This window comes from Delphinus delphis, chromosome 9 (assembly GCF_949987515.2).
Source record: "Delphinus delphis chromosome 9, mDelDel1.2, whole genome shotgun sequence".
Classification (NCBI taxonomy): domain Eukaryota; kingdom Metazoa; phylum Chordata; class Mammalia; order Artiodactyla; family Delphinidae; genus Delphinus; species Delphinus delphis.
Window position 1 is genome coordinate 32828185 of NC_082691.1, and position 72089 is coordinate 32900273.

The window sequence follows — 72089 nt, forward strand, 5'->3', positions numbered from 1 at the left end:
GATGAAAAAATCTGAAAGAGAAATTAAGGAAACACTCCCATTTACCATTGCAACACAAAGAATAAAATACCTAGGACTAAACCTACCTAAGGAGACAAAGTACCTGTATGCAGAAAACTATTAGACAGTGATGAAAGAAATTAAAGATGATACACACAAATGGAGAGATATATCATGTTCTTGGATTGGAAGAATCAACATTGTGAAAATGACTATACTACCCAAAGCAATCTACAGATTCAATGCAATCCCTATCAAAACCAATGGCACTTTTCATAGAACTAGAACAAAAAATTTCACAATTTGTGTGGAAACACAAAAGACCCCAAATAGCCAAAGCAATCTTAAGAAAGAAAAGTGGAGCTGGAGGAATCGAGCTCCCTGACTTCAGACTATACTACAAAGGTGCAGTAATCAAGACAGTATGGTAGTGGTACAAAAACAGAACTATAGATCAATGGAACAGGATAGAAATCCCAGAAATAAACCCATGCACATATGGTCACCTTATCTTTGATAAAGGAGGTAAGAATATACAATGGAGAAAAGACAGCCTCTTCAAAAGTGGTGTGGGAAAACTGGACAACTACATGTAAAAGAGTGAAATTAGAACACTCTCTAACACCATACACAAAAAGTAAACTCAAAATAGTTTAAAGACCTAAATGTAAGGCCAGACTTACATTTACTAACTGTAAAACTGTTAGAGGAAAACATAGGCAGAAGACGCTATGACATAAATCACAGCAGGATCCTTTTTGACCCACGTCCTAGAGAATGAAATAAAAATAAAAGTAAACAAATGGGACCTAATGAACCTTAAAAGCTTTTGCACAGTAAAGGAAACCATAAACAAGATGAAAAGACAACCTTCAGAATGGGAGAAAATATTTGCAAGTGAAGCAACTGACAAAGGATTAATTTCCAAAATATAGAAGCAGCTCATGCAGGTCAATATCAAAAAAAACAAACGACCCAATCCAAAAATGGGCAGAAGACCTAAATAGACATTTCTCCAAAGAAGATATACAGATTGCCACATGAAAGGATGCTGAACATCATTAATCCTTAGAGAAACTACACCTCACACCGGTCAGAATGGCCATAATCAAAAAACCTACAAACAATAAATGCTGGAGAGGGTGTGGAGAAAAGGGAACCCTCTTGCACTGTTGGTGGGAATGTAAATTGGTACAGCTACTATGGAAAACAGTATGGAGCTTCCTTAAAAAACTAAAAATAGAACTACCATTCGACCCAGCAATCCCACTACTGGGCATTTACCCTGAGAAAACCATAATTCAAAAAGAGTCATGTACCGCAATGTTCACTGCAGCTCTATATACAATGGCCAGGACATGGAAGCAACCTAAGTGTCAATCGACAGATGAATGGATAAAGAATATGTGGGACATATATACAATGGAATATTACTCAGCCATAAAGAGAAACGAAATTGAGCTATTTGTAGTGAGGTGGATGGACCTAGAGTTTGTCATACAGAGTGAAATAAGTCATAAAGAGAAAAACAAATACCATATGCTAACACGTATATATGGAATCTAAAAAAATAAAACATGGTTCTGAAGAACCCAGGGGCAAGGCAGGAATAAAGACGCAGACGTAGAGAATGGACTTGAGGACGTGGGGAGGGAGAAGGGTAAGCTGGGACGAAGTGAGAGACTGTCATGGACATATATACACTACCAAATGTAAAATAGATGGCTAGTGGGAAGCAGCCACATAGCACAGGGAGATCAGCTCAGTGCTTTGTGACCACCTAGAGGGGTGGGATAGGGAGGGTTGGAGGGAGATGCAAGAGGGAGGGGATATGGGGATATCTGTATACATATAGCTGATTCACTGTGCTATACAGCATAAACTAACAGCATTGTAAAGCAATTATACTCCAATAAAGATGTTAAAAAAATAAATACAATAGGGCTTCCCTGGTGGTGCAGTGGTTGAGAGTCCACCTGCCGATGCAGGGGACACGGGTTCGTGTCCCAGTCTGGGAAGATCCCACATGCTGCGGAGCGGCTGGGCCCGTGAGCCATGGCCGCTGAGCCTGCGCGTTCGGAGCCTGTGCTCCACAACGGGAGAGGCCACAACAGTGAGAGGCCCGCGTACCGCAAAAAAAGTAAAAAAAAAATAAATAAATACAATAAAATAGAAAACCTATCACTTAAGTTTAGGAGTTTAGCTGGCTTCATTGCTTCATTAGCTATACGCTTCTACAGATAACACAACTGTGGTTTTAGCACTTGGCCATCACTTATGGCTGCAAAACCAAGGGATCATACTCTGAATAAAACAGGTACAAACTCCTTTAACCTTTCTTTCTTTGGAATCACTCCTATTGTCATCATTTGGTTAACTACTATTTCTACATTCAGAAAAAGTATGTTTGGGTTTTTGTTTGTTTGTTTTTTGTTTCTGGCAAAAATGTCCAGTGAAGCTTATTTAGCCATCATATTTTTTAAAAGGCTTAATTAACATTCAAATTAACAGTAAAAATAAGTTATTAAAAATACTTACATTTTTGAGGTTTTTATATACCTTGGGGTTTCAGTTGACAAACTAACCTTAAAATAAATGTTCCTTCTGCTCCTGACCTGTATGCAGCTCATGCCACATGCACCTCATCTTCTGAGTTCACTGATACTGACTGGTCTGTACCTTGATCAGAGGAGTCACTGATCACAGGCTTGGATAATGTAGCAGTATCAAATTGCTATTTCCAAAGGTTTACTCAATCAACTTTGGTATTTGTCTTATTGCAGACCTGTAACAAAGAGTTCATGGGCCAGTGTCAGTTCATCGACCACACTTTGAGTAGAACTGAGCTGATGGGAGCTAAGAAATACAGCACACTGTAGACAAGTAATAGCTCCCATTTGAATACTGCATTATAGCCTACAAGCATTGTCACATGTACTATCTCCTTATCAGTGTAACTTAAAATGAATAATATTATTCTCATTCTTCTGTCAAATCTCCCACAGCTAGGAAGTGGCAGGAGGGACTTGATGCCCGCAGTCCAATATGCTCTCTCATTTACAATTCCCAAAAAGCTACACAATACCTACGTACCTAAATTACATGTACTTGTTATTTCTTCTTCCCAGCTATTTGCTGTGGCAATTCAGTTCTGAGTGGATATATAGTCTCTTTTGATGACTCATTTTCTAAGTAGATTTGAATTGATTTTGTGATCCTATAAAAAGTGTTAGAGTCAGTTTTGTTCTCTAAATTTATTATTATCCTAACATACAATTAGGAAATTAAATTCACTATCACATGTATAAAATGTCACTTTATAAAAAATAAAATTTTTACTCATCTTTCTCAGTATACCTTAAATGTAATATATCCCACCACCATCATTTAAATGAATGAAAAATAGGGAGTTAAATCAGGTATCCTGGGATTACTATATTACTAGTAGCTTTATAGATTAACTTCTTTATTTCTATTTTTTGAGCCCCTCTTATTAAAGAGCATGAAAACTAAAATGCCCATAGGGCCCGGCAAGTAATATAAGGAGGAAAGTAGGTGGGGTGGGACTGTGGTGAATTGCCTAGGGCACAGTGTTTTAATAGGGCAGCTGCTAGCTCTTACCTTCAGTTCATTGTGACCATGCATGACTGTGAGCCCAGGGCCACTAGCTTTTCTAATTTTTTTTTTTTTTTTTTTTTTTTTTGCGGTACGCGGTCCTCTCACTGTTGTGGCCTCTCCCGCTGCGGAACACAGGCTCCGGACGCGCAGGCTCAGCGGCCATGGCTCACGGGCCCAGCCGCTCCGCGGCATGTGGGATCTTCCCAGACTGGGGCACGAACCCACGTCCCCTGCATCGGCAGGCGGACTCTCAACCACTGCGCCACCAGGGAAGCCCTCTTCTGATTTTTAAGAAGAGTTGGGTGTCTAGATTTTTATTAGTTTCTTTTTTTAATTTTAAAAGTTGGCAGCAAATTAAAGTATTTTGAAACACTGTGCAGCCCAATGAAGCCCAGCTGCAGGCGGACTGCCAGCTAATTACTGCTGGCTTGTGCAGAGATCGCTGGTGTTCAGCTGAAGGTTCTTAGCCACTCAGTGTCATTAGGAGGAAAGTGAGGTCATTGGTTTAAGAAAGATATTCAGTAAGAGGTGAGCAAAAGGTTTCCTGCTCAATTGTAACTTTGCCACAAAATATAGTCAACAGAGCACCCTAATGCTGATCACTCTGGTATGTATCCAATTAAATTTTTTTTTATTGAGGTGAAATATATCAATATGTAACATAAAATTTACCACTTTAACCATTTTTAAGTGTACAATCCGGTGACATTAAGTATTTTCAAAATGTGCAGCCCTCCATTTTCTAGAACTTTGCAACATCCCTAACAGAAACTCTGTGCTCATTAAACACTAACTCTCCATTCTCTTACCCTAATCTCTGGTAACATCTATTCTACTTTCTGTCTATACCAATTTTCCCATTCTATGTACGTCATGTAAGCGGAATCTACAATAATTATCCTTTGTGTCTGGCTTATTTTACTTGGCATGTTTTTAAGTTTCATCCATGTTGTAGCATGTATCAGAATTTGATTCCTTTTTAAGGCAGAATAATATTTCATTGTATGTATGTGTATATATATATGTATTTTATGCTTACATTCATATACACCATATTTTGTTTATCTATTGAACTGTTGACGGACATGAGTTGTTTCCACTTTTTGGCTATTGTGAATAATGCTGCAATGAATGACAAGTATCTGTTTAAGTCCCTGCTTTCAATCATTTTAAGTATGTAACTAGGAGTAGAATTACTGGATCATATGGTAATTCTATGTTTAAGTTTTTGAGGAGCTGACAAACTGTTTTACACTGTGGCTGCCCCATTTTACATTTCCACAAGCAGTGTACAAGGGTTCCACTTTCTCCACATCCTCACCAGTACTTGTTGTCTTCCATTTCTTGATAATAGCTATCTTAATGAATATGAAGTGGTATCTCAATGTGGGTTTGATTTGCATTTCCCTAACAACTAGTGATGTTGAGCATATTTTCATCTACTTCTTGGTCATTTATATATATTCTTTGGAGAAATGTCTATTCTGGTCCTTTGTTTTTGAATTGGATTATTTGTGGGTGTTGTGTTTTTTTTTGTAGGAGTTCTTTGCATGGTATCATTTAAAAATCGCTTTATTTATTTATTTTTCGGTACGCGGGCCTCTCACTGCTGCGGCCCCTCCCGTTGCGGAGCACAGGCTCCGGATGCGCAGGCTCAGCGGCCATGGCTCACGGGCCCAGCCGCTCCGCGGCATGTGGAATCCCCCTGGACTGGGGCACGAACCCGCGTCCCCTGCATCGGCAGGCGGACCCCCAACTACTGCGCCACCAGGGAAGCCCTAAAAATCGCTTTATTTTATGTAAAAAAAAAAAAAAGGAATGAGAATTTCAGGGTTAAGATGACAGCTTTAATACATCTATTTCATTTTTCTCCCACCTAAAACCTCTCCAGACCTACTGTAAATGGATGAAATATAGTCATAGACCCACAAGTGCAGGAAGGACAGGGAAAGAGAAAACAGTGAACTTAGTTTAGAAGCTGGAATGTGAGTAGATGAGTGGTAACTGAATGGGAAACTCAAGGCAGTGGAATTCTGAGCTGGTAGTGAGGAAAGCTGCTAAGATCCGTGAGGTACTAGGTGGTAACTGGCAGCACCAAGATGCCTCTGGATCTTGGCGTGAGTTGTGGAGGAGTGGGGGAGAGCTGTCTGAAAAGCTGGATTCTCTCACTCCATGCTGCTGGGTAACCGCCCTGCCCCACCCCAGTGGGAGGTTAGGGGTTAAAGGGTGGGTCTGCAGTAGGATCACTTTTGTTGATGAGTTCACAGTGTTGATGGTGTGTGGCTGAGACTAATGAGACAATGAAGAGGTACGTTCCTATAACTGATTCCACTGCAACCTGGTGCTTTTTGTTCAGCACCTGAGCAAGATCCTCACATACCAACATAGAGAAAAAGGACAAATCTGCCCCAGCTAAGGGGAATGCTTTTGTCAATCCATGCGTGCTCCTGTATATGTGAAATATCTCTGGGGGCATGTGTAAGAAGCTGGCAGCAGTGGATGCCTCTAGGTGGGGTGAATTTATGACTTGGGGCCTTGATGAGAGGGAGGTTTTTCAGTCTTTACCCTCTTGTGCATTGAATTTTGTACCATGTGCATCTGTTAATTATCCAGAAAGGGAATAAAATAAAATACCTTCCTCTAGCCCTAAAGTAATACATACCAAAAAGATGAGATAATTTAGAACTATCATTTGCTGTGTGGCTCAAGGTAAGTTTTCAATAAATATTTTTTAGTAAATGAATAAATTAGAGAAAAATATATCCCCATCCACATTCCTCAGAGGTTGGCATATACCTATATACTTGGTATATAGCTTTAAAATTTTTTTTCTCTCTCTCTCTATAGAAATGCATATGCTCCCATATATATATATATATATATATATATATATATATATATATGGGAGCATATGCATTTTAAACAAAAATGGCATCATGCAATGCATATTATTCTGCAATTTAAACTTTTCACTTACTCTTATATCTGGCCAAGTGAGAATATGTAGTAGCCCAGGATTTCATTGAGTAGGTGTGCTGCAATTTATTTAATATTCCCCTAATTAGTAGACCTCTTTTTGCTATTGTAAAGAATTTTTCAGTCGATGTTTTCCTCTTGCTCTGTGTCTTTGCAAATGCATGTAAATATTACTGGAGAATCATTTCATGGCAATAGATTCATCAGGCAAATGATATGCCAGTTTAAAATGCTCATAGCTTCTGCCAAATTGCCTTTTTAAAAGGTTACATCACTTTTTGTTGGTGTTTTTGAAAAATGCCATTAAAGATAAGTCAAATATTTTTCTATTTTATAATTTCTTAAGGGTTTCTTTCTTTCTGTCTTTTTTTTTTTTTTTTTTTTTAAGAATGAATGTTGAATTTTATCAAAAGCCTTTTTGGGAATCTATCAAGATGATCATATGATGTTTCTTTACTCTATTAATGAAAGGAGTTTTATCAATAGGTTTCTTAACATTTCATCATCTCTGCATTCTTGGAATAAACACTAGTTGTTTACAAGGTATTATTTTTAATAATCTGCTAAATTCATTTTGCTAAGGTTTAATTTTTATTCTTATGTGAAAATGTATTTTTCTTTTTTATGCTATCTTTGTCAAGCATTGCTATTGAGGTTATTATATCCTCCACATTTTTGTTTCTTGAAATAAGTTAACTAACTTAGGAACTATGCGTTTTTTCAGTTTTAGTAAACAGTCTTTGCCTTTAAGAGAATCTTGTCTTGGTATTTTTAGAGACACACGTCTTTAATAACCATTCAATGACTGTTGAGCTCTTCCTTTTTTCCCCTTTCCTTGAGCTAATTTTAGTAACACATAATTTCCTAAACTATAATCCATTTTATTGATAAAAATATTACTGGCCTGACGTTGCACATGACATGTTTTCTTACAATTTTTAATCCTTGGAACTGAAGTGATGTTCACATTCTCAGCACTAATTGTGTGTGTTTTCTGTTTCTTTTTCTGTCTTGCCAGAAATTTATGTCCTCGTTTATTGGTCTTTTTACAGAACCAAATCTTGGAATTATCTATTCTAGGGTTGTAGGATTTTTTTTCCTTTTTCCTGATTTTCCTTTTTTTTCCTTTTTCCTTTAATTTATGATTTTGGAAAAACAATTTTTCCCATTAAAAAATTTATATTTCTAGGGCTTCCCGGGTGGTGCAGTGGTTGAGAGTCCGCCTGCTAATGCAGGGGACGCGGGTTCGTACCCCGGTCTGGGAAGATCCCACATGCCGCGAAGCGGCTGGGCCCGTGAGCCATGGCCGCTGAGCCTGCGTGTCCAGAGCCTGTGCTCCGCAACGGGAGAGGCCACAGCAGTGAGAGGCCCGCGTACCAAAAAAAAAAAAAATTTATATTTCTAGCTTCTTAAGCTGGATGTTTGTTTTTAATTTTTCTTTGAAATAAAGGTTTTTAGGCTCTGAATATTTCTCTTAGAATGCTCCCAAACCTCTCTATTGCTAACTCAGTGCAGTATCATTTCTCAGACTGTACTGCTGGATCTTCCAGTAGCTTCTGGCACAGCTGATCACTCCTTCCTCCTTGAAATGTTTTCTTCTCTTGGCTTCTGGGCACCACCATGATTTCATCCTGTCACGCTGGCTGCTCCATCACAGTCTCCTTTGCTGGTTTCTTCTTTTCTCTTCTATGTCTTAGTGTTAGGGAGCCCCAGAGCCAGTCCTTGATTCTCTTTCCTTCTTTGTCTCTGTTGGTGACCGCTCTCAGCCTCATGGCTTTGCATACCATGTATGGCGCTTACAATGCTTGCATTTATTTCTTCATTCTAGTCTTCTGTGCTGCACTACAGATATACATATCAGTTAGCTCATCAGTATTGCCACATGGATATCCAATGGGAGTCTCAAAGTTATCATGTTCAAGACTGAGCTCCTCATCTTTTCCTGAAAACTGTTTCTCCTCTCAGCTCCCCATCTCCTTCAGTGGCAGCCTCATCCTTCCAAGTGTACACACCCAAAATTTTGGAGTCATCTTTGACTTCTCTCCTTATGCTACATCTGCTTGTCAGAAAATACTGATGACTTTCCTTTAAGAACATATCAAGAATCCAGCCACTTCTCACCTCCTCCACTGCTACCACCATGGTCCAAGCTACCATCATCTTTCTCTTTGTTTATTAGATTAACCTCTACCCTGGTCTTCCTGCTTTCACTGTTGCCGCCCCTACCAACTCTCACAATTTATTCTTAACCCAGAAGCTAGAGTGGTCCTCTTAAAACATAAGTAAGATGTCTTTCATTTGCTCAAAAACCTTCGTGCTCTTTGACCCACTTCTTCCCAGGGCCAGTCCTTGCCATACCTGCCTTCTTGTGAATTAGAAAAAAGGGTCTCCTTTCGCCAGAAGGATACAACTTGGACCAGGTGTATGGCTTGGCAAGCAGACATGGGCTTGATTTTAGCACCTGCTTACCTTCTTGGCTTGGTACATTTGTACAATGAACAACTTGTACAGCCATATCTAGTGGTCATGCTAGAATGATACAGGCAGAGCTATAGCTTGAATGGAGTTATAAGTGGTTAGAGAAGACAGATTCATTGGATAAACTTAGAGACCTGGGCAAAGATACCAAGACCGACATTCCTGGATCTAAACAAGGGTGGATCCTGGAGCTATTGTATGCACTTGTTTTCTCTTATGTATATTTCATTTCTGGGTTTGTAAGTTTCTGAGCCACACTTAATGTAGCTTTGGATCATGAATGGTAGTGAGAGTGTAGGTTATCCCAGCCATTCTGATTTATGCTCCATGTCCTAGATAGGGCAACAGGAAGTCTCCCAGATCCCAGGTGCCATTGAACATCATGTGGCAAGTGTCCTTGCTGAGGTGGTTTCAGTGTGGAAGGATGCACTAAATCAATCTCTTTCTTTTTCTGTTTATTTATATGTATTATATATATACAAATAATTATAAATTATATGAATATATAATTATAAATATATGTGTATATACAATATAAATGGTAAGATTTATATTTTTATAAGATCACATGAAAAGCTGTAGGATGGGACTGTGCAGTGAGAGTTGTGCCTCCACCTGAAATAAACAGCATGTTAGGTCTTCACACCTGTTCACTGTCTCTACAGATGTTCTGGGTGGCAGAGCCATGAACCAGCCCCAGAGGGTAGTTCTGAGCATGTAGATCCTGGTAAGCTGGCTGCACAGGACATGGGGAGTTGGAAAAACTGGCAAAAGCCTTCGTATGTGTAAATTTTTTTATCTTTTATCAGAGAATGTAGGTTTTTCTAATTCTTTCTGAACACTAACATTATTATAAATTTCTAACATCAAGAATGAGGATTTTTAACTTGAAAGACAAGAAAGGGATCTGGGGTGGTGTTAAAGTGATGGGGGTGGTGTTTTCTCTGAGGGCAGCTGTGGGGCTCTCTCTCAGTCACCTGGGGAGTTGTTAGTCCTATGGGAGGGAAAGAGGGGACTTTAGAACAAGGATAAAGTCAGCAGACTTGTAGCTCTGAGACTTACTAGCTTTGGGGCCTGGGCTTTGAGGTCCAGCTTCACCACTGACAAACTGGGCGACCTTGTGCAAGTTACTGACCTTCTTTAAGTTTCAGTTTTTCTTGCCCATGGAATGTTAGTATTAATATTTACCTCCTAGAGTGCTGGAAGGATTAAATAAAGTAACACGTGAGAAGTGCGTAGCATGGTGCTGGACTAGAATGAACACTCAGGAAGCATCGTCATTATCATGTTGGAGCCTGTATTGTCTTCAGCTTCCTCTTATGGGCTCCCATTCTGAGAGGTGTAACACTAAGAAGAATGAGTTGCTAAAGTGGCTTATGTGTGTAAAAATTATTTTCCAGTTATGTTTCTACACCTATAATGAAGATAAAATATTAACAGTAAAGGTAAAATTGATAAAAACAAGCAAGTTGGGTTGGATTGATCACCAAGTTTCTGGGAATATTTTCCCTTCTGAGTGATTCAGGTGGTCAGACACTAGCGAGGCTGCCTAAACTGGGTTATCAGGCCATTCTCGTGAGGCCTGCTGTGCAGCTGACTTGCTGTTTCTTCAGGAGAAAATGAGTTCATTATAAAGAGAACAGTTTGTATATTTCCTTCCAGGAATCTCAAGCGTTTGGCTTAGAATTTTTTTAAAAAATAAATTAACGCAAGTATTCGGAAGTCAGGCTCTGGGAGGCTTCTCTTGAAAATAATTACAAGGCTACATGAATTAAGATTCTTTGGTTCGTAAGTAACAGAAATAGACTCTGGCTAGCTTAAGTAAAAAAGAAGTGTATTGGATGGGCACAGGATTATCTTATTCATTCAAGAAATCACTGACCAGCCAAATCTTGGAAAGCACAGGAACTGAGGGTTCAGAGCAGGAAGTTTGTAGAACTCTGCTATCAGTGTCTCCACTCCAGCAAACCCTAGTCTTAGTTTAATTTCCAGAGAATTGGATAGGCCTGGCTTGAGCCCTTGTTTGAATTTATCCTTGGACCAATCAGCTATGGCCAGTGGTAGGGTCTTCTAGTTCAGACAATGCAGCTGAACACCCAACACACACGACCCTGGCAGCTCCTGGAGAGGTGAGGCAGGGGGTATCTGCCATAGAGTATTTTACCTTTCAGCTACTTTCTTTTTTCTCCTGCCCTTAAAGACCTTGGTGAGTTTTTTTTTTTTGAGGTATGCGGGCCTCTCACTGTTGTGACCTCTCCCGTTGCGGAGCACAGGCTCTGGACGCGCAGGCTCAGAGGCCATGGCTCACGGGCCCAGCCGCTCCGCAGCATGTGGGATCTTCCCGGACCAGGGCACGAACCTGTGTCCCCTGCATTGGCAGGCGGACTCTTAACCACTGCGCCACCAGGGAAGCCCCCTTGGTGAGTTTTTTATTCTACTTTTTGTTCGGGGAAGTTAAATGAATTCCTGCGCCTGTCCCTGGACACTTGATCAATGATTTTTGAGAAGTTCTGTGAGCGTCAGGAATTCTATTTAGTCAATCCAAAAAGAGCAGTCTTTGGGTACTTCCTCTGGTGATAACTGTTCTTCACCATTTCTTTGCTTACATTTCATTTTTTCTTTCTTGGTGTTTTTTTGAAAAAACAACGTATTTATGTATACGTTCTACATTGATTGCCATCTGATTACTACACATCTTTGAATGGGCTGGCCATCAGGGGAAGGGAGTGGGTGGGGTGCTGAACTGGGGCAATCTGAACCCTGACTTGGGTTTATTGTCTCAAACATCTCATCATATCTGTTATTGCCTTTGTCATGGAAGAACATTTCCTTTCAGTTGTCTTCTCTCCCCCTGATCTTTTTTTTTTTTTTGAGAAGGACTGTTCAATAAGAAGGCGTTATTTCCTCTTAAAAATTATGAACTGTATAATTCATACCGAAGAATAAATATGTCTTATTAGACTTTAAAGGCTAAGCATAAAAAGAACGTTCATATGTAAATAGAACATTCCAGTGTCTTAGAAATCCTCTGTGTGCCCTGCCCTGATTACACCATTCCTCCCCTGGTGGTAACCATTTGCTGACTTTTGTGTTCATACTTTCCTTACTTAAAATCAATTTTTAAAATCACCTATGTATATATGTATGCCTAAGCATACATAAAAACATGATTAGTCAGTACAAACCTGGCTAAGCAGGGAAGGAGCTATACTGACTGTGTTAGAAGGAATCTCCCAGGAGAAAATAAGCCGAACAGTCTCTTGGAAGTGATTTACAAGAGACTCCTCTGCAGAAGTCTCTGGGCAAAGGCTTGAATGAGTCCTGGGAAAGTCAAAACATGTGGCAGGCCAGGAGTGTGGGCTAGCGATATCCAGAGGAAAGATGGGTGAAGGGAGTAGGATTCTCTGTTTGTTACTTCCCAGCTCACCGCGACCAACCCCAGAGCTAAAAAGTAAAAAGCAGTGGTTCTCAAGGTTTGGTTCCTAGGCCAGCAGCATCAGTATCATCTGGGAGCTTGTTAGAAATTCCTAGTTCCCAGTCCAGACCTACTAAATAGGCTTCTCTGGGGTTGGAGCACAATAATCTGTGTTTTAAGAGGTTTACCAGTGATTTTGATGCATGCTAAAGACTGAGATACACTGGATAAGGCATATATTCTATATATCCTCTTGATCCCAGTTGTAGCATGGAGGGGAAAGCATGAGTTCAATTAACTAGCATTTGGTCAAGATGGGCTGAATATAGATGGTAATATGAATCAGGCTCACTAGGTGTTCATTCCTCCGCTAAAAAGGCAGTACAAGGGAGCAAGTATCTGAGGGATGACAGCTCTTAACATGGCTGTCTTTTGGTGACACTGCACCAACCTGGTTTGTTGTCCCCTGAACCTGGTGCACAGCCATTAACCCAGGATCTTCCTTTATCATCCCACCTTGAGATTACCTTCAGTTCTCTCCTCTTTCCTCTACTCCATTTCTTGCCTTTTCTTGGTTTACTCTCTTGCTTTGGTAAAGAAATATTCAATAGTTTCTTCCAAAAGGGTGAATGGGATGTAAATTTTTGGAGTCCTGGAGTTTCTAAAAATATCTTCATTTTTTTTCATGCTTGATTAATTGTTTGGCTGAATTTAGAGGAATGCTGAAGACATTACTCCATTGCTTATTCTTTAGTCATCTTCTAGTATTGCTGCTGAGGAGTCTAAAGCCATCTGACTCTTGTTTCTTTACTCTTTTTTGTTTGTATGTGACTTGGTTTTTCCTCTGTAAAGCATGCAGAATCTTCTGTTTGCCCCCAGAGCTCTAAAATTTCCCAAACATATGCCTTAGTGTGTGTTTTTTTTTTTGTTGATGTGGGGCATTTTAAAAATTAATTGTACTGTAACCCTTTCACAGTTTGAAAATGTATATCTTTTCATCCTGGGATATGTTCTTAAATTATTTTGTTGATTTCCATCTCTTCATTTTCTCTGTCCTCTCTTTCTGTAATTCCTGTTTATTGTTTGTTTTGGATGCTGTAACTCTTAGGCTGGTTGCCATTTTAAATTTTTCATGTTTTAGCTCCTTATTTTTCTTGGACTGTTCCCTTTTTGATAGCTTCCAATTCTTTTTTTTTTAAATTTTATTTATTTTTGGCTGCGTTGGGTCTTCATTGCTGTGTGCAGGCTTTCTCTTGCTGCGGCGAGCGGGGGCTACTCTTCGTTGTGTTGCACGGGCTTCTCCTTGTGGTGGCTTCTCTTGTGGCGAAGCACAGGCTCTAGACGCGCAGGCATCAGTAGTTGTGGCGCGTGGGCTTCAGTAGTTGTGGCTCGTGGGCTCTAGAGCGCAGTCTCAGTAGTTGTGGTGCACGCGCTTAGTTACTCCATGGCATGTGGTATCTTCCCAAGCCAGGGATCGAACCGTTGTCCCCTGCATTGGCAGGCGGGTTCTTAACCAGTATGCCACCAGGGAAGTCCGATAGCCTCCAATTCTTGTTTCATGAATACAATGTCCTCTCTTTTCTCTCTGAGGATATCGATGATATTTTCAAAGTTTTCTTCACTGTAAAGTATGTTTCCTGGAAATTGCTTTTTTCGTGAGGACGGGGTTCTCTATCTTCTATATTAGAGATTAAAAAAATTAACAGAAACCTCAATCAAATAGAGTCAGGAGACCAGAAGAGGGAGCTCTTATGCCCTGCAATGATAGTGGAGCCCAACAGGAAGAAGAAAGTCTCCTCTTCTTTCCTGAAAAGGGCTCAGCCAATGAAAAGCCATAGGCTCTTTGTTTACTATAGTCCTCTCAACTACCTTTCCCCCTCTATGAAAGTGTTCTCTTTCCCTTTCCTTGCGGGGACTTGCATGTGGCTCACGATAGTTGCAGACCCCAAGTTGCAATTCTCGGCTGATTCCGAAGAACCCCATCTTTGTTGGAGGAATATCTGGCTGTCTATCTAAGGTCAACAGAAGTTTCCTTAGATATCTGACTTAGCTGTTTGCTCATATTAAAGAGTTAAGAACGAAAAAGCTAACTGGAAGCTCTAAGCATGTGCCTGTAGGGCTTTTCATTCTTGAGTTTCACAAAATAATGGCGGGGGTGGGGTGGGGGACTTCCCTGGTGGCGCAGTGGTTAAGAATCCACCTGCCAACGCAGGGGACACAGGTTTGAGACCTGGTCCAGGAAGATCCCACATGCCACGGAGCAACTAAGCCCATGCACCACAACTACTGAGCCTGAGCTCTAGAGCCTGAGAGCCACAGCTACTGAAGCCCGCGCGCCTCGAGCCTGTGCTCCGCAAAAAGAGAAGCCACTGCAAGGAGAAGCCCGCGCAACGAAGAGTAGCCCCGCTCATCGCAACTAGAGAAAGCCCGCGCGCAGCAACGAAGACCCAACACAGCCAAAAAACAAACAAAGCAAAATAATGGGGGGGACCATTTGTTGGAGAGCTCCTGATATTAGTATTTTCACATTTTACTCTTTTATCAAATTCCGCAGAGAGGAGTCTTCCAATATCCTACCTGGCTCCCAGTCTTCTGGAACATGAGTGGGGGATGAGGGACTTAACACTTCAGCTTCTCAGACCTTGTTCATCCACTCTGCCTTATTTGGAGATTCCCCACCCCCACTTCCCTTGTCTGGGACGCATAAGGTTAACAATGCACATGACTTCTCCTTTAGCCCTTTCTTATCTGCCGTTCAGTGGAGCTGAATTAGGACTCTCCATAGGCCCAAAGGAGGTATTTCTTAGGTATTTCTACTATAACACTGTTTATACATTACTGAAAAACCTTGTGTTCTGTAAAAGTCATGCTCTGAAAATAAGGCCTCTGGGAAAATAGGGTTAGGCGAACACTACTCAAAATTTTGTACTTTTTGTAGTCAGTACAATGCCAAACCAATAATAATTCTAATAAGAAAGACAGTAGCACAATTAAATCTCCATGTGCATTTGTTCCAGAATAATTCGGTAGCTCCTTTGCAGCCTTAAACTGAGGTATAAGTCCTGGAGAGCATTTGCTTCTAACAGAGATTAGTACCAAAATAAAAAATGCCTTTGCAGTTCCAACACCTGAACTCTCAGTTCCTTCAAATGGTTAACATAGTAGAAAATGTAGAGGTTCTCGAAGTCACTTCTGGCCTTTTTTTTTTTTTTTTTTAAAGGATTTCATGTACTGTTAAGGCTTTATCGTTAATTGTGAGAAATCTTGCCCCTGATAGCTTCAAAATGACTGAGAAAGATCATTTATGAACCTGTACAATTTCTGAATTGTACCGTATCATCCCCCTAATTACCACTTGTGTTTGAATCAGTTCTCATTAAAATAGTGTGTTTTGCCTGAAAGACTGTATACCTCACTTCTGTGGGCATTTCTGCCTCCAGGACTTGTTTCTCTAACCTAAAGGTCCTTGCGTAGGGCTCCCCACACACTGACAATTCCTCTAGGGGAAGTATGTATGTACTTGCGCATTCCTCCCACATTTCCATCCAGAATCCCCAGAGTTGGGGCGGTGTACCTGTGGACTGGAGTTACGTCTGTTTCCTTGTTTCACTGATGATATTACTGCTTTTCTTTTTCCCCTCAGATTTTCATGTTCAGGAAAATATTTTCAGGAAACTTTGAGAGAGGGTAGTAGAGTTGAATATATCACTCCATCTTCTTTACCCAGAAGTCTCCCAGGCACAGAGGTCTTTGAGGAAGGTGAACTCAAAGTTAGCTGGAATTTTACAGGTTGAGACGTCTGCTTTGGCCCCAGAGGCTTCTGTGGAAAGAAAGGCTTTGAGGCTGGGGTGAGTTAGAGAGAGGGAGAGGTGAAGGAAGCATTCTGGAAACAGGGTCTGTGCCTATTGATCTAATTCAACTGAGCCTGATTCAGGGTCTGTTTAGAGTACTCTCTTGTTTTCTATGTTTTGAATCTCAGAATTGCCTAGGAACTTAAGAAAAAGCAGATTCCTGGGCACCTTTCCTGAGGACCCACTCTGGGATATGCTGGCTGGTGAAAGAAGGGGAAGGAAAGCCAGTGTGTGGCTGTGATGTGGTATTTCACGTATAAAGGTGCATATAGTTCCATTTCTAGTTCTGCTGCATTTCAAAGAGATGTAACCCTGTGACCTGTAACCCTGTGATCACTTTATCTGCAGTGGCCCAGTCTAATTAAATTGAATCAGTGACTTTAAGCACAAAAATTAATTGTGTCTTGGGCCCTTAACAATTATTACTGCTTTCTGAACAGAATATTTGACTCTTACAGGAAACTCTCAATTTTCATTTTCCGTCGTGGCTCTTTTTCAAAGGGTGGAGATTTCTAAAACCTGAATTGTCCGCCACATACAGAACTACCTATTATAGCTCTTAGTCTTTATGGCATTCCATAGTTAATTATTACTGTACTAGAATAGAACTTCATTTAAACATTTAAAAGTTTGTGGCTATGTTAAGCAAAAGTTTAATTAACTTATTTGTCAAAGTATACTTAGTCTACCAACTCTACTGGAAAACCAAACTCTCTTATTTGAATATCTCTGGTCATTTGCCAACATTTCTTTATTATTTCATTATTTCTGTAGTGGCATGAAACTTAGGCTCTCAACAGAGGTATGTAAAACATGTCTACTTATTTTTAAAAATTGAACATAAGTTCTTTGTCAAGCCCTCATTTTATAGATGTTTAACCTCAGCCAAATCAGGGTTTCTTCAGTCATTTCAGGCTCTTGTCTTCCCCTACCGTCCACACACCTTCAGGATTGAGAGTCAGTCCCAGGAGACTTCCTAAGTGTGGACTTGGGGGGGGGGATCAGCTGACTGCCCTCAAGTGGTTGTCATCTGTTTCCAAGGTATGGACTGTAAATCAGGTCTCCATTCATCAGATACAATGTTGCTCTTGTGTCTGCCCTGTCCTGTCCTAAGGCCTCTCCAGGCTATTCTTACTTGTAACTTTCAGACACGCATACAACATTTGTATGCTTTTCTCAGAGCTATTTGATAACAAGTAATTCTTACCAGTTTTTCCAGTTTATGACTGCCTATCTTCCACTGCTAAGGGAATCTGTATTTCTTCTAGGATAAGAAAAACTAGATTTTATATAATCATGCATTCTCTCCAGTCTATTTGGTAATATATACTTTTTGCTATTTACAGTTAAATCCCCAACATACGAACGAGTTCCGTTCCAAGAGCATGTTAGTAAGTCAAATTTGTTTGTAAGTCCAACAAAGTTAGCCTGGGTACCCAACTAACACAATTGGCTATACAGTACTGTACTGTAACGGGTTTACAATACTTTTCACACAAATAATACATAAAAAACAAACAAAAAATAAAACATTTTTAATCTTACAGCACAGTACCTTGAAAAGTCCAGTAGTACCAGCTATATCACTGCTGCTTTTACGCTTGTTTCTGGACATCCTGGGCTTGAAATAAAGATACAGTACTGCTGTACTCTATACAGTATTTTACAGTAAATTACACAAAAGCACAACCACTTGTAGAGGATGCACACACGTGACAATGTATGCCAGACATGTGAATAACTTAGTTGACTGGACATGCGAATGCACATTCGCATCTTTGAAAGTTTGCAACTTGAATGTTCGTATGTAGGGGACTTACTGTACTCAAAAGATCAGGCTATTACAACTGAAAAAATGGTCTGCTTTTCGACATAAGCATCCCTGTTTGGAGGTAGCAGATGCCTTAATGTTCCATTTGAGTGGGGGAAGGGTTATGGGGCAAAAAGTAATTACTAGAAATGAAAAGAACACCAGTTTAATATATGAAAATATTACCCACAAAATTACATTGGAACTCAGGATATATGATTAATATCCATTGTGCATTCTAGAGTCTTAATTTTAGTTTGGTATTCTATTTTTCCTTTATGAATATTATTTCTTCGTGTCCCTGTGGGGAAATGGAAAGCTGGTGGCAGTGAGAGATGGCTCACTGGCATGGACTCTGCATGATGAAGATGTGGCCTTGCAAATTGAATTTGGGATCAAGAACTGGGAGTACCTGATATTAGTACATATTCTGCTTCCAGGAAGATGGAATAGACATACTTTCTCCATCCCTTCTACTAAATACAGTTAAGACCCTGCATGTTATGTATAAAGCAAACATAAGAAGACTCTGTAAAGTAGAGAGAAGAGGCAGACCAACCAGGGACCTGAGGATGTGAGGAATGACACAGTAGTGAGTTCCCTGGGTTTTCTTTTTGCCTCATATATTTCAGACTCAATACTGGGGAAGACAGCAGCCCAGAAAATGCCAATGGGTGTAGATAAAAAAAGTCCCAAGAAAAGCTTGAGCTCTCTAACCAAAGGACTAGGGAAGAGACTGTCTTGTAAGGCAGAAAACTTTTAGATAATAACCACTAGACTCTAGTCAAATGTCACAGAGAAAAAAAACATCCTACTACCCCTCCTCCATCTGCGACTAAGTGACGAAACTAGACTTCCACCCTCATGAGGCTTTAACGAGCCCTCCAACAACCCTAGTGGAGTGGTGTCAAACAAGCTAAGTGGGGATCTGGGACTTCCATCTCTGCCAGGCAGTAATGAACTGCCTTCCCCCTCCCATCACCCCAGCCCTTGTGGTGTCAGTGGACCACATGGGGAGCCTGGACTTCAACTCCCACCTGATGTAAGGAAATGGCTCTTCCTCTCCCCGCTATGATGTCAGAGGGGGCCTAATGGAGAGTCAGAACTTTCACCAACACTCAGTGATAACAAGCCCACCTCCATTCCTCACCATGTCAGTGTTGTCCAGATGGGGAGCAGTAAGGAGGCACCCCTCTCTAGCCAGCATGGTACCGGTGGAGGCCTACTGGGGAGCCTGAAGTCCCACTCCTGCCTAGTAGTAATGAGGCGTCTCCCACCCTGGGTGTCAACCAAGGACAAATGGAAGACCTAGACTTCTTTCCCCACTTGAAAACTAAAAGACAAAGAAAAATTCTTAAAAACAGCTAGAGAGAAATACATATTGCCTATGGAAAAAAACCCAATTTGAATGACAAGCAGATTTCTCTTCAGAAAGCATAGACAATAGAAGGGAGCGACACAACATTTTTCCAGTGCTTAAAGAAAAGAACTGTCAACCCAGAATGTACATCCAGTGAAAATATCCTTCAGGAATGAAGAGGGAATCAAGACATTCCCAGATGATGAAAAACTAAGAAAATTTGTTGCCAGTATACCTATCCTAAAAGAATGGCTAAAGGAAGTTCTTTAAACAGAACAAAAATGATAAAAGAAGGAATCTTGGAACATCAGGAAGGAAGAAAGAACATGGCAAGAGCAAAAAAAAAGGATGAATACAAATAGATTTTCCCTTTACTCTTGAGTTTTCTAAATTACATTTGACTGTTGAAGCAAAAATTATAACTCTTTAATGTGGTTCTGAATGTATGGAGAGGAAATTATTAAGATAATTATATTATGAATGGGGGAGAGTAAAGGGATGTAAAGAGAGATAAAGTTTCTATACTTCACTTGAACTGGTAAAATGCTGACACCAGTGGACTCTGATAAGTTATGTATATGTAACATGATGAATGCCTGGAGGAAACACTAAAAGAACTGTCAAAGTGTTTCAAAGAGAAACACTCAAAAATTCTATAGGTAAATCAAAATGGAGTTTGAGGAAATGTTCAGATAATCTACCAGAAGGCAGGAAAAGGAAAACAGAGAAATAAAACTACAGAGAGTAAACATAAAGTAAAATAATAAAATGGCAGATTTAAGGCTTAACATATCAACAATCATATTAAATGTAAATGATTTAAACATACCAATTAAAAGATGGACATTTGCACAGTGGATTTTAAAAAGTTGTATATGTTGTATAAGAAACTCAATTTAAATTGTTCAAATGATATATGTAGGTTAAAAATAAAAGGATGGAAAAAGATAAGCCTTCAAACCTTAAACATAAGAAAGCAAACTGGCTGTATTAATATCAGATAAAGTAGACTTAGAGCAAAAAAAAGTACCAAGGACAGAGAGGGACATTATATAATGTTAAAAGGGTCAATCCACCAAGAAAACATAGTTATCCCAAGTGTGTGTTCACTGTGTAACAGAACTGCAAAGTATATGAAGCAAAAACTAATGGAACTGAAAAGAGAAATAGATAAATTTATAATTCTACTTGGCAACTTCAACATCCCTCTCTCAACAACCAATAGAACAACGAGAGAAAAAATCATCAAGGATATAGAAGAGCCCAGTCACACCTGTTGATTGGATCTAATTCACATATAAAACATTTTACCTGACAACAACAGAAAACACATTCTTTTCAAGAACTCATGGAACATATACCAAAATAGACTGTATTCTGGGTCATAAAACAAATCTCAACAAATTTCGAAGAATTGAATGATATGTTCTCTGGCCACAATAGTATCAAACTAGAAATGGATATCAGAAAGATAACAGATACATCTCTAAACACTAGGAAACCAAACAAGATACTTCTCAATAATCCATGGGTCAAAGAAGTCTCAAGAGAAATTAAAAAATACATTGAACTGAATGAAAATGAAAATGCAGCATATGAAACTTTGTGGGACAAAGCTAAAGCAGTACTGAGAGGGAAATTTATAGCATTAATGGTTACATTAAAAAGAAGTACATAGATTGTTTGTGGAAGTTCTTCATGAATGGTGATACAAAGGGCAATGGTAGAGTGAGAACTGAGCTTTTAAGATCCTGGGAGACCCTACACGATATGGGTAATGTCACCAACTGACATGAACTCTGATTAAAGACCTGGGCATCAAGAGTAGCTGTGCTCCTTAGATATTCTGAATCTGCTCCTATCCTGCATGATTACATTGCTTTCTGCATTTTTTTTTTAATTTTTAAATTTAATTTTATTTATTTTTTATACAGCAGGTTCTTATTAGTTATCTATTTTATACATATTAGTGTATATATGTCAATCCCAGTCTTCCAATTCATCACACCACCACAACCACGCCTCCACCGACCACTTTCCCCCCTTGGTGTCCATACGTTTGTTCTCTATATCTGTGTCTCTATTTCTGCCCTGCAAACCGGTTCATCTGTACCATTTTTCTAGGTTCCACATATATGTGTTCATATACGATATTTGGTTTTCTCTTTCTGACTTACTTCACTTTGTATGACAGCCTCTAGATCCATCCACGTCTCTACAAATGACCCAATTTCATTCCTTTTTATGGCTGAGTAATATTCCATTGTATATATGTACCACATCTTCTTTATCCATTCGTCTGTCGATGGGCATTTAGGTTGCTTCCATGACCTGGCTATTGTAAATAGTGCTGCAGTGAACACTGGGGTGCATGTGTCTTTTTGAATTATGGTTTTCTCTGGGTATATGCCCAGTCGTGGGATTGCTGGGTCATATGGTAATTCTATTTTTAGTTTTTTAAGGAACCTCCATACTGTTCTCCATAGTGGCTGTATCAATTTACATTCCCACCAACAGTGCAAGAGGGTTCCCTTTTCTCCACACCCTCTCCATCTGCATGCTTTTTTTAATCCTTGGTTAAGAATAAATTGGGAGTTATGTTATTTAGAATATAGGGTAAGCTGCTGTAACAAAGATATCCTCAAATATGGTTGAATAAGATAGAATTATATTTCTTTATCATCTAACAATCCATTGATTATTGATGGTCCAGGATGGTGAGTCTATTCATCTCCATGAGGTCATTTAGTAATCAATGTTCCATTCATCTCTGCTCCACTAACCTCTGGGGCTGGGCTGTTCAGCAGAAATTTCTGCAATGGCTACATAGCACAGGGAGATCAGCCCAGTGCTTTATGACCACCTAGAGGGGTGGGATAGGGAGGGTGGGAGGGAGATGCAAGAGGGAGGGGTTATGGGGATATATGTATACGTGTAGCTGATTCACTTTGTTATACAGAAGAAACTAACACATCATTGTAAAGCAATTATACTGCAATAAAGATATTAAATTTAAAAAAAAAAGAAATTCTGCAATGCTGCAAATACATTGTATCTGCACCGCCCAATATGATAGCCACTAGCATGAATGAAATTGGTGGCCTTCCTTTTTAGTGTTATATAATTCTAACGAATTTAAATTTAAAATTAAATGCACACAAGTAACGACTGTGTACCATATTGGACATTGCAGCTCTGGATATTGCTGTGTTCTGCATGATTAAAGCTGATTCACCACAGTATTTTTTTTCTAATCCACAGAAAGGTGAAAGACAATGGAAGGCAAGTAATATCTTTTTAGGTAAGTGAAAGTAAAATTACAACATCAATTTTACTCACCTTTCATTGGTGAAAGCTCAGCCATTGTGTCGGGGGTTCCCAACACCATCCTGAGGCTCGGTGATTTACTAGGAGGGCTCCCAGGACTCAGTGAATATGAGTCACAGGACTCATACTCATGGCTGTGATTTATTACAGCGAAAGGATAGAAAGCAAACTCAGCAAGGGTCAAAGACACATGGGGTGGATTTTGAAGGAATTAAGCACGAGCTTCCAATAGTCCTCTCCCAGCAGAGTCACACAGAACGTGCTCAGTTCTTCCAGCAGGGAGTTGTGACAGTATGTGTCTACCAGGGAAATTCATTAGCAGCTCAGTACGTGAAGTTTTTAGTGGGGTCCCCTCTGCTTAGCACGTGTTGAAATGTCAGATTCTCAAAAGGAAATCAGGTGGTTTGTGTAAACCATATGGTTTGTACAGATTAGGCACTCTAATCATTTGGGGAAAGTTTTATATCAGTGTAGGGAACTTTTACCAGTCAAGTTCCCAGATGCCTGCCAAGGGCCATGCCTGTAAGCAGGCTTTTTAAAAGCCTTTTCTAAAGTCTTGGGCCTGCCATGTTCTTTTTTTAGCACAGCCATACCTACCTGCAAAGGAGAATGGGAAATATAGCCTCTAGGTAGGTAGCCACATGGCTAATTCAAACGCTGTTACTGTGGACGAAGTGGAAAATGGATTTGAAAGGATAACTAGCAGTCTCGGATGGAATTTACACACTTTGTGACTTTGCACAAGTTGTTTAGACTCTCTGCTCCTTTGGTTAATACATGTGCCTCTGAAATAATACATACATTGAACTGTGCTTGGTGCACAGTAAGTGCTCAATAACAGATTATTATTATCATCATTATTATTAGTCTATTCTTAGTCTTTTTTTTTTTTTTTTGGCTGTGCTGCGCGGCTTGTGGGAGCCTATTTCCCAGACCAGGGATCGAACCCAGGCCCCTGCAGTGAAAGCACTGAGTCCTAACCACTGGACCCCCAGGGAATTCCCAGTCTATAGTTAGTCTTATTATTAGTCTATTTATATGGGTTCATTTATCTCTTCCTCTCTATTCTTAACCCAAATAGAAACTCAGAATTTCATCAGGAGTGGAATCTGGACTGCTGCCTTCCTACCAGCTTTCTCTCTTGCAGATTTGGGGTTATTTTCATAGTATAACCTACGTGTCTCAAGCCCCTAGCCTTTGGAGATCATCCTTTCCTTTAGCATCCAAATATTATAACCAGTATCCCCATCCCAAGCCAACTACAGGGAATTCAAACTTCTCCCAAATTTTCCTGAGTGTTCTTGATTTTAAAAATTATTATTTTTTATTCTTGATTTTCTTGGTGGGGTCTTACATGTCCTGATTGCTGCCTGTCCCTTCTTGCTTTCAACTCTTTGGTTTCTCCTTGATCACTTCACTGAATCTCCCTGTGTTTTCAACCTTCCATTGTCCATTTTAGCCCGTAAGGTGGACAGGAGCCTCCCTTCATTCTTCAGAGCTGGGCTAGCACAAGGCTGCCATATATTTGCTTTATGTTGGTGAATAAAGCTCACTGAAGGTTTATGAGTAAAGGAGAAGATAAATGAAAATTTGATATTAGATATCACAGTGTCTGAAGTTCTTAAGTCATACCTTGGGGTGTGCCTTCTCACCTTCTCTCTTTCTTGCCTCTCACCTCTCTAGTACTGTTTGCCGTGTTGCTGGAACCCACTACAGAAAACTAGATCTCTTCTAGATATCCTCTATACTACCTCTGGACTGAAGCCTCTTTACCCCATGCCGCCAGAAGATGATGAAAAGTCCCTCAACATTTAAAAAACAAGCAGGGACTTCCCTGGAGGTCCAGTGGTTAAGACTCCTTGCTCCCAATGCAGGGGGCCTGGGTTCAATCCCCGGTCAGGGAACTAGATCCTGCATGCTACAACTGAAAAGATCCCGCGTGCCGAAATGAAGATCCTGCATGTGGTGATGAAGATCCCGTGCAGCCAAATAAATAAATAAATAAATATTAAAAATCAATAAATAAAAACCCAAAGCAAACAAACCAAAAAAACCCCAAATCAAAAACTCTTTCTAAGAAAATTGCTCTTTATCTTTCTGTTATGTTAACATTTTAATTTAATCCATCCTTCATGCTCCTTTATAATTTAGACCCTATTGCTTCTGCTTCATTTCTACTACTTCTCTACTGCTTCAGCTATGTACAAGTTCTTCAGTTCCTCTAACATGTTCTCTCCAACCTCTGAGCCTTTGCACATGCTGTGCTCACTGCTTGAAACACCTTTCCTTCCTGTCCAAGTGGCTGAATCCTATACATTCTTTTAGTATAAACTTAATTGTCTTTTATTCTGGGAAGCTTTTCCTGAACCCTCTATTTTAGATTAGACTCTTCTATTGTGTGCTGTCTAGGAGCTGTTATTAGTTTCCTAGTACTTCTATAACAAATTACCACAAACTGTGTGGCTTAAAACAATAGGAATTTATTCTCTCACAGTTTTGGAGGATAGATGTCTGCAGTCAGGGTGTGAGTAGGACCATGCTTTCTGAAGGCTCTAGGAGAGGACCCTTTCTTGCCTCTTCTGGTGGTCGTCAGCAGTCCTTGGTGATCCTTGGTTTATAGATGCACCTCTCCAATGTCTGCCTCCCTCTTCACATAGACTTCTCCCCTATGTGTCTCTCTGTGTCCTTTCATTCTTATAAGGCCCACCCAAATGACTTCATCTTATCTTGATTACATCTGCAAAAATCTTATTTATAAGTCTTTTGAGGCCGAGGGCTACCTACTTATGATGGTAGCACACATACTTAGCATACAGCATAGGAGTTATTTCTTTAAATTGTTTTCCCTAGACTGTAAGTTCCCTGAGAGCAGAGACCTAGTCTGTTTTATTAACCATTATATCCCCAGGGCCTGGCAGAGAATCTGGCCCATTGCAGAATCTCAGAGAATATTTGAATAAATGAATAAATGAAAACTCTCAAATCCAAAATTCTCTGGATTCTCCATTTAACTCCTACCTCTTCCCTCTCTCAAAGCTTCAGCGTCCTCTAGAATTCCTGAATCTTGGTGAACAATCACCAGATCCTACTGAACTAGCTCCTAGCTATCTTTTGCCAATGACTGCCATTGTCTTCTCTCCTCTAGGCATTATCACCATCCTAATTCATCTCCTCCCTGGACTACAATGAAGGCCTCTGGTATGTTCCTCCAACATTCTCTTCCAGCCTCTTTCCCATCCATTCCCCACGCTGCAACTTGAGTGATCATGTTAAAATGTAAATCCCAGATGTCATTCTACTCCTTAAAATCTGTCAATGCCTTCTCACCACAAATGGGATAAATTCCAAATTTATATGGCTTTTATAAATTATATTTTGATATTAATATGGCTTTATATTAATATGGCTTCTGATGCTGTCGATATTCTGGTCCCAGGCTCCCTCTCCATCCACTGTCAACTACCCTGCTTCTCATTCTTTATGCCCTGGACATAATGTACTTTTCATGGTCTCAACCATAGTGTGCTCTTTGTTGGTTCAAACCGTTGCACGTGCTGTTCCCTCGGACTGGAATTCTCTTCCCACCCATCTTGGCCTGGCTAACGCCACATGTCTTTCACATCTCAGCCCAAACTTCTCCTCCTCAATTAAGCCTCCATGACTGCCCTCCCCAGGCTTAGTTAGGTCCCTCTGCTACTGGGGCCCCTAGTATAGGTTCTCTGTGTGCCTCACATTTCTCTTTTGTAAACTTCACCACATTTACATACTTTATTCAACGTCTGTCTTCCTGCCGTAGCGTAAACAACACGAACAAACATGTCTACGTGTTCACCCACGCATCCCCAGCATCACCTGACATATATGGTGCTCCAAACATTCTCGTTTGAAGAATGGATGTGTTGGCTGACTGCTACTTCTCTTTGTTCTTTGATTTGGCTCTAATTTTGGGATGCCCGCTTGTGATGCATGGTTTCTAGAAAACAGAGTATGTGGTTCTTCTCTTGCTTGACACCTCTCAGTTTTTGACCCCTGTGGACTTTCCCTTGCTCAGCAGAACTCCTCCCCTGGAGGAAGACATCCGTGGTGGTTAGGGTGGGGAAAGCGTTATTAGAAGACAGAACTTTTATATGGCTGGGGCTTAAAAGGGGAAATCTTTGCCAAATTCCCAACATAGCATTGATGTGGGACGCAGGGCCACGTGCACTTACCCAGATTGTCTCTCTCACCACCACTCTCAGCGGGCGTGAGAGGAGAAGGCAGACAGGGAATGTTGCTGGTGGGAAAAAAAACGGAGGGAGGTACACAGGCGCCGACTAGTTGCTGCCTCCTCTGGAAGGTCTTAGAATATTTCTTCCCAAGTCTTGCTAGTTTTTCCTTAAGATAAAGATTCATAAGTGCACAGTACTTGTAATTTCCCCACTCATTGACCAACAGCATGTATCCTTAAGAACGGACGTGTCTTAGATTTGATTATTTATTTGTGGTTTCTTCATTCAGCAAGGGTTTATTGGGGCCTCCTATGTTCGGATTCTGGGCCATGGGCTCCAGATGCAAAGATGAATACAATAGAGTCTGCCTTCTTGAGGAACCCCATGCTGGCTGGAAAGAAAAATCAACCCATTTTAAGATGTGATACAATGTGGTCGGTGCTATGATGGACAGGTCTGTGCAGTGTTTGAGGAACCCAGAGGAGAGAGGTGGAAATTCTAGTTATTATTTGGAAACTTGCACATTGCTGTGTCTTCTGCAAGTGGTTGCACCATGTTAAAGGCTTTTGATTGCATCTTTAAATGTATTCCGCATATCCTCTTGGGATTTTCTACATCATCTGTCAGTTCCCTGGGGGGTAGTGTGACCTAAAGGTGAAGAGTAGGGAGCCTGGAGGCAGGTAGACCTGGATTTCAAATCTGTGGTTTACCTTCCAGCTGGTGACTGAGGGAATCACTCCCCCACATCCAGAGAAAAATATGCAAATGCAAGGCTTACATATGATGCATGCAACGCATTTAGCTTGGTGCCTGACATTCAGTCCGTGTTCAATCATATCTTTCTCCAGGTGACTGCACCTTTTTTTTTTAGTGGTGGTGGTAGCGATGGAAACTAGTTTATACTAAGCTTCACAGGACACACAAAGGTTTAGTTGCTAATATTTTTTAAAAAGGCCTTTATTGGTATAAAAACAGTTTAAACATTATATAAATACAATATAAATATTTCTTTTAAAAATACGTATAAGTTAGCATTTTTTTATGAGGTAAGCCTACACATTCCAAGAAATGATCTGGCTCCGAAACAGCAAGGGTATTCAAGCCGCATAGCCATTTTTACGTTACTTTTTCAAAACAAGTACATAAAATATTTCAAGAGGCACTTCATAAAAATATAAATATCACTTACATAAATTAACTCGATATCACATATTTAAATATCAATAAATTATAAATAATTAAAATAGTGTCCTAACGCTCATACTTTTAGTTCTTCATAGAGAACAACATAAGTTATGTGCCCAGTGGACAGGTTTCTGACAAGAGGAGGGAATGCCCATGAACTACAGCAATCTTAGGTGCCCAGCTACTTGATCCGAATAGCCCTCAGGCTGAACTGCAGGAAGTTCTCAAGGCTTCGCAGGATGAGGATAATCTTTGTGTTCTTCATCCAGTCATCATTCTGCGACTGCAGATTATTCATCAGGCTGGCATTTGTGGTTGGGTCAGGGGTAGTTACTTCATCTGGATTCTTGACCTGAAGGGAACAGAAAACAAAAGGAATTGTTTAAATACCGGACAGATCTTTTGCAGTGGAGAGATACTCTGGCCTGTGGGAAGATGTTCAAATTGGGGTGAAGGAGCGGATTGGGGCCACCTGCCTTGGCTTGCCCAGATAGGGGGAGGTGCCTCTCCTCTGAGCCCACAGAGCTTAGGACCCGCTCACAGCAGCTGAGCTCTAATCTTTTTGCTGCTCTGTCTCCGTTAGACCTTAAGCATTCCGTGGGTAGCCATAGTATCTTACGTGTCTTCTGTTATCCTAAACAATGCCTGGCGCGTAGTCGGAATTCAATAGATAAATGAAGAACTTTGAGTTAAAGGCATTTTAATAGGTTCTTCGGGGAACTCTAATACTTTTCTCTGGTTTTGGTCTCACCCATTCATCCTGCATCTGTTAAGAGTCCACTGCTCTGAGGGCTTGAAGAGGACTGGGCAACACCTTTCAATGGACCCACTCACATGGAGCTAAGTAATTGTGGAAGGCCTTGCACCTCCAAGTGTGATCCTGGAGCACTGCAGCCTCACCAGAACCTTGTTAGAAATGTGAGTCTCAGGTCTCACCCCAGACCTGCTGAATCAGACTCTGCATTGTAACAAGATCCTCCAGGAAGCTCGTGTGCACCTTAAAGTGGGAGAAGCCCTGGTTTAGGGCAACCTGGTTTAGCCCTGGTTTAGAAAAGGCAGAGGCAGGATTAGCACCCATGTGCCTGCCTCTCGGTCCAGGGCCCTTCTCTTTGCACTTTGGCTCATCCACAAATTGTGCCATCAGGCCTCCACCATGTGGCATTTGAATGGCTCGCTGGTAGTGACCAAAACTCTTGGTACCTGCTCTTTCAGCCTTTAGCCATTTCTCTGCATTAACTCTTTGGCAGAAGAGTAAGGGAAAGGAGTTGAAACTACCGTAATAACACGAATGTCAATTGGCAATATTAAAATAATTGTTGTGCTCTTTGTTCTGTTATGAGGATCACTATGTGAGGTTGAATGTGCTTCCTTCTGCCTCTACAGGTATTTTTTTCTTATTTCTTAAGCTCTTAGAAGTTGATGTTAAAACCCTCCCCATTTAACAGAGTTTTAAATACAGCTATTGATGTCTTTTGCAGAAGAGAGCAAAAAGAAAAAGTTTTAACTATCAGGAAATATTTCTCAGATCCTTTCCGTCACACATGGCCATCTCTTTTGAATTGGCGCTGCACTGCCGAGTTGTCTAGGCTGCTTTCTTTGAGCCAAGTGAAGGGATGAGAAGACACCCACCTTTTGCCTCAGGATCTGGGCCAGTGCTTTGCTGCTAATCTGCACAGCCTCGATGCTTCCCTTATCACCCTCATACTCATTCTGGAGGTAGTCCAGGTAGATCTGATACTCCAGAAGGCCGGTGGTGATTCTCATCAAGCAAGTCTCCTAAGAGGAAAGATGGTGGGAAAACTGGTTATTGCTAGGAAGACGTAATCGACTTTAAAAGTTAAAATTGCTCTAATTCAATAACTTCTCCGTCTGCCCCTCCAGGGAACTTCCAGTACTTCTTAAGCATCATGTTTTGAGACATGATGCTGAAGCTGCAGTGCTCCAGGATCACACTTGGATGCTCAAAGCATCATGTCTCATGTTTTGAGATCTGTTGTTTAAGGAGAGCATCAGCTGCCCCATTTAAAATATCTGGACAGTGAGAGGCACCGCTTCATTTTCCCCAAAGCCCAGTAGATGCTAGATTGTGGCAAGGGGCCTTCCTCTGATTCTGTCCATAGTGCTCTTCCCTCTGGCTGCACTCCTGCCCTTGTCAATGTCGGGCGGAAAGCTCCTTTTTTGAAATAAAAGGGCTGAAACCTCCTTTTATGAAATAATCAGAAGTCAGTGGAGGTTATGCCACTGTCTGGCAGGAGAAGGGTATAGAGAATGACCTCAGCAGGGAGGGCAGGCCTGGATCCTGCCAAGGGCAGCCAAAGAGGAGAAAGGTCCCTGGACCAACTTACGCAGGATAAACTAGCTAGACCTGTGGGGTTTCCTAACATTTGACTGTTGTGAAAATTCCAGCACAGAGGGGCTATCTCTGACCAAGTCGTTCAAAAATAAGTTGCCTTTAATAGCGTTTAAGTTGGCCTCCTCATGAAATTTACATGATGCTCTTCACGTTTATCCCCTTCTTGATTACCTGCCTGGTCTATATGTGTACAGACACTGCATGCAAGAGGGAGAACTTTTTACTAAGGAGTAGCTAGAAGTGAACGTATTGCATTCGTACCTGATTGAACCCAGATTGGAAGCATCCGTCTTTTTCTGCCATTTTTGGAAGGTTCAGGTTGTTTTCTGCCAGTGCCTCCTTGCTGTTTTCACACTTGTCATACTTCTCACACATCTGGGAAAGAATATCAGAACCGTTATCGTATAAGTGCCCCTAAAGCAAACACCACTAGAGGGCTGATGCCCTCTGGCCCTCATGGCCAGGAAGCTCTCTAAGAAAAGTGAAGTCACGATCCATTAGCCTCCAGGCAAGCAGGGTCTACAGGAGATGAGCACACTTGGGTTCAATTCGAGCCTCACCTGTGACTTCACGTTTATGACCTATTCCAAGTCTCAGTGTCCCTATCTCTCCAAGTTGGGGATAATGAAATACCTCCCCTGTAAGTTTACTGTGAGGATAAGACACAATATCTATATAAAGTGCCTGGCACATAGTAGGTACTTAATAAGTAACAGGAATTTTGATGATAATTGGGTGAATATAATTTGAGCCATAGAATGTCCCAGCTGGAAGGACCTTTCAGATCATCTAGTCCAATTCCATAATTTTACAGATGGGTCCCAGAGTTGGTAGAGAATTTGCCCAAGATCACAAAGCTTGTTCAGCAGAACCAGAACTAGATTTGGGGCTCCCAATCCCCTCTCCAGTATTCTTTCCTTTCTACCAAAGCAGAGCCAAACTACCTTACATTTACAGCTTGGGAGCTGCTTTAACGTACCTACGATTTTGCCACTTCAGTGGGCTATCAGGTATGCATTTTATATGCCAGAATGACTTTGGGGAATCCCTAACCACTGAGCTGGCGTCACCTAAAAGAACTGTGACTGCCCTGAGAAGCTGTACAGTCATTTCAGGTGGTGATTTTTAATCCTCCCAAAGTCCGAAACACGAAAAAGATTGACAGACCTTATTTTTTGGTTGTGGAAAAGGAAGTCCTGAGAGGCAGTGTAGCCTTCAGCTCACACCAAGCGTGGAGCTGAGAATGGGCCAGGGAGCATGGGTCCCAGCCCCACTGTAGATTCTCCAAGAGAAAAAGGAACTACCTGGGACCAGCAGCAGAGGAGAAATTACAGGACACAGTCTGCCCCTTTGGCTTCAAATCCAAATTGCCTCCAAACCCAGCAAAGACCTCCCAGTGCAGGAGCCCCCGTCCACATCCAAGGGCAAGGAAGTAGATGCCCACACAGGCCCTCCATCACCCTCAGGCAAGCCTACGTACCTCCTTTCTCATTGCGGAGATTTTGCCGAGGATGTACTTAATGAGAGCTTCAGTTTTGTCTGGAGAGGTGAGGAGTAGTCTGTCTGAAGTGGTATCATCTTTGAAATCTTCTCCCAGGGGTCCCGGGGTAGGGAAAGCAGTAGCCGTCACCAGGAGCAGCCCCAGGGAGAAGGCGACTGTGCCGGAGGGAAGGGAGAGCAGCCAGTGAGCAGACCGCACCGCTGGGGGAGCTGTGCTTCTGGCTGCTGGCCGCCCGCCAGCCCTCGGGGCAGCGGATACACACCGCCTCCCTGGCCCAGCACGGCTGCCAGCCAGTTCCAGGGCGAGGGATTTCCTTCACTTACTTGTGGAGAGGGAGTTCATAGCTGGGTTCCTGGAGGGCAAATGGAGCTCTCTTCCTCGTTCCTGGTGGGCTCGAGGGCAGACTGAACCTCAGACATCCCCGGTCTCATATTTATTGGGGGTTGAAACTCTAATATTGAGACTCATGGGAAAATCCCACATTTGATAAATCTTTGTTGGAGGATGGGGGTGGGACCAGAGCGGGTGGGGCTGATTGGAAACCTTATTAAGATTGTGCAATGTGACGTCCTTTAGCATCACAGGAATCACAACCAGGGGAAAAAAGTCATTACCAAGGCTAGTCCTCAGAAGCTGGATCACTCTTCCTTTACTTTCTGTTTTTTTTTTTTTTTTTTAGTGACTCAGCACATCGGCATGTCTTGAGAAGGAAAGTAAAGCTGAAATCATGCACGAAGTTTTACGCGGGGTGGCAGGGGGGTGGGGCGGGGGTGGAAGCTAAGGCTGACTATGGTTAAAAAATACTTTAATTACCAGATTAACTGGCTGGGATTTAGTATTCCAGTTTATTGGTGTTTGTAAAAAACCTGAGATGAGTTTCCTCAGACCACCGCACAGCCCACCGGCCTGGGGTTACAAATAAGATACTGCGAGCCCTCTGCAGTACTTTTTTCCTGGGCTCTCGCCGTGACCAGCTGTGGCTGAACCGCCTGACTGCCCCCAAATCTCGTGCACTAGTCGCTAGGAGTCTCCAGGTGCAGTGTGGGTGCATACGTAAATGACTCGTTTTCGCCACCACGTGGCATCTGCCGTCTTCCTCCTCACCTGCTCCAGCTCACTTTGGCCAGGTCAGCGATAGCCCTGCTCACTCCCCAGTGGCCTTTTGGGGATCCTCCCCATGAAGACTTTGATCTCTGTGCCATGGGGGTTGTCTTGTCGCTCCACTGGCCACAGGGTGACCCTGCTCCCATGGGGAGCCCCGAGGACCCTGGGCGGGTTCTCGGTCTGTTGGAGTCCTCAATTTACTGACACACACACCGGGTTCAGGGCAGAAGTGGGGAGAACACTACTCACCTCTTTGATGGGATGTCAAAGGAGGACCTTGTGGCATTTTCTGGATCTTGTGTTCATAGCACCCCTCTGCTGTATGACTTGATTTGAATCCAGAAGCGGCTGAGAAGAATCTACTTGTAGAACAGTGTTCTAGGTTCGGAATCAGGCTTCCCCTCCAATGCCTCAGCCTTCCAATTTGGGTTGAACTTGAACGGGCTTCCTCAGTCCTTACAAGAGGGTCCTTGGTTTCATGCAAATGGAGTCTATACCAGGGTGCCCCACCAGTCTCCGGAACACCCAGACAGCTCAGAAGATCGGTTCCAGGCTGAGACTAGGACCCTTGTATGGCACCAAAAAAAAAAAAAAAAATTTTTTTTTTGTTTACATAACACAGTGTTAACATCACAATCAGCTTCTTTGCTTTGCAAAGAGGATCTTGTCAGGATTGCTAAAACAAGGACCTCAGCCAGGGTATTTAAAATATGAATCGATTTACTCAAGTTTTGTTTTGCGCACAACATGTTGGGACCTGCCTGTTGGGGAAAGTGAGGTCATTCATTCTTTCGCTGACTTTCTAAACAGAGAGGCAGGTTCTGCGGTGGTGGTAGCAGGGTTTTGAGTTTGAAAATGAAAATGGGAGAGGTTGGCCGAATGGTTTCGCTTTTAGTGCTCTTGGGTCTTGAGCAACTCAGACACCCGCAGCCAAGCCTCCTGCACTGAACGAAGCCACCTCTCCGGCTCCCCTGCGATGCGTGTGCTAGGCCTCTGTAGTGCGGGACTGCTTCTTCTCACTTTTCTATTTTTTAGAAAATACGACTCAGTAAATTTCAAAGACTTAGCGACTCAACAACATACAGAGTTTTCTTTTCAATTAAAAGTTTTTAAAATAGGAAGTACATGTGCCTGATAAAATGTTTGAACAGAACATCAGGGCATACAGGGAAAAGTAAGTCTCCTTCCTTTCCAGCTTCTCTCCCCAGAGGTAGCACCTGACCCACGGTGTTTTCAGCTAAATCCTCTGGTACCCTAATCTGGGTAAGGTTTTCTTTGCTACCTAGGTACTCACCTCTGTATTTACATTATCGTGTAGTGTAGACATACACACACTTGTGCACAAAGATATACACACTGCAATTTCCCATTGTCTAGATGCCACCTAGGCGAATCCCTATGGGTAGGCACATGGCAGAGCACGGACTCTTGAGTTCACACAGCTCGCGTTTAAAGCCCGGCTCTGCCACTTGCTGTTTGACCCTGGCTAAGAAACCCCAAGGATCTGTGCCCTTGGTTGCTCATCTATAAAACTGGGATAATAATAGTTCTTCCCACATTGCTGTGGTGAAGACTGAGAGAGATGAAGTGTGAAAAATCCCTGGAGCATACTAATCCTGCAATTAGCACTTGCTCTTTGTAACGTTCCTAGGCTTGGGGTCTCTGCCTTGGAGAAAAGTCTTCCAGCTCAGCTCTGTCAGGCCGTCCACGTGGAGTCTTGCTTATGAATGAGCCAGACTACCATGGCAGTGGTCAGCTGGTCTCCCAGTCATTTTTCCTCTGAAGAAAGGAGACTCCATGTTTTGTTGAAAGTTAAGTGGAAGATGAAGAAAAAAGAAGTGATTTCCTCTCTCTCTCTCTATTTTTTTTTTAAGACCATTAAGACCCCCAAACCTGGTCTCTCAATTTAGATAATGAGCCCAGCTTGGGTCTTGCTGCTACACTGTTTTCAAGGCTTTCTGCTAAGTGTTTTTATGACAGAAGCTCCCAGCCTTCCCTGTCCATGGTCATCATCATTATTCAAAATTTTGCACGTGGCCCTCGAGTGTGAGGGGGCCTGACTTAATCACAGATCTTGTGCTCTGGCAACCAGGCAAGGGCAAACAGTGTGACGGTAGGAATGCATGTGTGTGGCGAGATTGGAGGACACTGCCACCACCTTGCACATTGCTGGCATCTAGGGTCTTTAGTAATATCCTGGCCTTGGGCTGGCATTTGCTTATGGAAGAAAAGGGCTCTCCTTTGCTCCAAAGCATGAATGCAGCATCTGTAGCTCCACCATGATAGCTTTCTTCCTTTGGATCCCAGTGGATTTTCCTCTTGAGCTCATCCCTCATATGTTAATATGTACAAATGGCCAGGAGAGGCCTCGCTGTCAGCTTGATTAACTAATAACCTGAACTACTGGATTGTACCATCAGTAATTGAAGTGACTACCAGCTGAGACCAAGAGAGGTCTGACGAATGGGAGTATCTGGGGAGGAAGAAGGAAAACCAGGGTAGCTTTGCTTCCTCTACCCTTATCTAGGGCTGGCTGGTTCTGTCTGTGCCCCTTACAATTACTGCCCATGACTGCCCTCCTACATGTTGTGGAGTCCAGTTCAGAGAGTCCATCACCGCATTCGAGGTGAAGGGGAAAAAGTAACTTCCAATCAGTGTTAAGCTCTCAGAAGAAGAGGTGATGTCCACATCTCATAGGCTAAAATGTGGGGTTGCGCTCCTCTGTCTTTATTCCGGTGGGTAGGGGTGGGTTGGTTCTGTGATTTAGCAGGAGGGAGTATCCCAAGAAAAAAGAGAAGTCACCGGGTGCTAGGGAACTTGCAGTTGCTGTCAGAATGTTGTTTCACTTGTCACTAAGTCATAAGAAGTCTATAAACTGAAACCGTGGGTTATTTAACAGCTCCTTCCGGGACTGAGTCCTACTCAGCAGATATCAGCCAGGCCTGTAAGGCTCTGGGAAATGTCTTTGCTTTGAGAAAAGTGGTTGTATTACTTGGAGAGAGAATATTAGGGACATGTGGTATGTCTAGTTGGAAAGGGCTGGCTGCTCTTGGAGGGCAGCCAGGCCTGGAGACCAAAGCTCTGGGCAGTTCCCAGGCTGGCCCAGTCTCAGTCCTGGCCCTCACAACCTCAGCTCTGGTGTCCTTTTGTAGTTCCCAGAGACTTCTTGGTCTGGCCTCAGCTTTTTGGAGGGCAAAGGTGTGCTGGGGTTGGGTGTAGCTCTCCCTCTGTTAGGAAGGGGCACGACTGCTGTGCTGGGATTCTGATCCACAACTGTGCAGGGAGGTCATCTGTCCTGCACCCTCGTTGTTTTGCTATGTGCTGAGTTACCGTCCCCTGCTGAAGTGGAAAAATCCCATGCATTTTAGGAGGGAAGTGGCTTCTCCTGAGACAACTTCCCTTCCTTGGGGAAGACTCCCCTTCCTTGGGGACCAGCCCTCTCCCCACATCCCCTTTCCTCTGGTCTCCAGGCCTGGAAGAGAGTGCCCGAGCAGCTGGGTTGGTGATGCCATCTTCTTTGGCTGGTCCCGAAGGAACCCCACAACCCTGCGTGGCAGGGCTGGGGAGGTTCCCTCCGGCTGAGTTTCAGTGCTTTATCTCTTTTCTATCTGTGGGGTAGGCCTTCTATGTTGGTGGCTGCTGGTTCTGCTTTACAGTTAGGACACTTCAACTTATCAGCAAGGAGCACCGAGTTAATTTATTCTGAGTCATTTGAACCATCTTTGGTTTCTCCACAGGTCTCAGTTCTCTTGAGTTCGGTGTCATAGACAGAAACTAAGCATGCAAAACCACTGGCTGGTTCCTTCCACTCTTTTTTCCTCAAAATTAAGGTACTAATAACCCATTTGAAAGCATCACAAGTAATGGTAAGACCAGGGGATTCTGCGGGCCTGGCTCTGACGTATTTTACCTCTCTTCCCTGCCCTTTTGGCTACTTATTTGCAAAAAAAGAGAACATCTTTGTCTCTCTGAACTACACCTCATGTGTGTTCTTCTCAGCAAGCTGAATCCATGAAGGCAGGGAAAGTTTCTTTAGTCTTCACGGTGGAATAATTTCCATGATATGCTTTGGACATGTTGAACACTCTGTAACTGAGCCATTGGGGTTTATTATTCCTGAAGGAAGGTCCACCTGGATTGATTAAAAGTATTACAGAAGAAGTCAGATCCAGGTAAGCAGGTCAAAGAATCACAGGTAATTTCTTCAAGCTATTGAGTTCTATGTACCTACGTATAGGTGTGAGTAAATGTAGTGCAGAGTCCTTGACCTGCAGACCATAGCCACAGCTTCGGGGGTGCCGTCCTCACTGTGGCCTTAGAGAGGCCTTGGGACTCAGGAAGCTGGGCTTGTCGTCTGCTATCACTTTGGTCTGCCAGGCCTGTAGCTCCCCCTGTGCTGTGGGGTCTCCACAGTGGTCTGTGTCTGAGCACAAGTATTGTGTCTCTCAAGGGCTCCGTGGGATGATGACCCACTCTGGGGGTCTTGTTTCTTATGTGCTACTTTCCTGTGGGTGAGAGGTGGTGACAGGAGGAAAGGCATGATCTACTATACTTGGATGCATGGAAATGGTGTTCTCCACTCTGGCATTTGAAACTGTATTTTGGTGATACTTTTCTTGGGAGGTGATGAACTTTTAGAAAGGAAGACTGCATCCCCAGAGGTTTGTTTGGAGTCTTGGTACTTAAGCAATTGCTGCTAACTGCCTCAGATTCTCTTGTCTAAGGACAATCAGCAAAGAGGCTGTAATATATATTCCTTTCTCTGTGTTAAATTTGTTCACTGTGGCCCCAGTTAGGTGTCAGAAGAGATTTAGGTTCTGGGCTTTTTCCATCTGATACTGCACGGCCACTCTGTTGGCCAGGCATGTAAAGATCCCTCTGGCCTTCCTGGCTTGTCTTAGATTGCAGGATTCAAAAGGAACTTGGGGCTTTTTGCTACCAGCAAAATCCTTTGGCCAGCTGGAGGATCTGGGGCAAAGTACTCTCCCATCTCAGGGCTCCATTAGAGAGATTTCTGTAAATTCCCTCCTCGCTCCAGCATTCTGTGATTCCATGGATGTACATTAGCTATGCTTAATAATCCAGAGCCTTAATGGAACTATAGGAGTGGGAGACTCTAAATAAGAAATAGTTCTTGAAAGTCCAAAAGTCTGATTCTGTCTTCTAGTTCACACCCAAAGACCTGCTGTGGCTGGTTGGGGTGCCACCCATTTTGACATGCCCTGGATCTTTGTGGCCTCAGGCAGACTAAACTGATTTGGAAGACGTCAAAGCTCAGACATATCACTGCAAGGAGGTAGCAGATTTCTTAGTTATCATATAAGCAGGAACAGATTTTGAAATTTTAACAATTTTAAAATTTAACTTAAAAAAATTTATTTCGTTGTGCTGGGTCTTAGTTGCAGCAGGCGGGCTCCTTAGTTGTGGCTCCAGGGCTTCTTAGTTGTGGCATGCAAACTCTTAGTTGTGGCACGCATGTGGGATCTAGTTCCCTGACCAGGGGTCGAACCCTGGCCCCCTGCATTGGGAGCGTGGAGCCTTATCCGCTACGCCACCACGGAAATCCCAATTTGTTTTTAACTTAAAAAAAATTACCCAAGTAATACATGTTCAATGTAGAAAATTGAGAAAATAGAGATAGGCAAAAAAAAAATTGCACAATAATCTTATCACCCAGGGGTAATCATTGATTATGCTGTAATCACTCTTGTCATTTACACATTGATAGTTATACATCTATCAGTGTATGGGAAATAGCAAAATGCCATACCATACATAGTGTTTTATAACCTGCTTTTTTTTTTTTTTTTTTTTTTTTTGCGGTACGCGGGCCTCTCACTGTTGTGGCCTCTCCCGTTGCGGAGCACAGGCTCCGGACGTGCAGGCTCAGCGGCCATGGCTCACGGGCCCAGCCGCTTCGTGGCATGTGGGATCTTCCCGGACCGGGGCACGACCCCGTGTCCCCTTAATCGGCAGGCGGACTCTCAACCACTGCGCCACCAGGGAAGCCCCCCTGCTTTTCTTTTTTTTTTATACAGCTTTGAATGCATAACATTCTGGGTTATTCTCTGAGTAGAGATGGTGTAAACCATGGCTACAGCTAAACCAGTCAGAATTGTGAAGGGAAACATCAAGTGAGGTTTATTGATGACTGCTGCAGATGCACACTGTTCCCTGTTCCCTGGAAAAAGAGTTCATATCTTAATGGGGATAAGATGTATTTAAGACATTCACTGAGTTTCCCAGGGGGTTAACTTATCAGTTGTTTGTGGAGTAGCGTAATCTGTAAATCAGTAAGTCGTGCTGATTATTTGGCATCATGAAAGTGAAATTCGCAGTTCCACCGATGCTTGCTTTTTATCTGTTTCTGGTAATTTGACATAGCCAAGCTGCGGTTGGCCCTTGTGCACGGCATCAAGCAGTAGCTCATTGCTCTTGGTTTTAGGATGCCTGGGGAGTCATCAAAGGTGGTGGTGTCATCATCTCTTCTCATCTTGTGTGGCTCATTTCCCCTAGTACCTTGAGATTCCTTACAGGGGTCTGTTCTACAGAGAAAGAAAAATGTACATCTTGATAAGGAGTTTATAGTCTTGCAACATTTCTCCCCTTTCCAACTCCAGTTCTGGTTGTGTTTCCACCTATTGGGATTGTGTTGCTTGTGCAAGGAAACTGCATTTCCTGTGGGAGCTGAAAGTTAGACCTACCGCAAAGAAGATGCCCTCCCTTGATGATGGTTGGGGGATGTGTTTGGGTAAGAGGTAGACAGCCCTGGTCTCTCCTGCGGACTCTGAGATGCTGGAATTGGCTGCTACTGGGTATTTCAGCATGCCCTGACCCCAACCGCAGCTGCTGATTTCTTTAAAAATACAATCAGAAGCACCTATTTGGGAGAGTTTGGATATACAGGGCGATGTCCTAGGAGGACTCCTGGTCCTTGGATTCCATAACCACAGTATAGTTTTCCTTCTAAGGTATTTCAGGTAATTGAGGATTGACATGGTGGTGGTGGGGGGGGGATCAATCAGATATTTGTTGAATGCTAAGTACTGGCCTAGATGCTTTACACACATTAGTTCATTTAAATTCCACTCTATAGAACTGGCAACTATTAGCTTCATTTTATGGATGAGGAAACTGAAACTCAGACATTAAATGACATACCTGAGATCATGCAGGCTCCTGGAACTGTGAAGAAGCTTCCTGGTGTTTGGGAGGAGAAGTAAGATGTGGTGGTTAGGTTAGGTGTAGTGTTGCCAGGTAAAATACAGGATGCCCAGATAAATTTCAGATATACGACAGATTATTTTTGAGTATGAATATATTCCAAATATTGCATGGAGCATACTTATGCTATAAATGTATTCCTTGTTCATTTGAAATTCAGATTTAATTGGGCATCTTGTATTTTTATTGGTTAAACCTAACAATCCTTGTTTGTAGACAAGATTGTGGAGGGTGGTTCTGAAAGCTAGGGGGAAGTGAAGGGAATAGGGAGCCAGAAAGATAGTTTGAGGAGGGCAGTGACATGATGGAAGTGTTTAATCTTAATGAACAGGAAGAAGTCCCCAGGGGATTGGAGAGGGAAGGTGGGTTTGAAGGCTGTTGAGGAACCATCTCAGCACAAGAACAGCATGGAGCCCAGGCAGAGGTGTGATGGTTCAGCCTCAAAGGAGACAACTGTGTTCCTCTCCTCCTCACTCTGCCTTCAGTGATTCCTGTTGGGAATCAATAGGAATTGATTTATATTAGACAGGGCAGTAGTGGTTACACTATGGAAATTGGCAAATGCTAGAAACCAGGGCCCCCCGAAAGCTAGTTATTAAATATCTTCCAGCCCGCCTGTGGGCCTAAGGGGATAGAATGATATTTTAAAGGCCAAAATCAATGCAATCTAGAGACTGGTTATTATATGGGTACTATGTAGGGGGTATAGGGAAAGCATACATCAAAGGTTATTTAAGTTTACATTTCAAAGGCAATTGGCCATTAAGCTTTTTAAGGAAAGAAATTGTTCTGGTCAAAGCATGCTGCTCCTAGGCCCCCAAATGAAGGCTGCTGTATCTATAAACAAGTTGACACAGACTACAAGCTGAGTTTGGGAGAGTAAAGATGTGCACGGGGCAGAATGTTTGTTCTACAGTGTTAGATACCCTTGTGTTTCCCCAGCCAGGTACTGGCTCATGCCTTAGTGGATCAGGGCAGACCCTGAGCCAGGCTCTTGAGCCATGGCCAAGTTAGGGACTGAAGACTGGTCACTTTGAGAGAATTAGACACAGCAAGGCGGCAGCCCATGGGCTTAGGGGTCTCTGCTTTGTCACTGTTCCATCTCAACCAGAGCCGATGAATCAAGATTCTTGCTCTGGGGCATTTAGTGGACAGGATGAAGAAAGCCCTGAAGCATTCGTAGGGTCCCCAAAGATTGCTGCTTATGTCATAAGTTTTGCTCTTAACTACCAGAGTCACAAGGAATCACTTCTGTTATTCTTGGCATTGCATCTTATTGTACTGCATCCTTCTTTTGATTCATCTCCGCTACAGTTCTGTTGCATATTTCTAGGACATTGCGTTAGGAAAACAAACAGTGCCATTAAATCCAACCCCTACTGCCTTCTAACAGAACCCGCCTGATGACTGGAACGTGTTGATACTTGACTGTGTCATAGCCAAACTTCAGAATATTGAGTAAAACATAAAATTCCCTGACAGAAACTCGGTTTCACTACATGGCACAGCTCCCAGGCAGGTCACATTCGGCTCTAGGCTACAATTTCCCCCTTCTCTCCAAACGATGTAAGTCTTTTCATAACAGTTGCAGTGCAGGGTAGAATGACATCTTGCGGATGCCATGACGTCTCTCTGTTCTGAACTTCCACTAAGACTCAGACCATGCCTTGATCCTCCGGGAAGCCTTTGCTGACCCATTTCCAGGAATAGTGAGGGTTCTCCTCTGGGTTCTCCTGCAGTGTCAGTTACTGTACCGATCAGTTTCCAGGCAGTGTCGTGATGGCACAGGCTCTGGAGCCAAACTGCCTGGGTTCAAATTACTGTTCTGTACTCTGCAAGCTGTGGTCAGCTGGGAAGTTATTGACCATCCAGTTTTCATTTTTCTCATTTACAAAATGGGGGGTAGAAATTGAACCTTCTGTTATACAGTTGTTGGAACCTATGTAAAGTGCTTAGCATGCTGCCTGGCACATTAGAGGGGCAGATAAACATTACTATTGCTTTCTCTGCAATTGACTGAGAATTTCTTCCTTCCTTCCTTCCTTCCTTCTTCCTCCCTCCCTCCCTTCCTTCCTCCCTCCCTTCCTCGTTCCCTCCCTCCCTTCCTTCCTTCCTTTCTTTCTTTTCATCTGCACCACTCGGTTTGCAGGATCTTAGTTCCCCAACCAGGAATGACTGAGAATTTCTTGAGGGCTTCATCTTTCAATGCCAATGAATAGCACAGTTTTAAGCACTAGGTGCTCAGGGCTGATAAGTGAGTGAGAGGTGAGTTCTCCTTTCAAATGACTTGTCAAAAATAATCATCAAGTGTTTAGAAATAAAAAACAGTTTAATTTGTGAAATTTTCTTTGTAGGTGTGCTTTTTAAAAGTCATATAAAATGTTATGCTCACTTGATTTTTATTTTTTAAAAAATATTTATTTATTTATTTAATTTACTTTTGGCTGCATTGGGTCTTAGTTGCGGCACGCGGGATCTTCGTTGAGACATTGCAGCACTCAGGCTCTTTGTTATGGCGTGTGGACTTCTCTTTAGTTATGGCGTGTGGGTTTTCTCTTCTCTAGTTGTGGTGCACAGGCCCCAGGGTGCGTGGGCTCTGTGGGTGTGGCGTGCGGGTTCCAGAGTGCGTAGGCTCTGTAGTTTGTAGGATGCAGGCTCTCTAGTTGAGGTGCGCGAGCTCAGTAGTTGTGACATGCCAGGTTAGTTGCTCCACGTCATGTGGGATCTTAGTTTTCTGACCAGGGATCGAACCTGCATCCCCTGCATTGTAAGACAGATTCTTTACCACTGGACCACCAGGGAAGTCCCTCACTTGATTTTTAAATCAAAGACTATAATGCTTTATCCAACAATTTAAAAATATATATGGATGGATATTTGTTCCATATTGCAGGCAGTACTGTTTTACTAAAAGAAGCATGGATTTCACAGACAGACTTGGTTTAAATCCCAGCCCCATCAATTTACTGCTCACACGGCTTTGGGCAAAGCACTTCCGTTCCCTGTGCCTGAGTTTCCTCATTTGTAAACTGCGGCAAAGACAACTTTCCTTCTCACGGTGGTTGTGGGAGTTAAATGAAGTCACACCCGTAAAGCAGGGTTGTTGGTATATACTAAATTGTCAGCAGATGCTAATTTTTTTTAATTTTATTTATTTATTTATTTTTAGTTGTTGTATTTAACAGAGGTATGGCAAGGGAAAGAAGGGAAACAGAGAAAAGGATCAAGGTAGACAAAGCACAAAGAAGGAAGACAGTGAAAAAAATAGAAATGGCCACCAGAAAATAAAGACCATAAAGTGGCTTATCGATTTCATTTTGTTTTAAAATATTATATTTTTACTTTTTTTTTTTTTTTTGCATGGGTAACACATAGCCATGGCATGAAATTCAAAAGGTTCTAAAGGATACTCAGTGAAAAAGAAGTCACTTCCACATCACTTGAGCCAACTAGCTTACCTCTTTAGGGGTAACTACTTCTACTAGTTTTTTTTTTTTTGGTGATTCCTTCCAGAAATACTCCAAACATACACTGATAAACAGTGTTCTTATTTCCCATCATCTTTTTTTTGGCCCTGCCACGTGTTATGTGGGATCTTAGTTCCCCGACCAGGGATCAAGCCCATGCCCCGTGTAGTGGAAGCGTGGAGTCTTAACCACTGGACCGCCAGGGAAGTCCCAATATTTCTCATGATTTAATTTTATTCCTCTACGTAAATGGTGGTGCACGGATGACAATGTTCTGCTCCTTGCTTTCTTTATTGAACGTGTTTTAGCAATCATTCCTTTGTGGGAGATACAGGGCTGCCTCCTTCCTCTTAGCCCTCGTATTCCATTTATTAACCAGTTCCCCAGTGATGGAAGTTTAGGTTGTTTCCAATCTTTGGTTATTACAGATAAAACTACAGTGAATAATTTTTTTCATGAGTGATTTCACACACGTGAGTGTATAATGGGATAGTTTCCTAGAAATGGAGTTGGTTACTCAAAGGATATGGGCAATTTTGCTAGAGACAGATAGAGGCTGTACCCATTTAACCCTCCCTCCAGCAAGGTGTGAGAACACCTGTTTCTCATACTGTTGTCAGCATGTGATGCTATCAGTCTTGATCTTTGCCAGACTGATGAGGGAAAAACATATCTCAGTGTAGTTTTAATTTGCATCTCTCTTATTATAAGTAAGATGGACCATCTGGAAAGCTATTTGAGAACCATGTTTATGTCATTTTCTATGAACTCTACGTTTATATCCTTTGTTTGATTTTCTGTTGTTTTTTGATCCTTTTCATATTGATTTGAAGGAGCTCTTGATATACTCCAAAAGGTAAACTTTTGTTCTTCATGTGTATTTTTATTTTATAATTATCTTTATATTAGTTTATAGTGTGTTTTTCTTCTGCCATGCAGAAAATTTAGATTTTTATAGAGCAAACTTTATATCCTTTCTTTCTGTATTTTGTGACATATATAAAAAGGTTTAGTATACTCCAATTTATAAGAGCATCCTTCTAAATTTTTCTCAAGTATCTTTAAGTAATAGGTTTTCAAAGTATTGAGCCAATACAGACTATGTTTGTCACATGACAAGATAAGCTATTCTCATCCACACCCTGATGTAAATACACATACACAGGAAAAATGTAGGTCTCTCTGGAAGGTGGAATAAGTGGTACTTTTTTCCCTCTTTGTACTTTGTTTTCCAGGTTATCTAAATTGGTCATGTACTACTTTGATATTCAGAAAGATATTAGTTAAATGAAATTTACTTTTACCTCCTTTAAAGTTCACTTAAGATACCCCTTGGTTCCTGGATCTTTCGGAATGCTAGTAATGCTGCCTACTTTGCTTTGGAGATAGTCTGTCGGCTTCCACCCTGAACAGCTGTAGCCCCTAGTGACTTCCTTGTTGCCAAATCCAGTGAAAGCATTTTAGTCCTAATCTGACTTTCCCACTGGCATATCTGAAGCTCCTGCCGTGCCTTCCTGCTTGGCCTTCCTCTCTATGATCTTGGTTTTTTAAGGCCAACAAATCTTTTGGAAGGTTGGTTGCCTTTTCCCCACAGCCCAAAGTAATTTGCTTAACCTGATGGGAAGCCTCATTCATTTCCTTAAAGTGAACAGGGCTTCCTCTCACAGAGGAATTAGCGTTGAAGGTCTGGATCTGTTTAAATCCCCTGAGAGTCTGGGTCCAATCCATTGGAATTAGTAATCACAGAGAGCTCAAGGTATGGCATTCAATTTAAAAACAATTACATTCCAGTGGGAAGAGGAAACTTCAGCCAGAAGAGGTTGGCTTGGTTTTCTGACTGGAAAATTGGTTTTTCTGCCTTTGCAATTGCTGACAATCACTTCAGAAGAGCCCTACCAGTTCCAGTTCTCAAGGATAGTGTCTTTCTTTTCATTTCTCTATTAATTAAAAAATAAATTATGAAACTAACAAACATTAATTGTAACTACAGCAAGACTGCCAGCATACTGAGATGACCACTGTTAATAGCGGTGTTGCCTGCCACGGGCTCACATGAGTGGATACAAACAGGCACCCAAATTATACATACAGGGTTGAGTTACCCATTCATTTATTTTTTAAAGTGATGAAATCATACAATGCACATTACCCTGCAACTTGTTTTTCTCACTTAACTCTATGTCATGAATACCCCATCTAGGTCAGTTAACGTAGCTTTTTTTCTTTTTAATAATAGGTACTATAGAATGTTTCATGATTTATTCAACCAATTTCTTTTTTTTTAAATTTTATTGAAGTGTAGGGGATTACAATGTTGTGTTAATTTCTTCTTTACGGCAAAGTGACTCAGTTATACATATACATATTCTTTTTCATACTCTTTTCCATTATGGTTTGTCACAGGATATTGAATATAGTTCCCTGTGCTGTACAGTAGGACCTTATTGTTTATCCACCCTATACATACATAATAGTTTGCCTCTGCTAATCCCAAACTTCCGTTCCTTTCATCCCCTCCCCTCTCCATGGCAACCATAAGTCTGTTCTCTATATCTGTGAGTCTGTCTTTGTTTTGTAGGTAAGTTGATTTGTATCATATTTTAGATTCCACATATAAGTGGTATCATATGGTATTTACCTTTCTCTTTCTAACTTACTTCGCTTAGTATTGATAATCTCTAGGTTCAACCAATTTCTTCTGGATGAACATCTTGATGAACACTCTAATTCTATAGGCAAGATTGCAGGAGACATCCTTATACATACATTCTTACAGAATGAAGAATTTATCTCTTTTTTTTAAAAAAATTAATTAATTATTTATTTATTTTTGGCTAAGTTGGATCTCTGTTCCTGTGCGCGGGCTCCCTCTAGGAGCGGCGAGTGTGGGCCACTCTTCATTGTGTTGCATGGGCCTCTCATTGCGGTGGCTTCTCCCGTTGCGGAGCACGGGCTCTAGGTGCGTGGGCTTCAGTAGTTGTGGCTCCCGGGCTCTAGAGAGCAGGCTCAGTAGTTGTGGCGCCTGGGCTCAGCTGCTCCGCGGCATGCAGGATCCTCCCGGACCAGGACTCAAACCCGCGTCCCCTGCATCGGCAGGCAGATTCCCAACCACTGCGCCACCAGGGAAGCCCCACATTTATTTCTAAAATGTCCTAAAAGTAAGATCGCTAAGCTACAGGGTTGGCTAGTTTCTAAAACTACATTAATATATGAGCAGGGGAAGGGAAAAGGGAAGTGCTGTACTTCTGTCTGGCAGGTACTACAGTAGGTACTTTCCATAAGTTGTTTAGTTTCATCTTGGTCTCCTGCCTCTAGTCCTGCCCTGATCCCTCCTCTACATAACCACAGATGAGTATGTCACTCCCTTGCTTAGAAGCCCTGCATGGCTCTCATCTCCTCCAGGTTAAGGCCAGGCTATTAGCATGGCCCACGAGGCCCTCCACAGTTTGGTCTCGCCTACTTCCTCTGTCTCTCTCATGCCCTCTCCTTCTCGCTTTGCATTCTAGCACCGCCAGACTATTTGCTGTTACCCACCTTCCCAGGCCACTGCAACCCTCCAAGCATTTGCTCTGCCTTCCTCTCTGTTGTGCTGATTCTTTCTCAACTCTTCCCCTGGCTCTTCTCTCACTCATCACTTAGCACTCTGTTAGTCTCTGGCTCTTTCAGAATGCCTTTTGCAGGTTGGTTTATGAATGAGTGTGGCTAGATCATGCCATAGTAACTTATAAGCCACAGTCTCAGTGGCTTAACACAAGTTTATTGTTTGGTCAGTCAAAGTCTGCTTTAGGTCTGGGTCATTCTCTTGGGAGTTCCCCTCAGTGACCTGCTGATGGAGACTCCACCATCCTGTAATTGTACCGTCCAGAACACTTGGCTTCTCTGGTTGATGTGGCAGGAGAAGAGAATACTGAGAGCGTCACGCTGGAAGTTAAATGTATTGACCCAGAGGTAACCATGTTACTCCCTTTCTCAGCCCACTGGCAAGCCCTGTTACATAGCCCTGCCTAGCTGCAAGGGGACAGAAGTGTAATCCTCTCATGGGGCTGGAAGGAAGGAAAATGGAACATAGGTGAGCACTAGATGCCTCTACTACGGGTGAGATGCCATCATTCTCTATATGTCTATTTGAATTATTATATGGTATTAGAATGAGGGTTTATGTGTGTCTCCCCAGGAGAGTGGGCACTTCTGTTAGAGTAGAGGACTTTATCTTGTTCATCTTCATGTCTCTGGCACCTGGCACGTAGGAGATGGCTAAGAAACATTTGTTGAACAAATCCATTCATACAAATCAATAATCTACATTATATAGATGGGACAGTAAAGTTCAGAGAGGTCAGTTAACTCACCTATGATCACACAACTAGGAGGTAGCAAAGCTAGATTCAAATCTAAGTCTGTCGGATTCCAAAACTCATGCTTCTAGGAAAGGTTCTAAATTCCAATCTGAGGGCAGGAGAAGACCGGTGTTCCAGCTCAAGCATTCAGGCAGAAAGGGAGAGTGAACTCTTCCTTACTCAGCCTTTTTGTTGTATTCCAGCCTTCCATACATTGGATGAGGCCTACCACTTTGGGGAGGGCAATCTGCTTCATTAAGTCTACCAATTCAAATGTTAGTCTCATTCAGAAACACTTTCACAGACACACCCAGAATAATGTTTAACCAAATATCTGGGCACCCTGTGGCCCAGTCAAGTTGACACAAAATTAACTATCACACCTAACTTTCCTTACCCTCCCATAATTTTTACTATTCGTTAATCTTCTACAGGACTCCTTTGCTCACACTTCCTTCTATATTTGGTGTTGTTAAAAAACATTAAAAGACAAAGTACTTTAATTTTGTGGAAGTAATTTTATCTTCTGAAAACACTTTAAAATAAAAATTATTTGCTAAGAGTCCAATGAGAATTCAGTTCAAAATAATCCCCACCCCTTTTCACTGTTTGCCCTTACCTGTTTTTTTTTTTTTTTAAAGAAGAGACTTCAGTTTTCAGAGCATTTGTAGGTTCACAGCAAAATTTGCCGAATGTAATCTCAACCCCCCACCCCTCAACCTCCCCCATTATCAGCATCCTGCCCCAGAGTGGTAAATTTGCTACAATCAATGAACCTACAGAGACACATTATTATCACCCCAAATCCATAGTTTACATTAGGGTTCACTCTTGGTATTGTACATTCTATGGTTTTTGACAGATGTATGACATGTACCTGCCATTACAGTATACAGAATAGTTTCACTACCCTAAACATCCTCTGTATTCCACCTATGCATCCCTTTCTTCTCCCAACCCCTGGCAACCACTGATCCTTTTACTGTTTCCACAGGTTTGTGTTTTCTAGAATGTCATGTTATTGGAATCACACAGTAGGTAGCCTTTTCAGATGATCTCTTTCACTTAGTAACATGCATTTAAGTTTCCTCCATGTCTTTTCATGGCTTGATAGCTCATGCCTGATTTAATTTTATAAAAAGTAAATGTATAAATTTAGCATTTAGCACTAGCTGATATAATTTATCTATTTGCATGCATGTTCATTGACCATCTCTCTCACTAGAATGGAAGCTTCTGGAAGGCAGGGACTTTGTTTTATTTATCACTGTATCGCAGTTCCTGTAAAAGTATTTAGTACATGATCAGCTCTCAGAAAAAAATTTGTTGAATGAAGGAATCAGGTGAATCTTTTATAACTAAAATCTTCTGATTTAGGAAATCGTTTGTGATGTGCAATGTAAGAGTTAATCTAATACTACCATTTCAATGGGATTTAAACTCTTAAAGAGTTTGAGTCCTTTCTGATTTGGATATGGGACTGGGGAGCTCATCGGTGATTGATAAAATTGAAGAAATTATTGGTTTCTTCCAACAAAGTATTATTTTAATTTTTCATGCAGAAACAGAGGATGAATGGAAAGGGAGCTATGTCATTTTCTATCACCTGAAGTGTTTCCGACCATCCCACCACCTGGGATTTTGGCTTGGGAGGCAGGATTTCCATAATACACATGTGTGACCCTCTGCCTCTCCTCTCTGTCTCTCTTCTTCCCACTGCTCACTGAGCCTGAAGGTTGGGCTATTATTTTACGTCTCCTTCCTGTCTGCTGGGGGCTTCTCCTATGGCATGTCCTCCTCCATCCCAACTCCCGTGCTATGCCTTAGTCTAAATGCTCAGTGCAGAGTTCAGGGAGAGAAACAAGTTTGCCAATGAGGGAACACACATACGTTGGGAAATACTTAAAAAATGACGCCCTGTTACGCATGCATATCTGTTATTTAGTTTTAATCAAAGTTGAGGTCATAGTATATGTAATGCTCTGTTTCTTTTGTTTCAATTTAATATTTCTTGAAGTTCTTTCCATATTCACACACACACACCTACCTCATTCTTTTTTAAAAGCTACATAATATTCCATAAAAACTAACATAGTTTATTTAGCCAGTCTCTTACTGAAGGATGTTTAGGTCATTTCGAGTCATTTTCTATATAAATAATGTTGTACTGAACATTACTCTATAGTTTTGGTTTCCTTGCATATCTGTGTGATTGTATCCTTTGGCTATATCTCTAGCAATGGAATTGCTATACCAACTGGTGTGTGTTTTTAAGATTGTCTAAGAAAGATCTAGCACTTTATAGTCTCATCTACTGATAGGGAAGTCATATTTTTCCCTTAAGATTATGGCTTTTATAACTATGCTGGTGTTCAAGAGAGTGTGAGATACATTTGGAAGAAAGAGAGGAAGAAACAGGAAGGGAAGAGATGAGTCATGGGGGATAGGTTCGTGGAGGTGGGGAATCATGTAGCCCTGGATGGGAATTTCAGCTCTGCCATTTCTTAACTGTGTAACCTCAGTTTCCCCATGCATATGGGTTGTTGTGACGATCAAATCAGATAACACATGTGAAGTATTTAGTATTCAATCAGTGCTTACTCTTAGTACTATTATCATGTGCTATGGTACACATAATATGGTACAATGGTAATGATGCTAAATGTTTAGCATGTACTAGGCACTGAAGGGAATGCAAAAGGAAGTACTAGACTTTATTCCAGACTAGCTGGAAAAACACAATAAGCCTGTTGGAAACCATCAGGAAACAATGAAAGCCTTCAAAAGCTCCAAGTGTCCTAGGAACTCAGATCTACTTTAGAGATCATTATTTTTTTAATAAGTTTTTTTTTTAATAAACTTATTTATTTATTTATTTTTGGCTGCGTTGGGTCTGCGTTGCTGCACGTGGGCTTTCTTTAATTGCGGCAAGTGGGGACTACTCTTCGTTGCGGTGTGCGGGCTTCTCACTGCAGTGGCTTCTCTTGTTGCGGAGCACGGGCTCTAGGCACGCGGGCTTCAGGTTGTGGCACACAGGCTCAGTAGTCGTGGCACACGGGCTTAGTTGCTCCACGGCATGTGGGATCTTCCCAGACCACGGCTCGAACCCATGTCCCCTGCATTGGCAGGTGGATTCTTAACCACTGTGCCACCAGGGAAGTCCCTAGAAATTATGTACGTGGATAATTTTTAAAAATCAGTTCTAATGAAATAATTTCTTTTTGGGAGTTTCATGCTTTTGAATAATTCTCTTTAATTTCACATGACTCTCTTGAAAGCATCTTATAAGTCCTATGACAGCTTGCTATGTCAACCTCATTCTTCAAAGGTTCTGTGACATGTTTGTCATGGTTTCTGTAGAGTCAACATTCTGAAATTCCTTAAAAAATGTTACTGGTATCTGGGCTGAATATTTGTTTCAGGGTAGAGCTGAGGTAGATTTGGTTCTTCCAGTGGGTTTCAAAGGGAAATTTGGGGCTTTTTTAAAGCATTGTCTTGTAAAATGTCAGAGTCTTGTGTGTGTCTCTGGTTGAGGGTGCGGTGGTGCCTGCCCTGGGTCAATAGGGGGAAATGATGGAAAAATGAAACTTATCTGCAGCACTGTCCCACCAGGGAATGGAAGGACAGCTACAGCTTTCCCCCAGACTTGGCCCTATTATTACATCATGCCATCTCACTAGTGATACTGTTGTTTGGCACCTTCTCCATTCTCTCCTCCATTACTCATCTCTTACAGTTTTAGGGTGAGTCAGACCTGATGTGGGCTCTCATTCTGACACTTACTACCTGTATGACCTTAGAGCAGTCTTTCACTCTGTGCTTGCTCATAGTCCAATGGTGACAAATGTCTGTAAATGTGCATTTTAATAAGCACTTCCAGAGATTCTGTTATGGGAGGAAGGGGTGAGGACTTTTCAGGGAAGTGAAATCTGGAGATGTGGAGTGACTTGCCTAAGTGCATACGACTAATCAGTGGCAAAGTCCAAAATGGATCCAGAGTTTCCTGACTCCTGGTCTAGCATTTTGTCTATAAAAGCAGTGGCCTACTGGGGGTGAGGGCATAGGGGAGGGGTCCTCTCCTGTTGGCTCCTACCATAAAGCAGCTTGAATGTTCCTCTTCGGAAAGACAGAGCCACCCATTCAGCTCCAAGGTGTGCCTCCTTACCTGCTTCCCCTTCCTCACAGCTCTTCCCAATGTTACTCCCTTCTTCAAGCTCCAGGTAAAAACCCAGTGTTCACTGCAGATACCTTTTTTCCCCATCATCCCATATGTGATCTTTTGGAAGTCCTGTCAGTTTTCCTTTGTAGATAACTTTCAGATTTATTTACTACTGTCTCTTTCTCTACCGCTACCACCCGTCTAAATTTCCACCATCTTTCACCTGGGCCATAACTTTCGGTCTGTTCTCAGACGGAATTTTTTCACAACGTGATTCTGTTCTCTCTCTACCACTTGGTTAGAAACGTTCAGTGACTCCCTAGGGCTGTTAGGTTGGAGGTACCACATGACATGAGCTCCAGTGGCCTGCAAGTTCTGGCTTTTCAGACTTACCTTGTACCATTCTCCTCTCTGTGCTCCTTCCAGTTTCCTGAAGGTGTCAGCTCCTCCCTACCATAGGGCCTTGGCACACGGTGCTCTTTTGCCTGGGATACTTTTTTTTTTTTTAATCTCTTCTTCTTTTGCTCTGTCAGTTCCTACTCACCCTTCAGATCTTAGCTCAAGGCTCACTTTCCCCAAAAACCTTTTCCTAACTGCTTCCAGTTATAGGCACTCCGAGAACCACTCCCTGCCCCCTCCCCCGCCATGTATGTTTTTTGTTTTTTTTTTCGGTACGCGGGCCTCTCACTGTTGTGGCCTCTCCCGTTGCGGAGCACAGGCTCCGGACGCGCAGGCTCAGCGGCCATGGCTCACGGGCCCAGCCGCTCCGCGGCATGTGGGATCTTCCCGGACCGGGGCACGAACCCATGTCCCCTGCATCGGCAGGCGGACTCTCAACCACTGCGCCATCAGGGAAGCCCGCCATGTATACTTATTAGTCTGTAATTCACACACTCATTTGCAGAATTACTTGATTGATTTCAGTCTTTCCCCCCTTATTGTACGTTCTATGAGAGCAGATTAAATGACTGTTTTTGTTCACTATTGTTCCCCCGGTGTCTAGCTCAGTGCGTGGCACATAGTAGGCCCTCAATAAAAATTTGTTTAATGAATGAATGAAACTTACGTTTAACTCTTCCTTAAACGTCCTCTTGATGTGTCTCATCTGGCTCCAAATACCCAAGAAGAAATAACATGCACATCTTTCACATACGTACATTTAGTTGGGCACATGTATATACATGTATGTCTTTTATGTTCTCTTTATCATAAGGTAACTTCTACATTCATTCTCAGCCATCTTCATCAATACTTTCTAATCTGAGTGTCTCAGATAGGAAATAGCAGGGGCCTCGTGACTGTGGGGAAGGGAAGTACTTTGTAAATTACCCTTCCTCTCTCTCTTTTACTGAGCTGCTGGGGAAGTCCCTTTGACCATGAAAGCCAGGGACAGAGTCAGACTGGAGGCCACAGACTATCATGGTTTTCATTCAGGCTTGAACCCTAGATTATTCAGAAAAATAAGATGGAGATCTATAGCTATTCATAGTCCACTGAATTCCTTTACCTGTGGGATTAATAGTATTAAGCTGCTCTCTGAGACTTTTTGGTTGATCATCTCAAGGGTTTTATACTCTTATAAATCATGATCACAAATTGCTTTATACTATACGTTACACACAGAGAAGATCTAAGATTGGTAGATGGTTGGGTTCTGCGGTGTAGGGCACCTCATCAAGTATATGTTCAGTAGGCCAAACAAAGTATTGGCCTGAGGCAGACATGGGGCGGGAGGTTCTGAGATCCTCCCTGGGGCATCTGGGAGTGTCCCCAAGAACAAGAAAGTTGACATTGTGAAGCTAGGGATTATCTGAGGTAAGAAAATGCAATCCTTGGGCTTCCCTGGTGGTGCAGTGGTTGAGAGTCTGCCTGCCGATGCAGGGGACATGGGTTCTTGCCCTGGTCTGGGAGGATCCCGCATGCCGCAGAGCGGCTGGGCCCGTGAGCCATGGCCGCTGAGCCTGCACGTCCGGAACCTGTGCTCCGCAGCGGGAGAGGCCACAACAGTGAGAGGCCCGTGTACCGCAAAAAAAAAAAAAAAAAAAAAAAAAAATGCAATCCTAAATAGAAGAGTCTATAACATGCTTCAAGTGTTGGCAAAGAGGAAGCTTTTTCTGAGTACCTCTTGTTGTGTAACCACTGAATTCAGGCCTGAGCTATGAGAATTAGTCGTAAAACAGGTCCCCTCTTGTAACTTTTACCACACTTTTACTCTTCGTTTATGGACCTTATCACACGTGTAATTGTTATTTGTGTCTTTTTTAAAAAAACTGAATTGTGTCACTCCTACTAGGCCTCTGTGGGAGCAAGAATGTCTATTTTGATGACCTCTGTCTGTATCCAGAGGGCCTAGAACCACCTCTGGTGTAGGGTAGGTGCTCAATAACCATTTACAAGTATCAGTTCACTTCATCCTCCTAGGAGCCTGGAAGGCAGATATCACTATTATCCCCATTTTATACATCGGGAAGCTGTGACACAGAGCAGTTGAGTAGTTTGCTAGTTGATAGCAGAGTCCAAATAGTAGCTAGATAGTAGAACCAAATCAGTCGAGATAGGTTAATCATTATATCTTCTGCCACAAATAAATGTTTGTTGAAAGAATGAAGGCCCCGTGGGAATAGCGTTGGAGCAGCTTTTGGCTATGTGATATATGAATCATTCAGACCAAAATATTCAGGTTTCAGTTAGTTGGGAAGACCTAGCTAGTGTGTCCCTGAGCTAGGGGGAGGGGTGGAGGAGGGGGCCTGGTGAGGAGGTATTAAGTGGAGTAGGCAAGTCTGGGCAAAAGTATTCCAGGAGCCAATGTGGTCTGCCTGACCTGTTTTACAATACTCCTCTCATTCTGGGTTAGAAGTCAAGATCCCGATTGTTTCTATACTTGGAAGCAGAGTGGCCTAAGCGGGAAGAGTATTTTCCAAGATTCCTGAAACCAAACATAGAGCTTGTGTGCATTCTAGTTGTACAATTTTTTCTTACCGTCTCTGATACTAGTGACAAGCTAGAGCAGGTAACAAGTTCAGGGAGGTTTGTGCTTGCCTGTGACATGCTCTCCTTCTTAAAGATGCCCTTATTTTTTTCAGGTCCTTAAAATATAATTTTAAACAAGTTCTTTACAAATTATTTATGCTTATGGTTTTAAAAATGAAATCAACCAGCACAGAAGGCCACAAAGTGTAAAGTAACAGTACCGTCATCCAGAAATCTTTTCTGTATCTCTCAGCCTGCATATAGTTTCATCTTTTTTTTCTCTCTCTCTCACATAAATGAGAACATACTATATTATGTGTTTTGAATTCTTTTCTTTTTAAAAGTAGATTTATTTTGGAGACATCTGGATTAGTATGGTAGATTGAACACATAATTTTTCTGCCTTCCAAAACTCCACTAAAACTATGGAAAGGGATTTCCTTTTAAGGCAAAAAGTTATAAAGATGGAGCAAATAAAAGAGGAATCAAAAGCTCTTAACATTTCGGAAGCAGAAATGCAGGTGGAAGAGTGACAACTGATGCAGTAGACCCAGGAAAGCTGAACAACCATGGAGAAAGCTGCGAGTCACCCGTTCTAACCTGAGATGCCCAAAGGCTCAGCATCTGACAACTGGAAACATGAGTATTAGGGTGGTGAGGAGAGGGCAGTAAGAGATGTGAGGATCAGTGTATCTGGGCTGGGAATGCAAGACACAGGTGAAGGCACGGATTCTGTACTGAAAATAGTAACTATGCACATAATAATGCATATGCATACTAAAGATTTTTTTCCATTTGGTTCCCTGAGCTCAGCAGTCAGGCCTTCATCCCCCAGGTAGGGGTAGAGTATACTGAAGGGAATCATATCTGTGTAAGCAGAAAGACATAAAGATACACCGTATTGCCCAGATCACTCTGCAATGAAGCTCAAAGTCAGTAAGCCCCATCCTCAAGCTTGAAGATTCCAATCATCCCCTTTTTCCCCTGCTTTTAAACATGAGCAGACAGTAGCTATGTGAGGACAGCAGCTATCATGAGAATGTCCAAAATAAACAGAAAAGCAACTTATAAGAAAGACTGTGCAGTTAGAAGAAGACCTGACATTAATATCCTCAGGGAAAATATTCCTTCCATGAAAGAAGAACAGGATGCTATAAAAAGTAATGTTTGGAAACAAAAATAATCCTTGGATATTGGAAACATATCAAAAAGGAAAAGAAGGGTTGGATAAAAAGTTGAGGAAACTCCTAGAAAGTAGAGCAAGAAGGAAAGAGTTGAAAATAAAACAAAAAGGAGAAAATTAGAGGATGAGTCCAGGAGATCCAACAACCCAACAATAAAAGTTCCAGAAAGAAAGAGAGAGCAGAGAACATGAAGGGGGGGGGGGCATTTTTCCAAACTAAAGGACATGAATTTTGAGATTAAAGGGGCCCAATAATTCCCCAGTGCAATGGGTGAAAAAATACCTCCAGCATAATTGTGAAATTTCATTACCTTGGAAATGTGGAAGATTCTACAAGCTCCCAGAGAGAAAAAAACAGGTCACATACAAGTGATCAGCAATCAAAATGGCTTTGAACTTCTCAGTAGCAGCACTGGAAGCTAGAAGGCCATGGGCAATACTTTCAAAAATATGAAGGACATTTATTTCCCACCTAGATTTCTATAGAAGCCAAACTATGAGTCAAGTGAAAAGGTGCAAATGAGAGGCAAATGTTAAAAAATTGCAAAAAGTCCCCCTTCTCAGGAAGCTCCTCGAGGATCACTCCATATCGATGAGTAAATAAGCCAAGAAAGAGGAAGACATGGAATACAGAAGATCCATCACTGTGGAGAAAGGAAGGGAATCTCCTGCAGAGGGGTGAAGGGAGATTCCAGGATGACAATTATGCATCAGCTATAGAGGGCAATCAGTACAGATTGGAACAGCTTGGCTCAGGAGGTGGGTTGAGAGCTGTCATCACCAAATCTTCTGTTATTGTACCAGTCCTTTAAAACAAATTATTATTGTGGTAAAAAACATGTAACAAAAATTTACCATCTTGGCCATTTTATTTTTTAATTTTTTTATAAATTTATTTAATTTATTTTTGGCTGGCTGCCTTGGGTCTTTGCTGTTGCTCACAGGCTTTCTCTAGTTGCAGCGAGTGGGGGTCACTCCCTGCCGTGGTGCATGGGCTTCTCATTGGGGTGGCCTCTCCCATTGCAGAGCACAGGCTCTAGGTGTGCATGGGCTTCAGTAGTTGTGGTGCATGGGCTTAGATGCTCCACGGCACGCAGGATCCTCCCAGACCAGGGCTCGAACCTGCATCCCCTGCATTGCCAGGCAGATTCCCAACCACTGCACTACCAGGGAAGCCCTTGGCCACTTTAAAGTATACAGTTCAGTAATGTTAAGTATTTTACACTGTTGTGAAATAGAGCTCCATAATGTTTTCATCTTACAATACTGAGAGTCTATACCCGTCAAAGAACAACTCCCCTTCCCTCCTTCCCCCACCACGCTACTTTCTGTTTCTACGAATTCAACTACTTTAGAGACCTCATATAAGTGGAATCATACAGTATTTGGTTTTTTTGCAACTGGCTTTGGTTACTTAGCTTAATGTCCTCAAGGTTCATCCATGTTGTAGCATGTGACAAGATTTCCTTCCTGAAGACTGAATAATATTCTATCACATGTTTACACCACATTTGGTTTATTCATTCATTCATTAATGGACATTTGGGTTGCTTCCATTTCTTGACTATTATGAATAATGTTGCTATAAACACTAAAATACAAATACCTCTTTGAGACTCTTCTTTCAGTTCTTTGTGATATATGCTCAGAAGTGAGATTGCTGGATCATATAGTAGTTCTAGATTTTTAATTTTTTGAGGAAGTGCCATATTATTTTCCATCCCATTTTATAATTCCAAATAGTTCACAAGGGTTTTCCTTCCTTCTTCCTTCCTTCTTCCTTCCTTCCCTCCTTCCTTTCTCCCTCCATCCCTTCCTTCCTTCCTTTCTTTTTCCTTCCTTCCTTCCTTCCTTCCTTCCTTCCTTCCTTCCTTCCTTCCTTTCTTCCTTCTTTCTTTCTTTCTTTCTTTCTTTCTTTCTTTCTTTCTTTCTTTCTTTCTTTCTTTCTTTCTTTCTTTCTTTCTTTCTTTCTTTCTTTTTCTCTCTCTCTCTAGTAGCCATCCTAATGGGTATGAAGTGGTATCTCATTGCGGTTTTGATTTGCATTTCTCTGGTGATTAGTGATGGTGAGCATCTTTTCATCTTGGCCATTTGTATTATCTTTGGAAAATGTCTATTCATGTCCTTTGCCACATGGTGTATATATAAGGATCCAACTTCACTCTTTTGAATGTGGATATCCAGTTTTCCCAGCACTGTTTGTAAAAGAGACTGTCCTTTCCTCATTGAGTGGTCTTGGTATATTGTAAAAGGTCATTTGAAGTTTGTTTCTGGACTCCCTATTTCATTGATTTGTATGTCTATATCAGCACCATATTGTTTTGATTACTGTAGCTTTATAATATGTTTTGAAATCAGAACGTGTGAGTCCTCCAAATTTGTTCTTTTTTTTTTTTTAATTTTGGCCATTGAGGGTCCCTTGAGATTCCATATGAATTTTAGGATAAATTTTTCTATTTTTGCAAAAAATGCTATTGGAATTTGTTAGGGATTGCACTGAATCTGTAGATTGCTTTGGGTGGTCTGAACATTGTACTAGGGTTTTTTCTTTTTTTTAACTGTATAAAACTGCTGGAAGATGAGTTATTGACCAAAATGAAGTATAAAGTAAGAAAGTGGAAGATGGGAAACCAATGTGAACTGATAGATTGCTTGATGGGATTGACCAGTAGAATATTGTACTGAAGGCCATTGGACAGTGTGGAACAGTTGGTATAATAGTTATAAGATAGGCAAGCTAATAAAAAACAAGGTGATTATTAAATTAAGAGAAAAAGAAGGGAAGCATTATCCCAGCACATTATAGTGCTTGGCTGTGATTAATATTTGCATGGGTATATAATGTAAATATTGACTATTTAGCTAATCAAAAAGTATGATGTAAATGAGGTTGTGAGAGAGGAAGTACAGTTGTAGGAGACCTGGACCTTCATCTGCCCATAATAGGAAGTTAATAATGGATCAAAATACACAAATATCTTTGATTGTATAGAGCCATGCTATCCGATACTATGGTCACTGGCCACATGTGGCTACTAAGCATTGGAAATGTGACTGATCCAAATTGAGATATGCTGTTAGTGTGAGCTACAGGCTGAATTCTGAAGACTTAGTACAAAAAAAGAATGCAAAATATCTCATTAAGAATTTTTATATTGATTACATGTTGCAATGATAATATTTTGAATATACTGAGTTAAATAAAAGATGTTATTAAAATTCATTTCACTTTTTTTTAACATTTTTAAAAATGTGGCTAAGGGAATTTAAAATTACATATGTGGCTTGCATTATATTTCTGATGGGCAGCACTGATTTAGAAATAAGGCGATATGTAAATGTTACAAGAAATATCTAAGATAGTGAGAAGTGATTGTCTCTGGGGAAGGAACTGGGGGGCCTGGGGAGGTGTGGAACAGGGAATTACTGTTTTTTGTTGTAAGCCTTTTATTATAATTTGGTTTTTAAAATGAGTGCATATCTGACTGTTAAAGACAATTTAATTGATACATTCATTTGTCCAGTTTCCCTGTTCGATATGGGTTTATCTGATCTTTTAGGAATTGCATAATAGTCCACTATAAGAAGTTACAGTAATTGCTATAATTAGTCTTTTTTATGGATACTTAAGCTGTTATTATATATATATATTTTTTTTTGCTATTTCAAACATTGCTTTAATGAATATTTCTGAACATAGACCTTTGCCATATTATATCTACAAGACGGATATCCAGAAGTGGGCTTCTGGGGCAAAGGGTATGTGCACTCAAAGTTTTGATAGACCAATCAAATTTCTTTTCTGAGAAATTATACTAGTTTACACCCCCATTAACAATACCAGCTTCTCCATGCTTTGATCAAAATGGAAATTATCAAATTTTCTTAGCCCTTATTCTTTTGTTATTATTTGTGATGTTGGGCATCGTGTGTATGTTTTATTGACCAGTGTTTTCACTCTGTTACCTCCTTTGCTCAGTTTGGTTTGGGGCTGCTGTCTTTTTCTACATGACTTATAAGAGTGGATAGATCCTTTCTAGATTGATTCCGAGGGCTATTGTAGATGGGAAAGTTGTTTGTCCCCCTAAAAGGAGACCAATCCAGAAGTATCTGATGAAGGAACAGGTGAGAATGTCTCTGTTGGTGACATTTCATATTTGGCAAAAAAGTCATTTAAATAAATAGAACCACATGTGTCCCAGAAACAAAAACAGCCAACCAACCCTGCTAAAATTGTGGCTGGTTATTAGGGTAATAAAAGATTGTTTTGAGGAGGAAGGTAATTTTGTGGCGAGAATAAGATTGGCTTTTTTGTTAGATCTTTGCTCTTTCCTGACTCCTTTATTTAACTTCATTCTGTTTCCATAATTTGTCTTCAACCCTAACCATATGAAAATACTGTATCATTCAGTCTGAATATTTATGCACACACCCTGCTTTAAAAAAAATACAAACTATGAAATGGTTTTCCCCTTCCACATTCTTCTATCCCTTTACTGTCCAGAAGACAGGACTCAGGAGCAGAGGCTGCTGCGAAGATGGGGCCCACGCCTTGGATACACATGGTCTATTGAGTTCAATTAGAAGGATGCACACAGGTGTTTATAGTCATCATTATTCTGCCAGGGGAAAGAGTCGTTTCTGATATAGCAGCAGCTAGTGGTAATTTAACTTCTCTTTCCCCCAATTTAGTAGTAAAATGTTTGCATAAAAATGAAGAACAAAAATGTGTTGAGGATGGAGAGGTATGTGATGGAGGTATGTAAGGTGCAAATCAACACAGGGAGGTAATAGCTTAAAATCTAAACATAAGTGTCTCTCCATTTATTTTTCTTATTTTTGGTTCTCTTCATGCAGAACCAAAAGCCCCAGATAATGTCAGAAAGTACATGTCTTTATCACTATGGAGGCTTCTCCTCAGCCACCCCAGACTGTAGGTTTGTATCCTTCTGCTCTTAAACATCTCTCAGGGAGGGAGAGCTCCATGACCATCCTCAGAAAACCATATGAGTGTCAAACCCTCTTATAAGTCAGAAGGGTCTTGCTTCACTTAGCTAGGATCATTTCCTCTTCTATCTCTTATGGATATGCAAAGAAACGAAACCACTATTCATAACCTAACAACCTTCCACAGGCTTCTTATATCACTTCTATCCTGGCTTCTTCAAATTACAAGAATGTTCCTCTGTGATACTTTTTTTTTTTCTCTACATGCTTGAACCCTTGAATAATTTCACAGCTCCTTTCTGACTTCTCTCTCCATATGACACCAAAATTATTCTCTTTTACCGTTGATATTTGCAACTGAGAATTTAGTTATTTTAATGTAACTCGTGGTAGAAATTGAAAGTGATGGTGTTGTTTTGCCTTTGCTGAAAGACTTCATCTTTTTCTCTCCTGCTTCCAGCCTCCAAACTTCAGCTCCAGCCACCAGTAATAACAACCTGTTCCTAGGGCTTACAATATAAATTCAACAAAATTTATGAGTTCCAGCATTGTGCCAGAAGACTTTTTCTTAGGAAACACTCCCAACTAGAATAATTCATTGTTACAACAGAATTCTCCAAAGGTCTGCCAAAATTCTAGGCGCCAGAGTTTTGGAGGGAAGTCTGGTAGAGCCCACCACGTGGGCACATGGAGGAACCTCTATCTGTAACCTCTGAAGACAGATGAAAGGTCTATTGAGATTGAAGGAGCAAATACCATGGGATTAGAGCTTGATATAATTTACTATGCAGTTAACTCCAGCATAATAATGTACAGCACACTGTCAAAGGTTTCCAGTAGGGTACTGATCCCCACTTCCCCTTCTCCTGCCTTAAGGCATTGGTGAACCTAGTTCTTATCTGAGTGTGGATAAGGGTGGTTCCTTCCTTCCATTCTGGCTTAGATCTCTGTGTTCTTGTGCTATGCTAGTCAGGGTAGGGGTGGCCAAGATCTTGAATGAAGAATCTTATTCTCATCCTCTGTTTTTGTGCTCTTTCAAAGTTCTATCTACAGTTCTTGCCAATCATCGAAGGAGTGTGTGGTAAGCCTATTGGTTGTCACTTATTATTGAGAAATAACTTTCCTTCTCTCTTTATAGGTAGCCTTGTTCTGCTCTATGTTCTTTTCCTCTGGTGATCTGACACTGCATTCTGTCCATTCCCCTTGGCTGGAAAAATTACTTCAGCTTTCTTTCCCCATTTTTTTAAAGAATGAGTGTTGTCTCTCCTATTTACAGCACACATTCAATAGAGAAAATTTGGAAAACAGCAAAAGCACAAGGGAAAAATGATTCATAATTTTACTATCCAGAAGCCATCACTATTAGTATTTTAGAATACATATACATACATGTATATATGCATTTTAATTTATATTACAAAATAACTGTCATACTGTGCTTCCTATACAGCTTTTCATTAATAGTTTTTTTTTTTTTTTTGCGGTACGCGGGCCTCTCACTGTTGTGGCCTTTCGCGTTGCGGAGCACAGTCTCCGGACGCGCAGGCTCAGCGGCCATGGGTCACGGGCCCAGCCGCTCCGCGGCATGTGGGATCTTCTCGGACCAGGACACGAACCCGTGTCCCCTGCATTGGCAGGCAGACCCTCAACCACTGCGCCACCAGGGAAGCCCCATTAATAGATTTTATTCAATTTTATGGACATAGATTATTTCTATTTTTCTATCACATATTATATTGCCATGCATATGATTGCACAGACCTCTTTGCTCTCACTTGACATTTTCTTCAGAATAAAATCCTAGAAGTGAAATTGTAGCGTCAAAGGGCATGTACATTTTAAGGCTTTTGATAAATATTGCTGCATTGCCCTTCATGAAGGTGATACCAGTTTGCTCTCCCACCAGCAGTATATGGGAATGTTCATTGCTCGCAACTGTGGTCAACAGCAAGCACTTAAGTTTTTTATCTTTTTCAGTTTGATGAGTATAAATAGTATCTCAGTGCTTAATACGGCATTTCTTTGATTATGAGCCTGAATATATTTATGTGTATTTCATGGTCAGCTATAGCTTTTTTTGTGATTTGCTTCTTTAGATCTTTGGTCCTTTGTTTTGTTCATCTTTTTATTTCTTTATATTGATACATAAATTCCACTAACTCTCTGGCAATGTGGCAGAGTGGTTATTAGTCTGGAGCCAGACTGCCTGAGCCTGAATCCCATTCTACTTCTCATTGGCTGTGTAACCCTGGGTAAGTTACTTAGCCTCTCTGAGCATCAGTTTTCTTATCTGTAAAATGAAGATTTGTGCTGACCTCAGGTGACTGTTGTAAGGATTAAATAAATTAATATATGGAGAGCACTTAAAACACTGGCACACAATAATTGCTAAATAAGTATGTTACTGTAAGTACTTAAGATACCCTCCATGTTGTAAGAATATTGACCATTTATTATATATGTTGCAAATAGTGTCCCCTATTTTTTTTTTCTGGCCTCACCACCTGGCATGTGGGACCTTAGTTCCCCGACCAGGGATTGAACCCGCAGCCCCTGCATTGGAAGCGCAGAGTCTTAACCACTGGACCGCCAGGGAAGTGCCAGTTTCCCCTGTTCAAAAAAATTTTATATATGGTTTTTTAACCTATGAAATTCTGGAAATCAAAGTTATCAATTTTTTTCCCTTTATAATAGCTTCTACCATGGTATAATCCATAGAAAGTTCTTTCGTATTCCAGTATTATGTAAATATTACCATATTTTCATTCAGGGTTTTGTTTGCTCTCTCATTTGTTTGTTTCATTTAAAAATTTTAAATTATGTGAACTACATGGAATTAATTTTGGTAAATAGAGTGTGGTAAGATACTAATATTATTACTTTTTAATATCTTGGTCTCTTATCTTCCTATTTATTTAAAACAACCACCTTTATGATGAATCGTCATATATGGTGATTACTCCTATGTACTTGTTAGTTTCTAGACTTTCTATTCCATTTCACTGAGCTCACTGTGTCTTCTGTTACCAATGCCACATTGCTCAAACTATTGTAGTTTTAAATATATCTTATTTTCTGGCCGTGAAGGTGCTTCCTTTGTTATTTCTCCTTTTTATTTTCTTAGCTAACACATCTCATTAACTTTGGAATAATTTTTTCAAATTTCAAAAAAAGCTTTTTATAATTGAAATTTTAATTAAACATAGAAATTATTGTGGAATGAGTTGACAATTTTACAATGCTGACTTTTCTCATTCAGTAAGCTAATTTATGTCTATTTAGCAAATATTTTACATATTTCAGTAAAATTTTGTTTTGTTTTTCCAAGCCTGATTTTTAAAAATATTGTGGAAAAAGCACATAATTTTTTTTTTATTTAAGAAAAATATAGGTCCTATATATTTCTTTTTAGATTAATTCCTGTGTATTTTATGTTTTTGTTGTGCTTTGGGAATAGAATATTTTTCTATTATATATAAAATTTGCATCATACATGGAGGAAAGTCTTTGTATATTTTATAACTGGTTGTCTTTCCAAACTGTCCTATTTATACTAATAGATGTTACTTGATATGATTTTTACTAGGAATCATATCATTCGAATAGTATTTTTGTGGCTTCTTTTGTGACACTTATTTATTTTTTACTTATTTTTTTCTTGTCATTACTAGACAAACTTCTAGACTATTAAATGCTTGCATGGTTTTGGGCATTCTTGTCTAAATTCATTTTTTTACTGAGAATATTGGCTGTTGATTGGAGCTAAGAATGCCGTGTTTGGAGTTATAACTAAGAAAAGATTTTTCATTGAACAAAGTCACAAAGGTCTATCACATCTGTGATAGAACCACTCTACATCCTTTATGGTTGTAATCACTCAAGGGTGGAACTGTTTACAATTTTGTGTCCAAAATGACTTAATCTGCGTGTATTATATGATTTAATTCTCCTAACAGATCTAGGGAGTAGATATTGTTATTTGTGTTTTCAGATGAGGAAGCCAAACTTCAGACGAATACACAAATTGCTTAATCCTCAGCCACACAACCACCACATGACAAGGGTGTATTTGAGCTAATCCCACTTGGTTTTCTTCCCTGGTGTTTCACAAAGTGATGGTAGGAGTTACAAATTGTATTACTCTGTGAAATCCAAAAGGGATATCAAGACATAGATAGATAGATAGATAGATAGATAGATAGATATAGTCTTAACTTTGTAGCTCTCAAATTTTAATATTCATAAGAATCACCTGGAGTGCTTTAAAAGTACAAATTCTTGGGTCCTACTTTCAGAAAGTCCAATTCCTATGGCTTGGGCTGGGCTGGGGCCCAGAGATCTGTAGTTTTGAAAGAGGAGGTTCACAAATCCCCCTTTAAGAAACAACATTTTAACTGTATAACTAAGGATATTATGTCAACCAATCATATCTCATAACTATTTGGGATGTAGAAATTCTGGTTAGAGCTAATGTAACAAGGGACTCCATAACAGCTATTCTAAGGTTCTTTTCTTACACAGTGCAGTCCTCCTGGATCAATCATCAAGTCTGTTTAGTTTGTTTAAGTCGAGGAAGAAGGAACCAGTGTTCTGGCTGAGTTGTGTGAAATGTAATTATTGTACTGAATAGGATTTTGCTGATAGTGTCTACCATATTGAGGAAATGCTTTCTTAAAAATCTTTTGCTAGGACCATCATTTTACCCAAAAGTAATTAAGCAGTTTCTCCAATGTGTTTGTTCTTCATCCACTGCCATTTCAAGCAAGTTCTTATCTGGAATTCTCTCTTTTACACCTGGTATAAGCCTGTGAATTTGGGAGCTTTTAAAAGAAATAAAGTAATTTTTCATTATCAGATTATATTATAAAGATTAACCACTATATCTTCAGTTTAATCAGAAAGAAATGCTTTGCACTTACACCCAGGTCACATTTATTCTAGTGGCATTAAACAGACACAGACTGGGTACATGTGAAGTTATTAACCCCTTATCTTGATTACTTAATCTTACCTGTACTATTTTGGACTACAATTTTCCTATTAGAGAATAGATCTTACATACGTGTTAGGTCAGGTTTATCTTCTCCATACATATTCCATATTTTCAAACATTAAATGAAAGTTCTCACAGTTTCTAAGATTATGGATAGGAACTGATTTTATTACAGTTTTTGGAAAGCAGCCCCAAGCAGAAGTATCACCGTAGTGGTGTTTCACGAAAGGGTAGTTCCATTTACTTTAAAGGACATCTTTATTAAAAAAAAAAAAATCTCCAAACACAGTGTATCTTAATTCACACGAGTTGGAAAGCAGGATATACCTGGTAGAAAAGAGGCCGTGAAATCAACCCCTTGCATAGTTCCCAGCTGTCAAGGGGCTGGAACAACGGTGTCTGAACTCTTTACAAGATCCTTGGATACTGATGAATTGGTCCACATACTCTAAACATGTAGATGCCTAAATGGTGCAACTCCAGGTCCCAAATAACGCTTGGGTCTGGGTGCCTTGGAGATTAAATTTGCCATTAGAGATGACTTTTCCTTATTAGATAGTCCTCTTTTCACAGTTCCCTGGGGAGATGGTTTAATTAGTCTCTAATTCCTTGATTTATCAGAATGAATTTTGCCCTGATGAGACCACCAGAGAGAAAGGCAGGGAAAGATGAGGAGCTGAAGAGGGGAAAGAGCCTGGAAAAAGTATGAGCGGACCATGCTGGGCCCTGGCTAGTTTCTGCCTGCCAGCCTCTTGGGAACTGTTGTCTCCTCTGCTTGCTTACTTGACTCTGCCATTCTGTGTCCCCTGGGTATTTTTGAGACATTATCTGAAGTCACAGAAAAAACCCTCACAGGTTGATTAAGCTTCCACTTCCTTCTTCAGCATGTGTAGATTCTGATTCCCACCAGGGCTCACTTGGGAACTTAGAGGAATATTCTTTGCAAAGGGAACAAGTGTGACGCTGCTGCTGCTTTTGGGGTCACACTCTGTTACAGTAAAATTTGAGGGCACTCTACCCAGTGTAACGTGACACTGAATATTAATGCAATTGCCAATGGGCTCCCATCCACCTTTCAACCCTGCTTCCTAGGGATGGGCTCATTCTAGTACTTACCTTTTGGGGAGGGGCTAGGAAGCATCTTCCTTCTGATCATTTGACTCTTGATCAGTTCATTAATTAGTCAGTTGCCTATACCTTGAATAAATACAAATGCTTTTCCATTTAAAAATATTTTAAAATTTAAAAATATTATTTTTCAGTAACCTTTCAGTATCATAACAGCTAACTGCAATTTACAGCATTAAAATGTTATCCCTGCTTATCCCACTATGGTGTAGTTTATTACACTTAAAAAAATCATAACCTGAGGTTTTCTTTAGAATTAGATCTTTCCCTGCTATCATCCTTTCTTCCCTCCTTTGTTTCCTTTCTTCCTTTCATTCACTAAACATTCATTGCACCCCAGACGTTTAACAGTCATTGTCCTTTGGGAGCTTTTAGCAGGGGTGGGGATTTGGAGGGAGAGTCTTAGCTGGTTTGTTAGAGTTGCATAGCACAGAGGGCCACTGAAGGAAAGAGAAGGTGACCTAAAACCAGCAATTCTTCCTTCCCAAGAACATAGCATTAACCTTCAACTTTTCATTTGCACTTCAAAACTCTATTTCTCAAAGAGTACCTTGCCCTAAACTGTTTACTTACTTTTTCCCCTTTACCATCATAATCAAAAAACATTAATGAATCACTTGAATGGTTTGCTGTCATCTTAAGCTGTTATCTACTCATCTCCTTGGCCACTTCCCCAAATACTTTGAGGTTCTTGACACCTGGAATTCCTACTCCTGCCATCTTCTTTGGGGAGCATTAGTGACCACATAGCTGATCCTTCTAATGTTCCTTCTCTGAGGAGAGACCTCCTCAGTGCCAGTGATCTTCACTTCTTTTCCATTTCAACTTTCCACACCATTGGCCTCGCCTTGTTTTTTGCCATCTAGCAGGGCTGCTTCACCCATAAGGTCTTTTTTTTTTTTTTGCGGTACGCGGGCCTCTCACCATTGTGGCCTCTCCCGTTGCGGAGCACAGGCTCTGGACGCACAGGCTCAGCGGCCATGGCTCACGGGCCCAGCCGCTCCGCGGCATGTGGGATCCTCCCGGACCGGAGCACGAACCTGTGTCCCCTGCATCGGCAGGCGGACTCTCAACCACTGCGCCACCAGGGAAGCCCACCCATATGGTCTTAAAGGCCAACATTCCACCCTGATAACAGCTTCTGATCTCCCCACCCTGTCACTCCCTTTTTCATTACCTCAGCTCTTAGATCTCACGGGTCCTTCAGTTCCTTCCACTTCAAGTGGATCAATCAAAAGTCCTCTTTTGATTTCACTTTCTTTCCTAGGCATCATAGACCTTATTGTATATCCATCTGGGGTGTGTATATGTGTGTGTGTGTGTGTGTATGTGTGTTTGTGTGTGTGTATGAATGTATGCTTCATCTCTTCTGTTTCAGGTTATCTATTTTTACTGCTATAGAATTTATATGTAGTATATTATACGCAGTAAAATGCACAAGTCTTAGATGTACAGCCTGAAGAATTTTTACATATGTATCTCCTATGTAACCACCACCCAGATCAGGATATAGGAGATTTTCCATTACCCCACAGAATTCTGTCCAGCTCCTTTCCAGTTAATAACCACCCTCCGCATGTAGCCACTATCATGACTTCTAATCAGCAGAGCTCAGATTTGCCTATTCTTGAGCTTCCTATAAATGGAAAAGTTTCTACTTCATAGAAACTAAGATTTAAATAATTTGTTACTGGTCGCCACATGGTGAGAATCAGAGTTTTAAATGTGTTCCATTAGCTTAAGACACACACATGCACAGCTATTCTAATAAAGGGAAAAAAGATCCTGTTCATCATATGTTACTAAGATTTTTGTTCTTTCCTCAGTCATTTGTCACTGGAGACTCTATCATTTTTGGCATCTGGTGACATTTAGCTCAAAGTCTTGATGCTCAGGTGTCATCCCCATATCCAACTCCAGAAAAGGGAAATGGTCCTTCTGTGTCTTTCTCTGAGTCCACTCTTACTTACAGAGGGATGCAACTGAGCCCAAGCAAAGACTCCTTTGGTTGGGAACCAAAGATGCTTTTTTAAAAAAATTTTAAAATTTTTGGCTGTGTTGGGTGTTTGTTGCTGCACACAGGCTTTCTCTAGTTGCGGCGAGCGGGGGCTACTCTTCATTGCGGTGCTTAGGCTTCTCATTGCGGTGGCTTCTCTTGTTGTAGAGCATGGGCTCTAGGCGTGCGGGCTTCAGTAGTTGTGGCTCGTGGGCTCAGTAGTTGTGGCTCGCAGGCTCTAGAGTGCAGGCTCAGTAGTTGTGGCACATGGGCTTAGTTGCTCTGCAGCATGTGGGATCTTCCTGGACCAGGGCTCAAACCTGTGTCCTCTGCATTGGCAGGCGGATTCTTAACCACTGTGCCACCAGGGAAGCCCCAAAGATGCTTTTGGGGAGCCAAGCTCCTATGCAAACAGGACACATAGCTATAGGGCAAGCATGTTATACCTTGATTTGAGTAGGGAAGGAAGCACAGTTTGCTATAATTTTGGTTGAGTATATTCCTTTAAGTCTTCCAATATAATAATGTACAAACTATTATTGGTCCAATTTGTCCAGGACCTTTGTTGTATGAAAGAGAAGATATAGTGTCAGGTTCCAGAGGAGTCAACCACATGTATTGTTTGTCTCAATCTCTTTGTAGTCTCCAGATTACTTTTTATGTGTTCCCAGGGATCCACCCTGGGTCCTCTTTTTCCCTCCCTCCACACACTCTCCCTGGGGAATTTCATCATCATCTGCTATGGCTCCAGCCATCATCTCTATGGGTGTGACTCCCACATATGTTCATATCAACTGAACCTTGGACTTAGTCCCTTCCTGGATATCTCCACATGCATGTTTCCCAGGCATCGGCAATCCAGTAAGTCCCTAACTGAACTTGATCCTCCTGTCCTGCACATCTGCTCACCATCCTGTACTCTATGTATTGATGAGGTAAGTCTCCCCATACCCTCACATAGGAGTTCTACCTCATCATGTTCTCCTTGACCTGTCTCTTCCTCTCCACTTGCACTGTCACTGCCCCAGTTCAAGGCTCACCATCTCTTGCAAGATCTTGCCTTAAAGCCTCCGCATTCTGTTCCCCTTCACCTGTTCTGCTCCTACTGCCAGGGGGAAGGTTTCTGGCACAGTATCTGATCATATTACTGTCTGATTCAAAATGCTTCAGTGACTTCCCATTTCAGCTTCTTAATCTGTCATGCAAGACTTTCATGGTCTGGCCCCTGCCTACTTGTCCAGACTTATCACCTTGCTACTCTCCCTTCACACTTTGAGCTTCAACAGTGCTGAACTATTAGACATTCTCTGAATATGCTCTATGCTGTGCCTTTGTGCTGCTGTTCACTTGTCCTGAAATGCCCTCTTTCTCTTGTCTACCTGAGAAGAGTAGAGCAGCCTTGATGCCATCTAGTTTGTGAAGTCTTCCCTAATTCTCTATCCTTTACGCATGGGGTCCTCAGTTCTACAGACATAGGGAAATGAATTCTGCAGACAACCTGAGTGAGCCTGCAAGCAGCTCCATGAAGACAAGCATCTTCCTGTACTGTGATTATCTGTACTCTCTATCTCCTACTCATCTATAAGTTCCTGGAGGGCAGAGTCCCTTGTTTGGCTTTGCACAGAAATTATGTTCACTATCATTTGTTAAATGAATGAATGAATAGAGTGTAGCACTGTGTTGGGTACTTTGCAAGTAAATTTGACACCACTTCGTTACCTTCTTTTTCTGATTAATCACTGGTGCCTTGACAACTGGGGAGGTTGAAACTTCAGGACCTGGGTCTGCGGTGGTAGCAAAGGAGACAGTTGAGAGTGTGCAGAAGGGTGTTCCAGGCATTGGGTGTGTTTTTGTTTTATTTTATTTTATTTATTTTTAAAATGTTTTTGGCCACACCATGTGGCATGTGGGATCTTAGTTCCCCACCCAGGGATTGAACCCACACCCCTTGCATTGGAAGCTCGGAGTCTTAACCAAAGGACCACCAGTGAAGTCCCACATTGGGTGTGTTTTTGGAAGAGGCTTCTGTGCATGAGTAGAATGTTGCTAGGAAGACACTTGGAGCAGATTTGTCTAAGCAGTGGCAGGGTGGGCATCACAGGAGCGAGATAAGCAATGGGATGGTGAGATAATTCAGGGCATGCTGACTAAGAGGCAGAATCCATACTGCTTGGGTCTAGTTCCTTTCAAGTGTGCTCAGATAGTCCTCCCTTGGGGATCACATCTAATTCAACTGTCAGTCGTAAGGGCTAATTGATCATAATTGCCAAGTGAGTACTGTCCTTTCCCCAGGGCCACTGAGGACAGGTATTAAGTCAGGAAAAGCTTTCTCTGCCAACCCACATATATAAACATACACGCGCTCAGTCACTCTTTCACAAACTCACAGTATTTTGACGAGAAACAATGTGAGATCACAATATTTGAAACAATTTTGGGAGATGTCATTTGATGTCATCTCTAAGATCTTCATTGTTCCCTTCTGGAGTGAAGGCAGGT

At 41.4% G+C, this 72089-nt stretch overlaps 1 protein-coding gene across 2 annotated transcripts; it reads right to left on the minus strand.

Moving 5' to 3' along the window:
• Positions 1-28409: 28409 nt before the first annotated feature.
• IL6 (interleukin 6) lies at positions 28410-32424 on the minus strand. Of its 2 annotated transcripts, none has more exons than XM_060019867.1 (5): positions 32406-32424; positions 32062-32237; positions 30843-30956; positions 29858-30004; positions 28410-28580 (listed from the first exon to the last, which is right to left on the minus strand). In XM_060019867.1, exons 1-5 carry the CDS (start codon positions 32422-32424, stop codon positions 28410-28412), a joined length of 627 nt encoding a protein of 208 aa, XP_059875850.1. The 2 variants fall into 2 exon arrangements, with proteins under 2 accessions (XP_059875850.1, XP_059875849.1); XM_060019866.1 differs by having other exon boundaries at positions 32062-32249; positions 32403-32424.
• Positions 32425-72089: the final 39665 nt, after the last annotated feature.

Excerpts from the sequence above, each read along its gene's own strand:
- IL6 (XM_060019866.1), bottom strand. The coding sequence starts at position 32,424 with ATGAACTCCCTCTCCACAAGTA. Across the intron at positions 32,250-32,402 it reads GAACTCCCTCTCCACAAGTA|CCTCCGGCACAGTCGCCTTC; the intron begins AGTGAAGGAAAT and ends TGCTCTCCCTTC. Across the intron at positions 30,005-30,842 it reads TCCAATCTGGGTTCAATCAG|GAGACTTGCTTGATGAGAAT; the intron begins GTACGAATGCAA and ends CTTTCCTCTTAG.